Consider the following 72,089-nt stretch of genomic DNA (forward strand, 5'->3'; position numbering starts at 1 on the left):
CACAGAGTCGGTTACAATGGTAGGAGATCTACATATCCGTATCGCCAAGCTTGCCTTCCACACCAAGGAAAGTCCCATCCGGACACGGGACGGAGTCTTCAATCTTGTATCTTCATAGCCTTGGAGTCCGGTCGATGATGATAGTCCGGCCGATGATAGTTCGGCCGATGGTGGTAGTCCGGCTATCCGGACACCCCCTAATCCTGGACTCCCTCATCCGCCATGCAGGCTCGACGGGATATGTGCGAGCAGTCCACCGCGCAGGCTCGACGGCATGCGTGCATCCTGTCCACCATGCAGGCTCGACGGAGCACGTGCGAGTAGCAAGGCATCCATGCTCATCGAGAAGCGAGCTCTTTGACCTCCATGCACCAGCCGCCACCCGCCTCGCTCAAAACTTCGCCATTAATGGGTTAATTAAAGTGCTGGGACAGAGGTTCATTTTTAGGGTTGGACGGAGGGTGTTTGGTTGTGATCCCATGGCAACATTTTCTTTGTTCGTGTTTTTAACTCGTATACGGCCTAATTTAAATTGCCAGATAGGGCAACGGATAATGCAACGACAAATAAAATTGCAACAGATAGTATGACGACAAATTTACAATGGTGCAGATAATAATTGTCTTACATATTCCGATAATTTTAAATGCCACATGCGGCAAAGTTCGGAAGACACGGGGGCAAGAGAAGAAGGAAATCATAGACAACGAACTAGATCGCTACTGTATCTACTCTTCGATGGATCGCCGAGCGATGACATCCTCCAACTCCTTCATCATTTCCTCATGGCTTTGCTTGAAAACAGCCACTGATTCCTCCACCTCCTGCTTATGCTCGATCCGGATCTTCCTCAAGTCACCCGTTAGTTCCTCGACGACCACTATCAGCGTCATCCCCGAGGCACTGCTCTGCTCATGCAGCATCTTCCAGCCGGTCGCCTCCTCCTCCTTCTCGGTGAGTGCCTTGTGGAGCTTCGCATTGTCACCCATGAGTTGCTCAACGAGGCCGATCGCCTTGTCAACCGAGACATCGCTGATCTCGAGCAGCTTCATCAAGCCGTCGACCAACTCCTGCTGCTTAATGAGGCCAGCTAGAATGTCGTCGTCACTCGCCAAAGACTTCAACAACACCAGCTCGTCGCGATCGCCGACGTGGAGAGTGCGCTTGTGAGAGCCCTCATGTGCCTGTGAGAGCTCATTCCAGGGCTCGCAACGCGCCGTGACATCTCTGTTGCGGCTGCCGCTTCGCGGCGGGACCTGTCTAGTGCTTCTGCGGCCTTGGTCTTTGCTGCCTGGTTATATGCCCACCTGAAACTCCTCCTACCGGTCATGGCAGAATGACTTGACAGGATAGACCAGTTTTGTAGGTTATGAGGAGATGAACTGTGAAGTAATTTTCGACTGGGTAGTTTTTCTAGCCTGGTGCTAAGTGTGAACACATATTAGTTTGATCCATGTGAACACATATTAGTTTGATCTGTGTGAATAGATTTGCAATTACTTATTGCGTTGTAATCTGCAATGTGAGGAGAAACAAAGTCAAAATTTATTGATGGTTCCAGGCCAACAAAGCCCCGTTTGTTGTTCAGTCTCATCACAAACAGTTATTTTGGATCAATCGTATGCCACGCATCGGAAGCCCGAAACATGGCCCCTTGTTCTCGGATGTACGTGTACGTGCCTGCCCACTATCACACATGGTCATGATATCACCATCGTGTCCTATGGATGCGCTGTCGCGTCTCCCACGGGGTGCCAGAAGGTTGACCACGTGGTTGCTCGCCGTGGCGTCCCTATATTTTTTTCTTTTTTTGCGGGTCCGTGGCGTCCCTGCGCCTCTGCTTGCCATTGAGGCAAATTTACAATGGTAACAGTTAATAGATGTCTTACATATTCAGGATAATTTACAATGCCACATGCAGCAAGGCAGAAAACACTTACGACCTACTTATGCATAAAATTATAACAAAATATAGGCTAAAAAGCTGAGCCGGCGGCCTTCCGACGGCGGTCTTCTTGGACTCCATGATTAGCATATCACCCTTGCGGCCGTTCATTATGTGTACCTTACTAATCATTGCACACGAGTACTCGCAGACGCATCGTGTGCGATACTCCTAGCCACCGCAAGCAACTAATTTGAATTTTTCAAAGATTTTTGTATGAATAGAATCACACACAAACTTACTATAGTAACCGTCTGTGTTATAATTTCTCATCCCAAACAGTTCATCCGAGTGGGCTGTTTCTTGCATATCACACACATCTGGTTTACACGAATCGTTTGTGTTCTTTTGGCTGATCGCAAATGCCGCATATCACACACATCTTGTTAAGATGAACCGTTTATGTTCTCTTTCCTAATCGAAAATAGTTTGTCCAAGTGAACTGTATGACGTATATCACACACACCTTGATCTGGCTGACCAATTCTATTGCATTCCTTAATAGCACACAATTCATCGGAGGGAATCGTATGTCGTATATCGCACACACATTGATATGGCTGTACGCTTATGTTGTTCTTCCTCATCGCAAACAGCTCTGCTGGATCAACCATATGCCCAGCATCGCACACGTAACTAAAATCTGAACTGTGTTTGATGTCTCTACCATCGCAAATGTTTTGCACCTTTTTTGACGGTTTTTTCACAGCACCATTTGCGATTATTGCATCGCACACAGTTTCGTCGAAGGGTCTCTGATCGTAGTGTCGCATTAGCAGCATCCTGCAGTAGTGAACCTTGGATGTTTTATTTGCATTATTATGTTATTTTATATCATTTTTTGGGACTAACCTAGTGCCGAGTGCTAGTTGATGTTTTTCATTGTTTTTATCTTTACAGAAAATCAATACCAAACGGAGTCCAAACGGAACGGAACCTTTTGACGAATTTTCTTGGACCACAAGACACTCTGGAAGCTTCGGGAGGAGGCCAGAAGGGCCACGAGGTGACGACAAGCTCGGAAGGCGCGCCCTAGGGGAGGCACCCCCAAGCTTGTGGGCCCCCTGTGGCTCCTCTAGCCCTAATTCTTCTTCTATAAATACTCAAATATTCCCCGTAGAACAGAGGGCACACCAAAAATACTTTTCCGCCACCGCAAGTTCCAGAACCATGATATCCCATCTCGAGGCCTTTCCGAAACTCTACCAAAGGGGGATTCGACCATGGAGGGCTTCTACATCAACTATGCCGCCCTTCCGATGATGTGTGAGTAGTTTACAACAGACCTTGGGTCAATAGCTAGTAGCTAGATGGCTTCTTCTCTCTCTTTGATCTTCGATACAATGTTTTCCTCGATGTTCTTGGAGATCTATTCAATGTAATCTTCTTTTATGGTGCGATGCTCGCGATCTGATGAATTGTGGTTTATGATCAAATTATCTATGAATATTATTTGACTCTTCTCTGAGCTCTTTTATGCATGATTAAGATAGCTTTGTATTTCTTTTTGATCTATTGATTTGGTTTGGCCAACTTGGTTGATTTTTCTTGCCATGGGAGAGGTTCTTTTTATTAGCTTCAATCTTGCGGTGCTTATTCCCAGTGATAGAAAGGGACATGACACGTATTTGTATTGTTGCCATTAAGGATAAAAAGATGGGGTTTGTTCATATTGATTGTATCTATCCCTCTACATCTTGTCATCTTGCTTACGAGGTTACTCCATTCTTGTTAACTTAATACACTGATGCATGTTGGATAGCGGTCGATGTGTGGAGTAATAGTAGTAGATGCAGGTAGGAGTCAGTCTACTTGTCACGGACGTGGTGCCTATATTCATGATCATTGCCTTAGATATCGTCATAATTATTCACTTTTTATCAATTGCGCAACAATAATTTGTTTACCCACTGTATGTTTCTTTCAAGAGAGAAGCCTCTAGTGAAAACTATGGCCCCGGGTCTATTTTTATCATATTATTTTCAGATCTATAAAATCAAAAACACAAAAATACCTTGTTGCAATTTATTTACCTTTATCTTATTTTGCACTTTTACTTATCTATTATATCTATCACTATTAGATCTCATCCTTGCAAATAACCGTGAAGGGATTGACAACCCCTTTATGGCGTTGGGTGCAAGTATTTGTTTGTTTGTGAAGGTGCAATCATTGGTGACTTGTGTGTTCCTCCTACTGGATTGATACCTTGGTTCTCAACTAAGGTAAATACTTATCTCTACTTTGCTGCATCACCCTTTCCTCTTCAAGGGAAAAACCAACGCAAGCCTAAGAAGTAGCAAGGCAAAGAGGTTACGGTGGCATCATGATGAGTTAACTACGGATAAATATATGAGGCAGCCGAAAGATGAGGCTCACTGTGAATTAATCGACAACAAGTTTGAAGACTTTTATAAGGATCCTAGAAGTATAAGGATCAGGGAGTGTACTGACGGGATGAATCCTTTTGGCGATATGAGCACCAAACACAACACATGGCTGGTGCTGCTGTGCATATATAACCTTGCTCCTTGGTTGTGTATGAAGAAAAAATACATCATAATGTCAATGATTATCCAAAGCTCGAAGCAACCCGGAAATGACATTGACATTTTACTTTTCAACTACTGGTAGAAGAACTGCTGACATTGTGGGTAAAAGAGCCTTCTGTAAAATTTTATGATGCTTACAAAAAGGAGTTTTTCGATCTACATGCGATGCTGCTGCACACCATTCAAGATATGCCGGCATTAGGAAACATATTGGGGTAGAAACAAGGTGAGATGTAGGGTGTATCACAAGCATGGATAGGACAACGAGCAAAATTTCTTCCTAACTCGCACAAAACCGTGTATTTGCATCATTGTAGGTTCTTACGGAAAGATCACCCATAGTGAAAGATGAAAGCTGAATTTAATGGTACAGCAGAGGTAGGTTTGGGCCCAAGACCTTATGTTGGGGAGTTGGTCCACAACATGGCTAAACAAATTAATGTTGTGCTTCACAAGAACCACACTTTGACGGTGAAATAAACACCCAGGGATCAATTGTTTAAGAAGTAATCAGTGTTCTGGGAATTACCTTACTAGGAGATTCTACGTGTGCGTCACTGCATCAATGTCATGCACATGGAGAAGAACATTTGTGAAAGCAACCTTGGTACTCTGCTCAAGATTAAAGGTAAAACAAAGGATGGCGACTGTCGTGGAATTATCACGTCAAATCTCCTAGTGTGAGGACTTAGTCATGGAGTCATCGCGACAAGGATAGCTTAAAGGGGTTAAACCGGACAAAGGACACGGGGAGTTTATACTGGTTCGGCCCCTTGCGGTGAAGGTAAAATCCTACGATCTAGTTGTGGTGGAATCGATGGGGTCTCGATGATCAGGGAGCGAATCCGCTTTACCTGGCTCCCGAGTTGTTGTTTCTTGTCCCTGAACTGCCACCGGGTCGTCCCTTTATATACACAGGTTGACGTCCGGCGGTTTACAGAATCCGGGCCGGCTCATACACGTGTCCGGCTCTGTTTCTACCCTTTCTCTATCTTACAACACAAGTTACACGGTATATGACAGTTTATGTCTATAGGCCCTAATCCGCCTTTGGGCCCTAGGCCTTTACATCTCTATAATAAAGCGCCATACTCCTTGTCTTCATGGGCTTCAATATGGATGACTCGTTACCGGTATAACCCGGCCCCAGCTGGGCGGTTTATACCCAGTAGTTATATCCCCAACATTAGGCCCTAGATTGATTTGAACCTATTCATGTCAATCTTCCACACTTAAGAAAATACCTTCCTGAACACCTTCATGTGAACCTTGTAATCCACCATGACGTCATCTTCAAAGATTATAATAAACCGCCATGACGTCACCTGCTTATTAAAAACCCGCATATACCTCCCCTTTATTAATGAACTTCCGAAAACCAAGGCGACATCTCTGTCACTTATCCATTTTTTGAGCTCCTCGATTCTTGTGCTTGTCGCTTATCCCTTCGCTTTATAAATAGGACCGGGGGTCATTTTCTTCTTTCCCCTTTGTGCCTCTTCGCCTCGTCGTCTTCCTCACGCCGCCCCAGCGCTTTGAGCTCAGCCGCCGCCGTCAAGCCTCGACTTCGACCTCACCTCCGGCCGCTGCATCACCTTGAACACACCAGAAAAACGCTGCGTCTCTCCGCTGCTCCCTCAACCACAGTTAGTCTTCCTTCTTTTCACCCCAGTCTGTTCATTAGGGTTTCTGTGTTCTTCGGTGTTCATCAGTGTTCTTCACTTGAACTTCGCTGTCACTTGAACTTCACTTGAACTTCACTTGAACTTGACATTTTCCCTCTGCGGTCATAGTCATAATTCCTTTTCCTCATCACAACATCTCTTTTTAGTGAAAAAATCCTATCTGGACCTTAACTGTTCTGCTGTCACAACTTAGGGTTTTGGAATTTTCTCCCTTTTTTAAACTGCGGTAGATCCAAAATTATATGTCAACCTGTAAAACCTGTTTGTGCAATACTTAGCAGTTTTTAAGATATGTTCCTTCCACACCAATGTAGGTGGCTTAACCTTAAGAAGATTATAACCCGCCAGGTAGCATTAGCCCTCTCTTAAACCGCCAATTCGTCATTTCCATAATCCTGCCAATGTATGAATCCAGTTTGATATGTATATATGCTTCAACGTCTTCTCCCTATGACCTTGCGTCGCTTTATACTTGTTAGCCATGAATCTTAAACCGGCATTGATCTTTTTCCAGCTTTTTGTTGAAATGGCCAAACAATTTTATGCTTGCAACTGGGTCCCTTCCCGGGTTACGGAAGGACAGCTGGCCAGATGTGTTACAACTGGCGCTTTAGCGAGTAAAGAGGCCATCCACTGGAGGGTCCCCGGTCCAGAAAATCCCCATGAGCCCAAAGATGGAGAGGTAATTGTGTTTGTTGATCATCTGAGTCAAGGGTTTAGCCCTCCCGGTTCAAAATTATTCCGTGGCATGCTTGCTAGCTTCCAAATCCACCCTCAAGATACTGGACCGAACTCCGTGTCCAATATTTGCAATTTTCAAGTATTTTGCGAGGCTTATCTGCAAGAAGAACCTACTATTGAGTTTTTCTGGGACTTCTTTTACTTAAACCGCCGTACTGAATTTACGGACAGGCCCAACAATGAACTTGGCAGCTTTTCAGTCCAGAAGAGGAAAGATGTCAAATTCCCTCATGCCAAGCATCACAGCCACCCCAAAAGACTGGAATCAGACTTGGTTTTATTTTCGAAACACAGCTACAGACGATGAAAATCTTCTGTCAGGTTATCGTCCACACCGGCTTGCAAAGGAACTAACTAATTACGGACCCCAGCTTGCAAAGCTCCGAGCCTTCATGGCGAACGGTTTAACTGGCATCGACTTTGTCCGCTGCTGGGTCTCTTGGAGTATCTTGCCCTTAAGCCGTCACCCCGGTTTAATGTGCGAGTACATAGGAGATCTCAAGGATCCTCAACGGCATATTGATATTCAGCTGACTGATGAAGAAGTTACTGAATCTGTGAAGAAGATGCTGGATGAACCGGTATCTGAGTGCAGCAAGACAGGGCTCAGTCCTTTCTGCGTTTCCAATAAACCGCCAGCTATAAGAATTGCATCATTTTTGTCTTAACCATCCCCTCTTAAATATTTCTTTACAACTTGTTGTCCATCTGTGCAGGGTGATGATCCGTTCTGGAAGAGGAAGCCGCAGGATAAACCGGCGAAGCCACAGGATAAACCGGTGAAAGCGCCTCACTCTAAGACCAAAGTTACAAAGAAGCCAGCGAAGAATAAAACTACCGAGTCCCCTGACCTGCCCAATGATGAAGAGCTTGATGATCTGGAGTCAGAGGTAGAACTTGACTCTCTTGGTTATTTTTTCATACACCTCATTCACAATGATCATTATCAGGATGATGCGGAGGCTAGACGTGCTGGTGAGGTAGAGGTTATTATTCTTTCTTCTGACTCAGATCTTGTACCAACACCAAAAGCTCGTCAAGCAGTCCGGAAAGTAAAATTTTCACACCCTCTAGCTTATTCGGATCTGCACTTTATTTTGAAGACACAGCAGCATGAAGCTCGCCGCACAACCCGGCATAGCGGCCAAGTGGTTAACTCCTCCAGTTTGCCGAACTCTCCGGTTCGTAAACGCCGCCAAGAGGTCTCTTATACTTTTGATACACTTTATCCCAGGGTGGGTTATTTACGATATCCTCTTAATCCATCTGACTCAAATTACCAGGGGACCTCCCATTCATCTTCTGGCGAATCAACATCGACGAAGCTTCCAACCCTTAAAACGGTTCCTGGGTGAGCAGATTTTACTAATCCGTCATACCTTTATATTTTTAATTCTTGCACTGTTCTGACGCAGACTTATTATTTTGTAGGGCCAAAGCCAGAACCAGCAAGAAACCCAAAGTGACCAAACCGACTGAAGACCCCAATCTGGACGAACCGGAACAAACTCCTGAACCGTCTCATCCAGATGCTGATAATATTCCTCATGGCCCGTCATCGCCGCATCAAACAACTGAGGCTCAGAACATGGATATTGATCCGTCAGCTCATGCTGATGATCCGCCAAGCCGGGTTAAAGTTGCTAATGACGATGTTGTTGTTACTGGCACTGGGTTCACCTCCCCTGGCAACCCTATCGCTTTATCAAAGCACAGTGCCAAGGAAGAACTTTCTGCTATGGACAAGGGCAAGTGGAAAACAGATTTATCAGGTTATGCCCACCTCAGCACCCAAGACATTCATTCTGGATATTTAAACCGCCCGTACACAAGCCGCGGCTATGAAGCCGGATTAGTAGGCCTGATGAAGGAACGGTATGAGGTAAATATCACTAGCTCTTGCATAAATTGTCTTTCCTTATAAATGGTTTAGACTATCAATTCCAGTAGCCCCCAAGGGCCGGTTCATAATATGGATGTGAACCGGGACTTTGTAGTAGAACAATCCTTAATGTTGCTTGCATAACCCTCGGGGACCGGTTTTACCTTTAGGTTGAACCGGTACATTTCTGTCATGAAACTTTGAAAATTCTTGATAATCACCTTTGTAATCCGATTGAGGAGGAAAAATCCATAACATTGTCTTGAGAAAATATGCATTAGCCCCCAAGTGCCAAGTGTATAACTTGTTATATGCTGGGGACTTAAAATGATAGTTGATAAGAAGCAATATGCATTAGCCCCCAAGTGCCAAGTATATAACTTGTTATGTGCTTGGGACTTCAGATATGCACTACCAACTCATTAAATATCTCCTGCAGGCTGATCTGAGCAAAAAGGATTCCCAAATCGTCGACCTTCAAGAAAATATCAAGTCCCAGCAATCAGAAACTTCCAAGGCTAAAAAGGAACTGACCAGCGCTTTAACAGCCATGGAACAACTAAAGGAAAACTTCAAAAGTGAACGGGCAGGATGGTATGCTGAAAAAGAAACTTTGCTAAAGCGGGCGAAGGATGCTGAAGCAGCCCTTAATCCGGTAATAAAAGAACTGACTGGCTTGAAGTGGCAAATCAATGCCATGACCTCTGCTGTCTTTGGTACATACCCTCTTCATAAGCTGTAAATAAACAACATCCATGAAACTGCCAGTTTACTATTATGTTGACCATTGCATGCAGCCGTGTTACTCATCTTGGCTCAGACATGCGCAAGAAACTGAAGGCTGCTTACACACTGATAGAGCAATTATATACTGGCGTTCAACGGGTCATCTGCATAGCCTGCCATAATAAACCGCCCCCAACGTTGATCAAGGACACGTTGGAAAAGTTATCCATGATGCCTGCCCAGCTTGAGGATTTGAAGAAATCAGCTGCAAGGGCCGGCGCACTTACTGCATTGACTCGGGCCAAGGCCTAGATATCTGACCTTGATCCGGAAGACATTGGAAACGATTATCCAGGGCAAAAGTGGATGGTTCATATTTTGATAATGACGACCTCAGGGCCATAACGAGGGAAATGCGTCCACTAGTGAGTAAATTGGCTGAATACACTGACTTGTAATTTTACCAGACAACCTATGATGCCAACAACAAACGGGTTAACGCACCAACTTATGAAGTGCAAAATCTTATCCCACCAATCCGTAAGCATACTTACGCCCCTGATGTTGAACCGTCAACCCTTATAAGTGATGAAGCTGTCTTCCGAGCCTTAACTGGGATTGACTGGGCAATCATTGACTTCCAGCCACTGGGTGGAGAGGAGGAGGGTGAACCGGCGCAGGATGACCCACAGCCTTCAGGTCAACTTGGTGAAGAATCATGATCCGGAGGCCGGTTTAGCTTCTGCACACTGTGATCCTTGTGACAAACAATTATCCTTTCAGGCCATCAAAGCGCCTTGTAATAGGCTAGTTTAAACACTTGGTCTGCTATGTCGTCGTGCATATTTACTTTGCATAATACTGTTAATCTGTCATGATTATGCTATGTCTGCTTATGATCCTTAGCAGCTTTATGCAATCCTGTTTCTGCATATAATAAACTTGAATTGTCCGAGCGGTTTACCGCCGGACGGGTCATAACACCCAATATAAAGCCAGGGTTTATAACCAATGCTGTATTTTCAAGAATAATTAAATATGAAATACATCATACCTGTGACATTGAATCACATTGTTGATTTACCAACTTTATTGTAGTAAGGGTGATAACCCAAATCTTGAATGCTGATAACTCCCACCATGCTTTGCTGGTTTATAATGAAGCCATGCCGGGTTGTAATAAACATCGGATGATCATACTGGCGACTTATAGTCAAAGCTAGACCGGGTTAACAAACACCGGATTATAATTGGTTGTGTACTGACAACTTATAGTTGAAAGCCAAGCCGGTTCAGTTGATATCGGTCATCTTGTAAGTTTGTACTTGGCAACTCAGAAGCCAGACCGGGTTAAAAAAGCACCGTATTTAATATAATCCTCATTGAAATAAACATCAAAAAGAAAAAACTTGCGAAGAAAAACATGTAAAAAGATGAGGCTTTTCATGGGCTGCCAGGCCACTGAGTTAAACCATTTTACAAAGCCTTATAAGATGGACCTCACATTAACCAATCATCAATTTAACTATGACAAGTTCAGGGTCTTTATAAGATTGACTGTCAAATGTTCGACGGGTCATACCAGGATTACCTGGACGGAGTGACTCACTTAAAAAGGCAGGATAATCCAGGGTTTTGGGTGAATACACCTGGCTTCCAAGCCTGGCTTTTATAGCCTATTTCAAGGTTATAGACTCTTTGTTCTTGTAGAAGCAAAGAGCCCTCAAGCAATATTTTGAGTTGTGCTTAGTGGGCTCCTATGTTTGAGTTGTGCTTTGCCAAAAACTCTCTTTGGCCCCTTACGATGTTGGGTAATAAGCCCCCAAACTTATGTTTGAGCTATGATCTTTTTTTGTAGCTTTTTAAGCCGGATCAATGGACAAACGGAACTCCGCTTTATAAGCATAAGCCCCCATGTAACCAAGAAAAACTTTTAGGAAGAATGGCAGAGGCCCCGCTTTAGCAAGGATGCCGGTTTATTATATTGATCATAATATATACATTGTCAAGAATATGTACATAATAGGAGCATATGCCTCAGGTGTAGTAAGGCCGAAGATGAGCAATATTCCACAGCCGGCGGGTCTCCTCCTCCAACTTGCGTGAGTCTTGGTGCTCTCGAACATCGATAAGGTAGTAGAACTGTTGTTCAGATTCTTGCTGACCACAAAGGGCCCTTTGATAACCCACAAGTGTAGGGGATCACAACAGCTTTTGAGGGTAGAGTATTCAACCTAAATTTATTGATTCGACACAAGGGGAGCCAAAGAATATTATTCAGTATTAGCAGTTGAGTTGTCAATTCAACCACACCTGGATAACTTAGTATCTCTAGCAAAGTATTTAGTAGCAAACTAGTATGATAATAAAGGTAACAGTGGCAAAAGTAAAGGTAATGGTGTTGTAGTAATTGTAACAGTAGCAACGGAAAAGTAAATAAGCGAAACACAAGATGTGAAAAGCTCGTAGGCATTGGATCAGTGATGGATAATTATGTCGGAAGCGATTCCTCATGTAATAGCTATAACATAGGGTGAGATAGAACTAGCTCCAGTTCATCAATGTAATGTAGGCATGTATTCCAAATATAGTCATACGTGCTTATGGAAAAGAACTTGCATGACATCTTTTGTCCTACCCTCCCGTGGCAGCGGGGTCCTAGCGGGAACTAAGGGATATTAAGGCCTCCTTTTAATATAGACCCGGAACAAAGCATTAGCACATAGTGAATACATGAACTCCTCAAACTATGGTCATCACCGAGAAGTATCCCGATTACTGTCACTACTAGGTGACTATAGACTTGCAAGATAGGATCAAGAACATGCATATATTCATGAAAACATAATAGGTTAAGATCTGAAATCATGGCACTCGGGCCCTAGTGACAAGCATTAAGCATAGCAAAGTCATAGCAACATCAATCTCAGAACATAGTGGATACTAGGGATCAAACCCTAACCAAACTAACTTGATTACATGGTAAATCTCATCCAACCCATCACCATCCAGCACGCCTACGATGGAATTACTCACCCACGGCAGTGAGAATCATGAAATTGGTGATGGAGGATGGTTGATCATGATGACGGCGACGAATCCCCCTCTCTGGAGCCCCGAACGGACTCCAGATCAGCCCTCCCAAGAGATATTAGGGCTTGGTGGCAGCTCCGTATCGTAAAACGCGATGAAACTTTCTCTCTGATTTTTTCTCTGCGAAACAAAATATATGGAGTTGGATTTGAGGTTGGTGGAGCCTCAAGGGGCCCACGAGACAGGAGGGTGCGCCCAAGGGGTGGGCGCGCCCCCACCCTCGTGGACAGGGTGTGGGCCCCCTGGTCTTGATTATTTCGCTAGTAGTTTTTTATATTTTCCAAAACTTGCCTCCGTGGCTTTTCAGGCCATTCTGAGAACTTTTGTTTTCTACACATAAAACAACATCATGGCAGTTCTGCTGAAAACAGCATCAGTCCGGGTTAGTTTCATTCAAATCATGCAAGTTAGAATCCAGAACAAGGGCAAAAGTGTTTGGAAAAGTAGATACCTTGGAGATGTATCAACTCCCCCAAGCTTAAACCTTTGCTTGTCCTCAAGCAATTCAATTGATAAACTGAAAGTGATAAAGAAAAACTTTTACAAACTCTATTTGCTCTTGTTGTTGTAAACATGTAAAGCCAGCATTCAAGTTTCAACAAGTATTATGAACTAAGCATACTCACAATAACACCTAGGTCTCACAATTACTCATATCAATGACATAATCAGCTAGCGAGCGATAATAATAAAACTCGGATGGCAACACTTTCTCAAAACAATCATAATATAATATAACAAGATGGTATCTCACTAGCCCTTTCTGAGACTGCAAAACATAAATGCAGAGCACCTTTAAAGATTAAGGAGTGACTAAACATTGTAATTCATGGTAAAAGAGATCCAGTCAAGTCATACCCAATATAAACCAATAGTAATGAATGCAAATGACAGTGTGCTCTCCAGCGGGTGCTTTTTAATAAGAGGGATGATGAATCAACATAAAAGTAAATAGATAGGCCCTTCGCAGAGGGAAGCATGGATTTGTAGAGGTGCCAGAGCTCGATTTTAAAATAGAGATTGAATAACATTTTGAGCGGCATACTTTCGCTATCAACGCAACAACTATGAGATGGCTGTATCGTCCATACTACATGCATTATAGGCAGTTCCCAAACAGAATATTAAAAGTTTATACTCCCCCACCACTAACAAGCATCAATCCATGGATTGCTCGAAACAACGAGTGCCTCCAACTAACAGCAGCCCTGGGGGAGTTTTGTTTAATTATATTGATTTGCTTTGATCTTTTTGGATCATGGGACAGGGCATCCTGGTTATCGGCCCTTTCTCGTGAATGAGGAGCGGAGTCCACTCCTCTTGAGAATAACCCACCTAGCATGGAAGATATGGGCAGCCCTAGTTGAAACATGAGCTGCTCGAGCATACAAAACAGAATTTCATTTGAAGGTTTGGAGTTTGGCACATACAAATTTACTTGGAACGGCAGGTAGATACCGCATATAGGAAGGTATGGTGGACTCATATGGAACAACTTTCGGGTTTAAGGAGTTTGGATGCACAAGAAGTATTCCCTCTTAGTACAGGTGAAGGCTAGCAAAAGACTGGGAAGCGACCAAATGAGAGAGCGACAACAGTCATGAACATGCATTAGAATTAATTCACACCGAGTACAAGCATGAGTAGGATATAATCTACCATGAACATAAATATCATGAAGGCTGTGTTGATTTGTTTCAACTACATGCGTGAACATGTGCCAAGTCGAGTCACTCAATTCATTCAAAGGAGGATACCATCCCATCATACCACGTCATAATCATTCTAATAGCATGTTGGCAGGCAAGGTAAACCATTATAACTCATAGCTAATCAAGCATGGCACAAGCAACTATAATCTCTAAATGTCATTGCAAATATGTTCACTTCATAATAAGCTGAATCAGGAACGATGAACTCATCATATTTACAAAAACAAGAGAGGTCGAGTTCATACCAGCTTCTCTCATCTCAATCAGTCCATCATATAACATCATTATTGCCTTTCACTTGCATGACCAAACGATCTGTATAATAATAATAGTGCACGTGCATTGGACTAAGCTGGAATCCACAAGCATTAAACAAAAGAGAGAAGATAAAGTAATATGGGCTCTAAGTTAAATAATAAATCATGCATATGAGAGCCACTGAACATTTCCAATATGGTCTTCTACTCTCGACCCCCAAAGGAAAGAAAAGAAAAGAAAACTATTTACAAGGCAAATCTCCCAACAAGTAAGAAGAAGAATGAGAAATCTTTTTGGGTTTTTCAATTTAATTACTACTACAAGCATGGAAATTAAACTAACTAATTTTTTTGGTTTTTCTTAAGGTTTATCAAACACACAAGAAGAAAGCTAGAAAAAGAAAATTAAACTAGCATGGATAATACAGTGAAAGAGTATGAGCACCAACGACTAGAATAGTGTGTGAACACGAATGTAAAGTCGGTGGGAAATACATACTCCCCCAAGCTTAGGCTTTTGGCCTAAGTTGGTCTAATGCCAAGGGTAGCCTGGCTGATATCCGTAGTTGTACCCGGGGTTGTACTGAGATGCAGCAGTAAATGCCTCCTGAGCTGCGGCATGTTGGCGAGCCGCCTCCGCTCTCCTCTCATGTTCAACTGCTTCCTCCCTGGTAACAACATATCTTCTTTTTGCCTAGTAATCAAAAAGGAAAGGAGCAGGAAGAGTAACATGGACAGCGTTATGTTTGTCAAAGATTAGTCGATACTGGAGGAATTGTTCATTCCTCTTAAGAAAATGATGTTGGACCATAGCGTCATAATCTAAATAAACAGGAGGTAACGTCATATCCCCCTCTCGTGGGGCTATACCAAGATAATTAGCCACACGGGTCGCATAAATTCCTCCAAATAAATCTCCAGCCCTACCATTGTTATGCAACCTACGTGCAACTATTGCCCCCAAGTTGTAATCTTTATAACCTAACATGGCACTCTTGAGGACACAAAGATCAGGGACACACATATGACATGCTTCATCTTTACCGTTAATGCATTTACCAATAAAAAGAGCAAAATATTGTATAGCAGGAAAATGAATGCTCCCTATGGTAGCTTGTGCTATGTCCCTAGATTCTCCCACAGTAATACTAGCAAGAAAATCTCTAAATTCAGATTTGTGGGGATCATTAATATTACCCCACTGCGGAAGTTTGTGAGCAGTTGTAAAATCCTCTAAGTCCATGGTATAAGATGTATCATAGATATCAAATAGGACACTCGTAGAATTACGTGTACATTTATATTTAAACCTTCGCACAAATGAATCAGTCAATTGATAGTACTAAGGACACTTATCTTGTAAGAAGTCCTCCAGATCAGCATTATGCACATACGCGTCAAATTCCTCCTTAAAGCCTGCTTCGACCATAAAATCGTCTGATGGCCACTCACAAGCTCGTACTTCTGCGTCCCTCCGTAGTTCATCGACTTGCTCACGTATAGCAATCCCGAGTCCTTTCTTTACTGAGGAACCACCTTGGTACATTCTCCTAGACATAATTCTTTTTCTGAAAAATTTCTGAAGTTTTAGTAACTTCAAAATAAAAGTGAATAAAACTAAACAAGATTGATAGAAACTACTCCTACAAGTGCGTAGCACCTATATCATGCATTATAATTACTTGGGACCTCATAAATTTAACATGCAAGCTCAAGAATATAGTCACCTATGCAGCAAAAATTTGCAATGAATAAAGCACTAGAACAAAAACTAACTGGACCAATGGAGGAGTCACATACCAAGCAACAATCTCCCAAAGCAGTTTTGTGAATGGAGCTTTGAGCAAGGAGATCGAAAATCGCAGCAAAAAGAGCTAGAACTCGTGCTTGAGCTGGATGGGGATTTTTTTGGCAAGAAGATGGAGTGTGTGGGTGCTGGCATAAGTGGAGGGGGCCCACCAGGGGCCCACGAGACAGGGGGCGCGCCCAGGGAGTGTGGGCGTGCCCTCCACTCTCGTGGCCTGGTGCTTGTCCCTCCTGCAGTGATTTCAGTGCCTAAAATCCTCAAATATTCCATAAAAAATCATACTAAATTTCAGGGCATTTGGAGCACTTTTATTTTCGGGATATTTTTTATTGCACAGATAATTCAGAAAACTCACAGATAATACTATTTTTGCTTTATTTATTCTAAATAACAGAAAGTAAAAAGAGGGTACAGAAGGTTGTGCCTTCTAGTTTCATCCATCTCATGATCATCAAAGTGAATTCACTAATAAGGTTGATCAAATCAACAAACTCATTCCGAATAGCACGGAACCGGAGAAATTTAGAATAACACTAAGTTACCTCAACAGGGATATGAACATCCCCAACAATAAGAATATCATATTTTTTCTTGATAATAGGAAGAGGAAATTCAAAACCTCCAATAATGATAGTTGGACTTTTTCCAATAGAATTGATGCTATGAACTTGAGATTGTTTCCTCGGAAAGTGTACCGTATGCTCATTACCATTAACATGAAAAGTGAAATTTCCTTTGTTGCAATCAATAACATCCCCTGCAGTATTCAAAAAGGGTCTACAAAGGATAATCGACATACTATCGTCCTCGGGAATATCCAGAATAACAAAGTCCGTTAAGATAGTGACATTTGCAACCACAACAGGCACATCCGCACAAATACCGACATGTATAGCAGTTGATTTATCAGCCATTTGCAAAGATATTTCAGTAGGTGTCAACTTATTCAATTCAAGTCTACGATATAAAGAGAGGGGCATAACACTAACACCGACTCCAAGATCAAATAAAGCAGTTTTAACATAATTTCCTTTAATGGAGCATGGTATAGTTGGTACCCCTGGATCACCAAGTTTCTTTGGTATTCCATCCTTAAAAGTACAATTAGCAAGCATGGTGGAAAATTCAGCTTCTGGTATCTTTCTTTTATTTGTAATGATATCCTTCATATATTTAGCATAAGCATTTACTTTAAGCATATCAGTTAAGCGCATACGTAAGAAAATAGGTCTAATCATTTCAGCAAAGCGCTCAAATTCCTCCTCATCCTTTGTCTTGGATGGTTTAGGAGGAAAGGGCATGGGTCTCTGAACCCATGGTTCTCTTTCTCTACCGTGCTTCCTAGCAACAAAATCTCTCTTATCATAACATTGATTCTTTGATACTGGGTTATCAAGATCAACAGCAGGTTCAATTTCTACTTCATTGTTTTTGCTAGGTTGAGCATCAACATGAACATTATCATTAACATTATCACTAGGTTCATGTTCATCACCTGATTGTGTTTCAGCATCAGAGATAGAAATATCATTGGGTTCTTAGGTGTGTCTACGACAGGTTCACTAGAAGCATGCAAAGTCCTATCATTTTTATTTTTCTTCTTTTTAGAAGAACTAGGTGCCTCTAAGTTATTTCTCTGAGAATCTTGCTTGATTCTCTTAGGGTGGCCTTCAGGATACAAAGGTTCCAGAGTCATTCTACCAGTTCTAGTAGCCACTCTAATAGCAAAGTCATGTTTATTGTTGAATTCATCGAGCAAATCATTTTGAGCTTTAAGTACTTGCTCAGCTTGAGTAGCAACCATAGAAGCATATTTGCTAACGAGTTTAAGTTCACCTTTAACTCTAGCCATATAATCACTCAAGCGTCCTATCTCAAAAGCATTGTTCTTTAATTCTCAACCAACATAAGCATTAAAACTTTCTTGTCTAGCCATAAAGTCATCAAATTCATCTAAGCATGGGCTATGAAATTTAGTAGAGGGAATTTCAACTTTATCATATCTATAGAGAGAATTTACCTTTACTACCTGTGTCGGGTGAGGGAGTCCACGATAAGGGGGTATCCGGTCAGCCGGACTGTATACATCGTTTGAACTATTGAAGCGTGAAGATACAAGACTCAAGACTTCGGTCCGTGTCCGGATGGGACTCTCCTTGGCGTGGAAGGCAAGCCTGGCGATCCGGATATAGTGTTTCCTTCCTTGTAACCGACTCCATGTAAACCCTAGCCGTCTCCAGTGTCTGTATAAACCGGAGAGGTTGGTCCTTAGAAGGCCGATCAAAATTACAATCATACCATCATAGGCTAGCTCTTAGGGTTTAGCCTCTACGATCTCATGGTAGATCTACTCTTGTACTACCCATATCTTCAATATTAATCAAGCAGGAAGTAGGGTTTTACCTCCATCAAGAGGGCCCAAACCTGGGTAAACATCTGTGTCCCTTGCTTCCTGTTACCATCAGCCTTGACGCACAGATCGGGTCCCCCTACGCGAGATTTGCCAGTTTTGACACCGACATTGGTGCTTTCATTGAGAGTTCCTCTGTGTCGTCGTTACAGGGCTTGATGGCACCTTCAAACGTCAACAACACGGTCCAGGGGGAGACTTTCCTCCCCGGACCGATTTTCGTGTTTGGTGGCTTTGCCCTGCGGGCCAATTCGCTTGGCCATCTCGAGCAGATCGGCAGCTACGCCCCTGGCCATCAGATCAGCTTCAGAAGCCTGAACTACACGGCAGACATTCGCGGAGACTTGATCTTCGACAGATTCGAGCCTATGCCAGAAGCACCAGACAGTCACGACAGGCATGGCTTAGACCTGTTATCGGACAACTCTTGGGATATCGCCCCTGGAGTAGCCCAGACACAAATCTGGAGCAGGCTGCGTTGCCCAAGGACGGAGGGATGGACCCCGCCCCACGGGCCGTACCCTCATCAGTGGTGGAGCCGAACATGGGCCTCACTTCAGAGGAGGCCTGTGACTCTGGACCCCCGGACTCGTATCTGGTTGTAGGTTCCTGTTCATGCACTCCCGAGCCAGTCGAGCCAGGTTGGGCTTTGGTAATGGAGTTCACCGCTACGGACATCTTCCAGCACTCGCCCTTTGGCGACATGCTGAACTCATTAAAAACTCTCTCTTTGACAAAAAATTCTGAGCCAAACTATGTCCGGCTTGAGTGAGAAGCAGACTACGAAGAAATTCGTTACCTACCCACCACCCACTTCATAGCCACGGTTGATGATTTAACCGATGCGCTTGACTTCGACTCCGAAGGCATCGACGGTATGGACGACCATGCAGGAGAAGATTCAAAATTTATGGGGTGCCGGAGTTCCGCCTTGTCATACGACATATGCATGGTGGATACGCCTAAGGAGGACAACGTGACAATCCAGAAGATAAAACCCCCAGGCAAAAGCCAAAGCGACGGCATAGACGCCGTTCCAAGTCTAGCAACAGTAAAAATAGCAGTAAGAGCGCCAGAAGGATCGATACTCCGGTCAACCCCGAAGGCAACAATGAGCATACGGAACCAGGGATGGAGCAAGACCAGCCAGGTCACGTCGAACACAGTTCGGAGTAGACGCCCGAAGACAATGTTCCAGAGGGACGAGTTCATCAAACCGGCCCAGGACAAGAAGACAGTCCGGACGATGATGCATTCATCATTCCCGAAGAACGAGTGGAACGAGATAACCTCCACAGAAAGCTTATGGCCACAGCGAGAAGTCTGAAGAAGCAGAAGCAACGGCTTAAACCCGCACAGGAAATGCTCAACCGCAGATGGAACAAAGTGCTAGACACTAAAGAAAGATATGGCGACGATCGCCATACAAAGAGCTACCCAAAACGCAAGCTACTGCCAGAATTTGACGAAGAGGCCGTTCCACCAAAGAGTGACACGACCAGGAGGCCAGACGTACCACTTCATAACCGCAACAAAGTAGCTACCTACGCCGCGCACGATCTACGTGAGCACCTGGATAAGAAAGCTGGCGCAGCTAGGTCCATCTACGGATCTAAAGGACACACCCCGGCGAAGGACTGTAGTCATCAAAACGATTATGCCAATCAAATACCAGTTTGGAATAAACACCAGACACAACAACAGCCAACGGCATGCCACAGCACGTCCAGATACAGATGGGTTGCTCACCCCCTGTGCTTTACCGAAGAGGTACTGGACCATGAATTCCCACAGGGCTTTAAACCTGTGAACATAGAGGCATATGACGGAACGACAGACCCAGGGGTCTGGATCAAGGACTTTATCCTACATATGCATATGGCTCGTGGGGATGACCTCTACGCCATCAAATACCTTCCCCTCAAACTAAAGGGACCAGCTAGACACTGGTTGAAAAGCCTCCCTGAAAATTCAATTGGGAGTTGGGAGGAACTCGAGGACGCTTTCAGGGCAAATTTTCAATGGACTTATGTCCGGCCTCCGGATGCTGATGATTTAAGTCACATAATCCAACAGCCCGGAGAGTCCCCTCGCACAAACACAGCATCCGCGACGAGTGGCTCGCCAGACACCTCGGCCAAGAAAAGCCAAGGACAATTGCAGCCCTAACAAGCCTTATGACCCGCTTTTGCGCGAGTGAAGATAGCTGGCTAGCCCGTAAAGGCACCAGCGACCCCAGCACATCCGAAATAAGAGATGGCAACGGGAAGCCACGGCGTAATAAAAACAAATGCCAGAACAAGGAAGAGAGACCAGATAACACAACGGTTAATGCCGGATTCAGGGGTCTCAACCTAATCAGCAAAATAAGCCATCTAAAGGCAGCAAAGAGGGACCCCCAATCTGAACAAAGTCCTGGATAGACTGTGCTAAATTCATGGCACCCCGGACAAACCTGCGAACAACACACAGAGAGAGTGTTGGGTCTTCAAGCAGGCCGGCAAATTAAATGCCGAACACAAGGGAAGGGAAACACCAAGTGAAGACGAGGATGAACCTCGCCAGCTAAACACTAGGGGACAGAAAAAATTCCCGCCAGAGGTTCAAACAGTGAACATGATTCACACGACTTGTACATCCATGAGAAGGCACGAACGCGCGCATAGAGACGCACGCGATATAGAGCCCATCGCACCTACACCTAACTACTGGATATCTTATCCGATCACCTTCGACCGCTCTGATGGCCGAACTAGTATTCGGCACGAAGGATTAGAGGCCTTGGTGCTCGACCCGATAATCGACGGATACCATCTCACCCACGTCCTCATGGACGGCGGCAACAGTCTCAATCTAATATATGAGGACACTGTCCGTAGGATGGGGATAGACCCATCAAGAATTAGTAAAAGCAACACCACCTTTGAAGGGGTGATACCAGGCGTTGAAGCCTACAACAGGGGCTCCGCCATACTAGAGGTAACATTCGGCTCTCCAGGCAACTCCAGAAGCGAAGAACTACACTTCATCATCGCACCCTTCCAAAGCAACTATCACGCATTGCTTGGAAGAACGGCCTTCGCCCGCTTCAACGCATTGGCGCACTATGGCTACCTTACACTCAAGATGCCCGGTCCACGTGGCTTCATCACCGTTAGCAGAATAATAGAGTGCTCTTCACACGCAGAGGAACACGCGATGGCCCTAGCGGCCGGACTATAAGCGACCTCCAATATAAAAAAACATGACTGGTCATTAAGACCACAGACACAGTTAGGCGAGTCCGGTAGCCCAGATCGAACCAGGGCACCGTATATGTAATCCCATAGCGGATACCAGGGGCTCTAAATACTTAATAAAACCCCACACTTGGCTCAACCTTATTGGCAGGTCAACATCTTACACTTTTACTATCCATCGCATACTTACGTTGTACTCTCCTATGAGTTTTCTTTTTCCACAGACAACGTTCGCGCGATACCCTTCTAGGATACGGCACAACAGTGACAAAGGTGCAGACGTGCAGCAGGGCCCCGTTTAACAGGTTTCTTTTTAGATTAAGCCCCTATGTAAACCTTTTCTATTGCCTCTTGTTGTTTAACCATCCCATGGGTTCCATACCCATAGAGGATACTACCGTTTTTGGCATTTCGCCACGATAGATTAACACACGTACCTGGAAACACAGCGTTTATAATGAATGGGCATTCTTGAGCCCATCATCTGTTATAAAGTCCGAATACCTTCGGGAGTGTTCGACGTCACGAGTTTGGCCTTATATGCATCAGCTCCGAATCATGTCTTTGGTCAAATGTTGGGTTTTCCCGGCTCCTAGGTTTGCCGCCTTACGTTCCATTATTGTCGGCTAAGGTGGCCAAAGGAGAACTACTGCGATTGTGCCCTGGTTATTTCGGATGAGCACCTCAGTAGAGAAAGCCGAAAACTGACTGTCATGATGCAGCGAGAGAATGTTCAACCACTCGAAGACTCACTGGAATCTTTAGGATTCCTCCGCATAAACGAAGGGCCATTTCGCGGTCATGTACATACGCGCTCGTATTCGGATGCACGTGAAGGTGCCAGGGGCTACATAGTAGCCGCAACGTTAGACTCCCATGGCTAAGCGAAAGTGTTACAGCTATATAGTCCAGTTGCCTAGTTCGACGTGCGATCACCTCCTTAAGGGACCAAGACGTTAGATCAAGTGTGATTAAGCATATTTTTCGCGAACACCCCCGCATTGTACGCGAGGGGGCTGAAGCCAATGACTGCTAACTTTCGGTTACAATATAAACGGCCGCATAGGGGACACAATCATATTTTCAGGCAAACAGTATAAATATAGCCTCATAATCAAAATAAACATTGTTTTTACAATGATCCAATTCATCATTCGAACAAGACATTCTTCGAGCACTGCGCCTCTATTAGGCGGGCACCTTCTGTGACCTGCGCCAAGTAGTGCTCGGCCGGATATTGGCCCCCCGCCGGATCCTGGGTCGCTATAATGGTGGCCTCCATATCCGTCCAATAGGCTTTAACGCGGGCAAGAGTCATCCGCGCACCTTCTATGCACGCCGACCTTCTCATAGCATCGATCCGAGGCACGGCCCCAAGGAATTGTTGCACCAAGCCAAAGTAACTGTCCGGCTTAAGCCCCTTCGGCCAAAGATGGTCTATTACAGACCGCATTGCAAGCCCGGACAGCCTGTGAAGCTCCGCTACAGCAGCCATCTTGTCACTTAACGGCAGCGGGCGAGTGGGAGCATTGAATTGCGACCAGAAAAGCTTCTCCGCTTCCTTATCACCTTGATCTTTGAAGAACTCGGCAGCGTCAGCCTTACTCTTCGCCAAATCCGCATATGCGTCCGCAGGATTCCAGCGTCCATCCAGGGGAGCGTACTTCGGATCGAAAAACTTTGTCCGCAGCAAATAGGAGCCCCCAGCCACGATTTTACCGGCCTATTGCAGCTCCTCCCACGCACCCCTGAGCTCGGTCCGTATTTCCTTGGTGGCATTAAGTGCCTTGTTCAGGTCGGCCGAATTATCCTCATGCTCCATTTTAAGGAGCTCATACCGGTCAGCGACATTTTTTAACTCAACAGCCATTTTGGCTATCTTTTCCTCGCTTCGGCGATGAGCAGCCTATTTGGCCCTCAATTCCTCAGCCGCCTTTAGGGCAGCCGCATTGCTCCCCCGAGCTTGTTCCTTGGCTTGGGCAAGTTCCACCCTCAGGGCCTCCACGGCAGCAGCACCATCTGCAGTCCAAACATATTACATTGATATCATGCCACCTTCATATTTTCCTATACAAAGGAAGGCAGTACACATACCTTGTGATTTGTCTAGCCGCTCATTCACCAGCGTGATATCGGCATCAATCGATCCAATCTGCCTTGTTAGTTCGGCAATTTCAATGGACTAGTCGGCGGCCGGACCCAAAGTTACCTGCACGTATTTACAAAGCAACCATTGGTTTATGATCCCCTGTTTGCCGCCTAGGGCGGGCAACCAGAGTCTAAGGGGCTACTATCTATATGGAGCACACCTAGCGCGTGCCTCTCAGCCATAAAATGGTGTATTCTTCACTACATACCTCAAAGCCTCTGAGCAGGCTTGTAAATGCTTCATTCAAACCGCTTGTAGCGGATGAAATCTTCTTGAGCACCGCACTCATTAATGAGAGGTGCTCCTCCGAGAGCGCAGCTCGCTCCAGTAAGCCCGTCAGTACGTCCGGCCGGACATTGAATTGTGCCGGACCCTTCCCATTGCCCCTCGTGTGAGCCAAACGCTCCGGACTTAGGGCGGCTGACGTATTGGCTTCCGGCTTCGGCAGATCCGGACTCCTCCGTGACGACACCTCGGTGTCGCCCGCTTCATGAGTCGGAGAGGCGGGTGGGGTCTCGCTCTCCATCATCTCCAGAGGAAGGTCCCTAAAGACGAACCCTGTTGAGAAGAGCTGCTAGCTGGACTGCAAAAAGTTGAATCCTGGTTATTGATCTAGGAGAGACACAGTACCTTCAAATTGTAGATTGACTTACAGCTCGATGGAGGGCTGCCCCGTTGGTGGGCATGACGCGGTGAGGGTGCCCATCGGGGCAGGGCCCCCTGGGGATGCCTTTTTCCCTGGTCTGGGCATCTCCGTCTCCAAGTCTTCCGAGGCAGCCCTATTCTTCCCGCGCGGGGAGGAGGCCTTAGCCTCTCTTTCCCAACTATCCTCCTTAGGGGAGGTAACAATTCCCCCGGTTCAGATGCGTAGCGTGTGGAGTTCGGTTTCTTCGTTCTTCCCCTCGTCCTTCCCTGAGGGCATTCTGCTGAGTACCCGGTCAAGCATCTTGGCCATGGTAGGACCAGGCGAGCCTTTGGGAAGTGGCGCCGGACACCTGATTCTCTCCGCCCTGCTGAGCAATTCCTGGCCACGGATGATTTTCAGAATAAAAAATTATGACAAATTCAAAACAAGGAGTCCGGTATCAAGGCTACTTACTTGGGTATCTAGGCGATTGCAGCTTAGGCCCGCATCCTCGGTGGTGTCTGGACACTCTACTTTCTGTCCGAAGAATAATTTGCACATCCCTTTGAGCTTCAAGCCAAAGAAGTGCTTGACAGTCCGCAGACCCTCCAGATTGAACTCCCACATCCGGAGAGGCCGGCGTATGCACGGCAACATCCGTCGGATTAACATCACTTGCATTATGCTGACGAGGTTAATGTCCCTCTCAAGAAGCTCCCGAATGCGATTCTGCAGTACTGGTACATCACCAGCGGGCCCCCAATTCTGTCCTACATCGGTCCAAGACGCTAGTTGTGACGGAGGGCCCGAGTGGAACTCGGGAGCAGCCATCCACTTTGTGCCTCTTGGAGTCGTGACATAGAACCACCTCCGTTGCCATACATCGGATACTTCTGGGAAAGAACCCCCTGGCCATGGGGCATCGGCGTTCCTGCTTATTACGGCACCTCTGCACTCCACATGTCGCCCCTCGATCATCTTTGGCTTCATATTGAAGGTCTTGAGCCATAAGCCGAAGTGTGGGGTGACGTGGAGAAAAGCCTCGCACACGATAATGAACGACGAGATATGGAGGATAGCGTCTGGAGCTAGATCATGAAAATACAACCCATAGTAGAAGATGAGCCCCCTCACGAAGGGATCGAGGGTGAAGCCCAAGCCGCGGAGGAAGTGAGGGACAAACACGACGCATTCATTGGGCTCTGGTGTAGGGCTGACCTGCCCTGGAGCAGGAAGCCTGTGCTGGATGTCGGCGGTCAGGCATCCAACCTCCCTAAGCTTCGCAATGTCCTCCTTTTGAATCGAGGAGGCCACCCACCGGCTTTGAGGGTCAGATCCGGACATATTGGAGGATCTGGGGGGTGGGAGCTTAGGTTTCGGGTGTTAGAACTCGAGGTGCGAGAAGGCGCGAGGAAGGTGGAAAAGAGGCATAGGCCTCGACCCCTTTACAAAGAGGGTGAATATCAAGAGTCCTCGGTGTGACCATTTGAGGCTTATCTAAAAACACATGGAGTTATACCAACGGCCGTCGTGGGGTCACGCACGCCCATATTAATGGAAAATCCCGTAATAAGAGGAACACGATCTCTGCCTCGACGGGACGTGCCAATAAAATTGCCTCGTAACACGAGTCGAGGTGGGGTAAGAAACGCCGGTTCGCGCTGGACCAGGCCACGATGCAAGGGCACGACGCACGAAGATTGCCAGTGGATCAGAATTATGCTATGTGAGGATCATCTTGCAGATCCGGACACGGTCTACGTGTCCGATAACCACTTTGGAGTATTCGGAGAAGGAACCCGCCCTGCAATGCTGAAGACAAGACTGCATGCCGGACTCATCGTCATTGAAGCCTGGTTCAGGGGCTACTGAGGGAGTCCTGGATAAGGGGGTATCTGGACAGCCGGACAGTATATATCGTCCGGAGTATTGAAGTGTGAAGATACAAGACTCAAGACTTCGGCCCGTGTCTGGATGGGACTCTCCTTGGCGTGGAAAGCAAGCTTGGCGATCCGCTTATTGTGTTTCCTTCGTTGTAACTGACTCCATGTAAACCCTAGCCCTCTCTGTTGTCTATATAAACCGGAGAGGTTGATCCTTAGAAGGCCGATCACAATTACAATCATACCATCATAGGCTAGCTCTTAGGGTTTAGCCTCTACGATCTCGTGGTAGATCTACTCTTGTACTACCCATATCTTAAATATTAATCAAGCAGGAAGTAGGGTTTTACCTCCATCGAGAGGGCCCGAACCTGGGTAAACATCTGTGTCCCTTACTTCCTGCTACCATCAGCCTTGACGCACAGATCGGGACCCCCTACCCGAGATCCACCGGTTTTGACACCGACATCGGGTTATCAAGACAATATGGTTCTTTGACAGGCAGTATATTAAGACCATGTATTTCTTCAATAGGTGGTAAATTCTTAACATCTTCGGCTTTAATACCTTTTTCTTTCATTGATTTCTTTGCCTCTTGCATATCTTCAGGACTGAGAAATAGAACACCTCTCTTCTTCGGAGTGGGTTTAGGAATAGGCTCAGGAGTTGGCTTAATTGGTTCAAGAATTGCCTCAGGAATTGGCTTAGGAAGAGTCTGATTATTTTTATTAGTCAAAATATTATTCAATAGTAATTCAGCTTCATTGACTGTTCTTTCCCTGAAAACACAACCAGCATAACTATCCAAGTAGTCCTTGGAAGCATCGGTTAGTCTATTATAAAAGATATCAAGTATTTCATTTTTCTTCAGAGGATGATCAGGCAAAGCATTAAGTAATCGGAGAAGCCTCTCCCAAGCTTGTGGGAGACTCTCTTCTTTGATTTGCACAAAATTATATATTTTCGGAAAGGCAGCTTGTTTCTTATGAGTAGGGAAATATTTAGCAGAGAAGTAATAAATCATATCCTGGGGACTACGCACACAACCAGGATCAAGAGAATTAAACCAAGTTTTAGCATCACCCTTTAGTGAGAATGGGAATATCTTAAGGATATAATAATAGCGAGACTTCTAATCATTAGTAAACAGGGTGGCTATATCATTCAACTTGGTAAGATGTGCCACAACAGTTTCAGATTCAAGGCCATAAAAAGGATCAGATTCAACCAAAGTAATTATTTCAGGATCAACAGAGAATTCATAATCCTTATCAGTAACACAGATAGGTGAAGTAGCAAAAGCAGGGTCAGGTTTCATTCTAGCATTAAGAGATTGCTGCTTCCATTTAGCTAATAACTTTTTAAGATCATATCTATCTTTACAAGCAAAGATAGCTCTAGCAGCTTCCTCTTCCAGAACATAACCCTTAGGAACAACAGGCAATTCATAATCAGGGGGAGAACTTTCATCATCACTATCATCAATAATAGCATCTTCAATAATTTCATTCTCTCTAACCCTAGCAAGTTGTTCATCAAGAAATTCACCTAATGGCAAAGTAGTATCACACACAGAAGTAGTTTCATCATAAGTATCATGCATAGCATAAGTGGCATCATCAATAACATGCGACATATCAGAATTCATAGCAGTAGCAGGTTTAGGTGTCGCAAGCTTACTAATAATGGAAGGAGAATCTAGTGCAGAGCTAGATGGCAGTTCCTTACCCCCACTCGTAGTTGACGGAAAAATCTTGGTTCTTTCGTCTTTCAAGTTCCTCATAGTGATCAACAGATATAAATCCCAAGTGACTCAAAGAATAGAGCTATGGTCCCCGGCAACGGCGCCATAAATTAGTCTTGATAACCCACAAGTGTAGGGGATCGCAACAGCTTTCAAGGGTAGAGTATTCAACCCAAATTTATTGATTCGACACAAGGGGAGCCAAAGAATATTATTGAGTATTAGCAGTTGAGTTGTCAATTCAACCACACCTGGATAACTTAGTATCTGCAGCAAAGTATTTAGTAGCAAAGTAGTATGATAATAAAGGTAACAGTGGCAAAAGTGAAGGTAATGGTTTTGTAGTAATTGTAACAGTAGCAACAGAAAAGTAAATAAGCGAAACACAAGATGTGAAAAGCTCGTAGGCATTGGATCAGTGATGGATAATTATGTCGGATGCGATTCCTCATGTAATAGCTATAACATAGGGTGACATAGAACTAGCTCCAGTTCATCAATGTAATGTAGGCATGTAGTCCGAATATACTCATACGTGCTTATGGAAAAGAACTTGCATGACATCTTTTGTCCTACCGTCCCGTGGCAGCGGGGTCCTAGCGGAAACTAAGGGATATTAAGGCCTCCTTTTAATAGAGAACCGGAACAAAGCATTAGCACATAGTGAATACATGAACTCCTCAAACTATGGTCATCACCGAGAAGTATCCTGATTATTGTCACTTCGGGGTTGTCCGATCATAACACATAATACAACTTTTCCAAAACTTGCCTCCGTGGATTTTTAGGTCATTCCGAGAACTTTTGTTTTCTACACATAAAACAACATCATGGCAGTTCTGCTGAAAACAGCGTCAGTCCAGGTTAGTTTCATTCAAATCATGCAAGTTAGAATCCAAAACAAGGGCAAAACTGTTTGGAAAAGTAGATACATTGGAGATGTATCACCCTTCCCAAGGTGGGGATAACTTGTGCATATCGGTCTGATCTTGGATAAGCCGGAGCACTAAGTCGCCTTCTTGAAAAGCTCTGGTTTTAACCCGGCGGCTGTGGTAACGCCGCAGGTCTTGCTGATAAATCGCTGAACGAGCTGCCGCAGTATCCCGTTTTTCATCTAACAAGTCCAATGAATCTTGGCGTGCTTGTTCGTTATCTGCTTTAACATATGCTGCCACCCGAGGCGAGTCATGGCGAATCTCACTTGGGAGAACTGCTTCTGCTCCATAAACCATGAAGAAGGGCATATAACCCGTAGATCTATTGGGGGTGGTATTAATGCTCCACAATACAGAAGGCAACTCTTCCACCCAACAACCCGGCGTCCTCTGCAAAGGGACCATAAGCCAGGGCTTGATGCCTTTTAGGATTTCTTGATTAGCTCTCTCAGCTTGACCATTAGACTCGGGGTGAGCGACTGATGACACATCAAGCCAGATGTGATCACATTGACAGAACTCTTCCATAGCACCCTTGGAGAGGTTCGTGCCATTATCTATTATGATGCTATGTGGAACACCCAAGCGGAAAATCACCTTCTTCATGAATGGAACCGCCGTGGCTGCATCACACTTGCTGACTGGCTCTGCCTCACCCACTTAGTGAATTTATCAACCGCCAGCAGATGGTGGGTCTTCTTATCCTTGGACCTCTTAAAAGGCACAATAATATCCAGCCCCCAAGTTGCAAATGGCCAGGTGATTGGAATCATCCTCAACCCCCGAGCTGGAACATGGGCTCGGTGTGGAAACTTCTGACAACCACCACACTTCCTGACCAAATCCTTAGCATCAGCATGAGCCGTTAGCCAGTAAAAACCATGTTGGAAAGCTTTAGCCACAAGGGATTTTGAACCGGCATGATGACCACAATCCCCTTCGTGGATTTCATGCAAAATCTCACATCCTTCTTTAGGAGAAACACAACGCTGAAACGCCCCTGAGACATTGCAGTGATGTAACTCGCCATTGACAATAGTCATGGACTTGGACCGCCGGATTATCAGTCTGGCCAAAACTTCATCCTCGAGTAACTCACCCCGGGTCATATACGCCAGGTATGGCACCGTCCAATCAGGGATAGCATGAAGAACCGCCACCAATTGAGCCTCCGGGTCGGGAACAACCAAATCCTCCTCTGTCGGTAATTTGACCGACGGGTTATGCAAAACGTCAAGAAAGACATTGGGCGGCACCGGTTTACGCTGAGACCCCAGCCGGCTTAAAGCGTCCGCCGCATCATTCTTGCACCGATCAATGTGCTCGACCTGGTAATCCTTGAAGTGACCAGCAATGACATCCACCTCATGCCGATAAGCCGCTATGAGCGGATCCTTAGAATCCCAAGTACTAGAGACTTGCTGAGCCAATAAATCGGAGTCCCCAAAGCATCTTACCTGGATTAAGTTCATTTCCTTAGCCATCCGAAGACCGTGGAGCAAGGCCTCATACTCAGCTGCATTATTAGTACAGGGAAACATCAAGCGGAGATCACAACAAAAATTTTCACCTCCAGGGGAAGTAAGAACCACTCCAGCCCCCGAGACCTCCAATTGTCTGGACCCATCGAAGTGAATAGTCCAGTATGTGTTATCCGGTTTATCCTCTGGCGCCTGCAATTCTGTCCAATCATTGATGAAATCCGCGAGCGCTTGGGACTTGATGGCCGTACGAGGCATGTATTTTAACCCGTGGGGTCCAAGCTCAATAGCCCACTTAGCAACCCGGCCAGTTGCTTCCCTGTTCTGGATGATATCTCCCAAGGGAGCAGAACTGACCATTGTGATGTCTTGCAAGGGTTTAGGAGTTTCGTGAGGGGTTTAGACACTTTAGAGAAGTTTTAAACAAAGCGGCGATAATAACTGGCTAGACCAAGGAAACTCCTAACTTGTTTAACGGTTTCAGGTGGAGTCCAATCAAGAACGGCCTTAACTCTCTCGGTATTGATAGCAATGCCCTTACCAGAGATCACGTGGCCTAGGTAGGTCACTTCTGGCAACCAAAATTCACACTTGGAGAACTTGGCATAAAGGCGGTGCTCTCTGAGTTTTTCTAACACACGTCTAAGATGTTCGGCATGCTCTTCCTCGTTCTTCGAGGAAACAAGAATATCATCAAGGTAAACCACGATGAATTTATCTAAGTACTCCGTGAAGATCGAGTTCATCAAGCGGGAGAAAGTAGCTGGAGCGTTGGTTAGCCCGAAGGACATGACGGTGTACTCATACTGACCATAACTAGTGACAAAGGCCATCTTGGGGATGTCCCCATTTCTAATCTTGATTTGATGGTAGCCTAACCTCCAATCCATCTTGGAAAAGACTAAGGATCCAGTGAGCTGATCATACATGTCGTTGATCCTGGGGAGCGGATATTTGTTCTTTGTCGTGACCAAATTAACTGGACGATAGTCTACAACCATCCGGTCTGTACCATCCTTCTTCTTGACGAAGAGGACGGGGCAAGCCCAAGGAGAAGAACTAGGACGGTTGAAACCCTTCTGCAAGGACTCATCAAGTTGTTTCTTAAGCTCGGCTAGTTCTAAGGGTGCCATCTTGTAAGGTCTCCTAGAGATCGGAGCGGTTCCTGGGATAAGATCTATGATGAACTCTACACCTTTTTCAGGTGGAACACCTGGCAGTTCCTCTGGAAAGACATCCGCAAAGTCACGGACTACCGGAATATCTCAAGGTCTGGAATAGGGCTGGCATTAAGAGAATAGAGCTGACGCTTTGCAACTCTAGTGGAGATAGTGACTATCTTGCCAGATGGGTGTGTAAGCTGAACAGACCTGGTGTAACAATCAATCTTGGCATAATGAGCTGTCATCCAGTCCATACCCAAGATGATGTGAATATCTGGAGACTTGAGGGCTATAAGTGATGCAAGGAATACAAGTCTGTCAACAAGGATTTCGTTACCATGGCTTATACTAGAAGTTTGCCATTTGGATCCAGGAGTTTGACTGACTAGTGGGGAGGGCATATCACAAAATGACATGTTGTGAAAGTTAGCATAGCTTTCAGAAATGAAGGAATGAGATGCTCTAGTATCGAACAGAACCGATGCTCGATGACAATTGACAAGGAGTGTACCAAGAACGACATCCGGATCATCATGAGCGTTTTTAGCTGAGACGTGATGCACACTTCCATGTTCAATGCAAGCTGGCATGGCACTGATCATCTTCCTTGATGGCTTAACACAGTCAACAGACTTCTAGGGATGGGGTGGAGCATAACTAGTCTGAGAGCAGTCACGTGCATAGTGTCCCGGCTTCCCGCATGTGAAGCAACTCCCAGAAGTTGGACATGGACCCGCATTGACAAGCGGTCTACTAATAGTCCTGGGTGGAGCATATGACTGAGCTGGGTGAGGCGCCACATAAGATGGCCTCGGTGAATATCCGGAAGGAAGAGCGGTGTTTGGAACCCAAATCCGGCGCTTATGAGAACTAGAACCGGAGGAGGATCCCAAATCACGGGTGTGCTTACGGGACTCCTCGTAAGTGAGCTGAGCTGTCTCTGCATTAATGGCCTTGTTCACAAGGGCCTGGAATCTATCACAATGATGCAGGTGGAGATCATAACAAAATTTGTCACCTCGAGGGGAAGTAAGAACCACTCCAGCCCCCGAGACCTCCAATTGTCTGGACCCATCGAAGTGAATAGTTCTGTATGTGTTATCCGGTTTATCCTCTGGCGCCTGCAATTCTGTCCAATCATTGATGAAATTCGCGAGCGCTTGGGACTTGATGGCCGTACGAGGCATGTATTTTAACCCGTGAGGTCCAAGCTCAATAGCCCACTTAGCAACCCGGCCAGTTGCTTCCCTGTTCTGGATGATATCTCCCAAGGGAGCGGAACTGACCATAGTGATGTCTCGCAAGGGTTTAGGAGTTTCGTGAGGGGTTTAGACACTTTAGAGAAGTTTTAAACAAAGCGGCGATAATAACTGGCTAGACCAAGGAAACTCCTAACTTGTTTAACGGTTTCAGGTGGAGTCCAATCAAGAACGGCCTTAACTCTCTCGGTATTGATAGCAATGCCCTTACCAGAGATCACGTGGCCTAGGTAGGTCACTTCTGGCAACCAAAATTCACACTTGGAGAACTTGGCATAAAGGCGGTGCTCTCTGAGTTTTTCTAACACACGTCTAAGATGTTGGGCATGCTCTTCCTCGTTCTTCGAGTAAACAAGAATATCATCAAGGTAAACCACGATGAATTTATCGAAGTACTCCATGAAGATCGAGTTCATTAAGCGGGAGAAAGTAGCTGGAGCGTTGGTTAGCCCGAAGGACATGACGGTGTACTCATACTGACCATAACTAGTGACAAAGGCCATCTTGGGGATGTCCCCATTTCTAATCTTGATTTGATGGTAGCCTAACCTCCAATCCATCTTGGAAAAGACTGAGGATCCAGCGAGCTGATCATACATGTCGTTGATCCTGGGGATTGGATATTTGTTCTTTGTCGTGACCAAATTAACTGGATGATAGTCTACAACCATCCGGTCTGTACCATCCTTCTTCTTGACGAAGAGGACGGGGCAAGCCCAAGGAGAAGAACTAGGACGGATGAAACCCTTTTGCAAGGACTCATCAAGTTGTTTCTTAAGCTCGGCTAGTTCTAAGGGTGCCATCTTGTAAGGTCTCCTAGAGATCGGAGTGGTTCCTGGGATAAGATCTATGATGAACTCTACACCTTTTTCAGGTGGAACACCTGGCAGTTCCTCTGGAAAGACATCCGCAAAGTCACGGACTACCGGAATATCTCAAGGTCTGGAATAGGGCTGGCATTAAGAGAATAGAGCTGACGCTTTGCAACTCTAGTGGAGACAGTGACTATCTTGCCAGATGGGTGTGTAAGCTGAACAGACCTGGTGTAACAATCAATCTTGGCATAATGAGCTGTCATCCAGTCCATACCCAAGATGATGTGAATATCTGGAGACTTGAGGGCTATAAGTGATGCAAGGAATACAAGTCTTTCAACAAGGATTTCGTTACCATGGCTTATACTAGAAGTTTGCCATTTGGATCCAGGAGTTTGACTGACTAGTGGGGAGGGCATATCACAAAATGACATGTTGTGCAAGTTAGCATAGCTTTCAGAAATGAAGGAATGAGATGCTCCAGTATCGAACAGAACCGATGCTGGATGACAATTGACAAGGAGTGTACCAAGAACGACATCCGGATCATCATGAGCGTTTTTAGCTGAGACGTGATGCACACTTCCATGTTCAATGCGAGCTGGCATGGCACTGATCATCTTCCTTGATGGCTTAACACAGTCAACAGACTTCTAGGGATGGGGTGGAGCATAACTAGTCTGAGAGCAGTCACGTGCATAGTGTCCTGGCTTCCCGCATGTGAAGCAACTCCCAGAAGTTGGACATGGACCCGCATTGACAAGCGGTCTACTAATAGGCCTGGGTGGAGCATATGACTGAGATGGGTGAGGCGCCACATAAGATGGCCTCGGTGAATATCCGGAAGGAAGAGCGGTGTTTGGAACCCAAATCCGGCGCTTATGAGAACTAGAACCGGAGGAGGATCCCAAATCACGGGTGTGCTTACGGGACTCCTCGTAAGTGAGCTGAGCTGTCTCTGCATTAATGGCCTTGTTCACAAGGGCCTGGAATCTATCACAATGATGCAGGTGGAGATCATAACAAAATTTGTCACCTCGAGGGGAAGTAAGAACCACTCCAGCCCCCGAGACCTCCAATTGTCTGGACCCGTCGAAGTGAATAGTCCAGTATGTGTTATCCGGTTTATCCTCTGGCGCCTGCAATTCTGTCCAATCATTAATGAAATCCACGAGCGCTTGGGACTTGATGGCCGTACGAGGCATGTATTTAAACCCGTGAGGTCCAAGCTCAATAGCCCACTTAGCAACCCGGCCAGTTGCTTCCCTGTTCTAGATGATATCTCCCAAGGGAGCGGAACTGACCATAGTGATGTCTCGCAAGGGTTTAGGAGTTTCGTGAGGGGTTTAGACACTTTAGAGAAGTTTTAAACAAAGCGGCGACAATAACTGGCTAGACCAAGGAAACTCCTAACTTGTTTAACGGTTTCAGGTGGAGTCCAATCAAGAACGGCCTTAACTCTCTCGGTATTGATAGCAATGCCCTTACCAGAGATCACGTGGCCTAGGTAGGTCACTTCTGGCAACCAAAATTCACACTTGGAGAACTTGGCATAAAGGCGGTGCTCTCTGAGTTTTTCTAACACACGTCTAAGATGTTCGGCATGCTCTTCCTCGTTCTTCGAGTAAACAAGAATATCATCAAGGTAAACCACGATGAATTTATCTAAGTACTCCGTGAAGATCGAGTTCATCAAGCGGGAGAAAGTAGCTGGAGCATTGGTTAGCCCGAAGGACATGACGGTGTACTCGTACTGACCATAACTAGTGACAAAGGCCATCTTGGGGATGTCCCCATTTCTAATCTTGATTTGATGGTAGCCTAACCTCCAATCCATCTTGGAAAAGACTGAGGATCCAGCGAGCTGATCATACATGTCATTGATCCTGGGGTGCGGATATTTGTTCTTTGTCGTGACCAAATTCACTGGATGATAGTCTACAACCATCCGGTCTGTACCATCCTTCTTCTTGACGAAGAGGACGGGGCAAGCCCAATGAGAAGAACTAGGACGGATGAAACCCTTTTGCAAGGACTCGTCAAGTTGTTTCTTAAGCTGGGCTAGTTCTAAGGGTGCCATCTTCTAAGGTCTCCTAGAGATCGAAGCAGTTCCTGGGATAAGATCTATGATGAACTCTACATCTTTGTCAGGTGGAACACCTGGCAGTTCCTCTGGAAAGACATCCGGGAAGTCACGGACTACCGGAATATCTCAAGGTCTGGAATAGGGCTGGCATTAAGAGAATAGAGCTGACGCTTTGCAACTCTAGTGGAGACAGTGACTATCTTGCCAGATGGGTGTGTAAGCTGAACAGACCTGGTGTAACAATCAATCTTGGCATAATGAGCTGTCATCCAGTCCATACCCAAGATGATGTGAATATCTAGAGACTTGAGGGCTATAAGTGATGCAAGGAATACAAGTCTGTCAACAAGGATTTCGTTACCATGGCTTATACTAGAAGTTTGCCATTTGGATCCAGGAGTTTGACTGACTAGTGGGGAGGGCATATCACAAAATGACATGTTGTGCAAGTTAGCATAGCTTTCAGAAATGAAGGAATGAGATGCTCCAGTATCGAACAGAACCGATGCTGGATGGAAATTGACAAGGAGTGTACCAAGAACGACAGCCGGATCATCATGAGCGTTTTTAGCTGAGACGTGATGCACACTTCCATGTTCAATGCGAGCTGGCATGGCACTGATCATCTTCCTTGATGGCTTAACACAGTCAACAGACTACTAGGGATGGGGTGGAGCATAACTAGCCTGAGAGCAGTCACGTGCATAGTGTCGTGGCTTCCCGCATGTGAAGCAACTCCCAGAAGTTGGACATGGACCCGCATTGACAAGCGGTCTACTAATAGGCCTGGGTGGAGCATATGACTGAGCTGGGTGAGGCGCCACATAAGATGGCCTCGGTGAATATCCGGAAGGAAGAGCGGTGTTTGGAACCCAAATCCGGCGCTTATGAGAACTAGAACTGGAGGAGGATCCCAAATCACGGGTGTGCTTACAGGACTCCTCGTAAGTGAGTTGAGCTGTCTCTGCATTAATGGCCTTGTTCACAAGGGCCTGGAATCTATCACAATGATGCAGGTGGAGATCATAACAAAATTTGTCACCTCGAGGGGAAGTAAGAACCACTCCAGCCCCCGAGACCTCCAATTGTCTGGACCCGTCGAAGTGAATAGTCCAGTATGTGTTATTCGGTTTATCCTCTGGCGCCTGCAACTCTGTCCAATCATTGATGAAATCCACGAGCGCTTGGGACTTGATGGCCATACGAGGAATGTATTTTAACCCGTGAGGTCCAAGCTCAATAGCCCACTTAGCAACCCGGCCAGTTGCTTCCCTGTTCTGGATGATATCTCCCAAGGGAGCAGAACTGACCATAGTGATGTCTCGCAAGGGTTTAGGAGTTTCATGAGGGGTTTAGACACTTTAGCGAAGTTTTAAACAAAGCGGCGACAATAACTGGCTAGACCAAGGAAACTCCTAACTTGTTTAACGGTTTCAGGTGGAGTCCAATCAAGAACAGCCTTAACTCTCTCGGTATTGATAGCAATGCCCTTACCAGAGATCACGTGGCCTAGGTAGGTCACTTCTGGCAAACAAAATTCACACTTGGAGAACTGGGCATAAAGGCAGTGCTCTCTGAGTTTTTCTAACACACGTCTAAGATGTTGGGCATGCTCTTCCTCGTTCTTTGAGTATACAAGAATATCATCAAGGTAAACCATGATGAATTTATCTAAGTACTCCGTGAAGATCGAGTTCATCAAGCGGGAGAAAGTAGCTGGAGCGTTGGTTAGCCCGAAGGACATGACGGTGTACTCGTACTGACCATAACTAGTGACAAAGGCCATCTTGGGGATGTCCCCATTTCTAATCTTGATTTGATGGTAGCCTAACCTCCAATCCATCTTGGAAAAGACTGAGGATCCAGCGAGCTGATCATACATGTCGTTGATCCTGGGGAGCGGACATTTGTTCTTTGTCGTGACCAAATTAACTGGACGATAGTCTACAACCATCCGGTCTGTACCATCCTTCTTCTTGACGAAGAGGACGGGGCAAGCCCAAGGAGAAGAACTAGGACGGATGAAACCCTTTTGCAAGGACTCATCAAGTTGTTTCTTAAGCTCGGCTAGTTCTAAGGGTGCCATCTTCTACGGTCTCCTAGAGATCGGAGCGGTTCCTGGGATAAGATCTATGATGAACTCTACATCTTTGTCAGGTGGAACACCTGGCAGTTCCTCCGGAAAGACATCCGGGAAGTCACGGACTACCGGAATATCTCAAGGTCTGGAATAGGGCTGGCATTAAGAGAATAGAGCTGACACTTTGCAACTCTAGTGGAGACAGTGACTATCTTGCCAGATGGGTGTGTAAGCTGAACAGACCTGGTGTAACAATCAATCTTGGCATAATGAGCTGTCATCCATTCCATACCCAAGATGATGTGAATATCTGGAGACTTGAGGGCTATAAGTGATGCAAGGAATACAAGTCTGTCAACAAGGATTTCGTTACCATGGCTTATACTAGAAGTTTGCCATTTGGATCCAGTAGTTTGACTGACTAGTGGGGAGGGCATATCACAAAATGACATGTTGTGCAAGTTAGCATAGCTTTCAGAAATGAAGGAATGAGATGCTCCAGTATCGAACAGAACCGATGCTGGATGACAATTGACAAGGAGTGTACCAAGAACGACAGCCGGATCATCATGAGCATTTTTAGCTGAGACGTGATGCACACTTCCATGTTCAATGCGAGCTGGCATGGCACTGATCATCTTCCTTGATGGCTTAACACAGTCAACAGACTTCTAGGGATGGGGTGGAGCATAACTAGTCTGAGAGCAGTCACGTGCATAGTGTCCTGGCTTCCCGCATGTGAAGCAACTCCCAGAAGTTGGACATGGACCCGCATTGACAAACGGTCTACTAATAGGCCTGGGTGGAGCATATGACTGAGCTGGGTGAGGTGCCACATAAGATGGCCTCGGTGAATATCCGGAAGGAAGAGCGGTGTTTGGAACCCAAATCCGGCGCTTATGAGAACTAGAACTGGAGGAGGATCCCAAATCACGGGTGTGCTTACGGGACTCCTCATAAGTGAGCTGAGCTGTCTCTGCATTAATGGCCTTGTTCACAAGGGCCTGGAATCTATCACAATGATGCAGGTGGAGATCATAACAAAATTTGTCACCTCGAGGGGAAGTAAGAACCACTCCAGCCCCCGAGACCTCCAATTGTCTGGACCCGTCGAAGTGAATAGTCCAGTATGTGTTATCCGGTTTATCCTCTGGCGCCTGCAATTCTGTCCAATCATTGATGAAATCCACGAGCGCTTGGGACTTGATGGCCATACGAGGCATGTATTTTAACCCGTGAGGTCCAAGCTCAATAGCCCACTTAGCAACCCGGCCAGTTGCTTCCCTGTTCTGGATGATATCTCCCAAGGGAGCGGAACTGACCATAGTGATGTCTCGCAAGGGTTTAGGAGTTTCGTGAGAGGTTTAGACACTTTAGAGAAGTTTTAAACAAAGCGGCGACAATAACTGGCTAGACCAAGGAAACTCCTAACTTGTTTAACGGTTTCAGGTGGAGTCCAATCAAGAACGGCCTTAACTCTCTCGGTATTGATAGCAATGCCCTTACCAGAGATCACGTGGCCTAGGTAGGTCACTTCTGGCAACCAAAATTCACACTTGGAGAACTGGGCATAAAGGCGGTGCTCTCTGAGTTTTTCTAACACACGTCTAAGATGTTTGGCATGCTCTTCCTCGTTCTTCGAGTAAACAAGAATATCATCAAGGTAAACCATGATGAATTTATCTAAGTACTCCGTGAAGATCGAGTTCATCAAGCGGGAGAAAGTAGCTGGAGCGTTGGTTAGCCCGAAGGACATGACGGTGTACTCGTACTGACCATAACTAGTGACAAAGGCCATCTTGGGGATGTCCCCATTTCTAATCTTGATTTGATGGTAGCCTAACCTCCAATCCATCTTGGAAAAGACTGAGGATCCAGCGAGCTGATCATACATGTCGTTGATCCTGGGGAGCGGATATTTGTTCTTTGTCGTGACCAAATTAACTGGACGATAGTCTACAACCATCCGGTCTGTACCATCCTTCTTCTTGACGAAGAGGACGGGGCAAGCCCAAGGAGAAGAACTAGGACGGATGAAACCCTTTTGCAAGGACTCATCAAGTTGTTTCTTAAGCTCGGCTAGTTCTAAGGGTGCCATCTTCTAAGGTCTCCTAGAGATCGGAGCGGTTCCTGGGATAAGATCTATGATGAACTCTACATCTTTGTTAGGTGGAACACCTGGCAGTTCCTCCGGAAAGACATCCGGGAAGTCACGGACTACCGGAATATCTCAAGGTCTGGAATAGGGCTGGCATTAAGAGAATAGAGCTGACGCTTTGCAACTCTAGTGGAGACAGTGACTATCTTGCCAGATGGGTGTGTAAGCTGAACAGACCTGGTGTAACAATCAATCTTGGCATAATGAGCTGTCATCCAGTCCATACCCAAGATGATGTGAATATCTAGAGACTTGAGGGCTATAAGTGATGCAAGGAATACAAGTCTGTCAACAAGGATTTCGTTACCATGGCTTATACTAGAAGTTTGCCATTTGGATCCAGGAGTTTGACTGACTAGTGGGGAGGGCATATCACAAAATGACATGTTGTGCAAGTTAGCATAGCTTTCAGAAATGAAGGAATGAGATGCTCCAGTATCGAACAGAACCGATGCTGGATGACAATTGACAAGGAGTGTACCAAGAACGACAGCCGGATCATCATGAGCGTTTTTAGCTGAGACGTGATGCACACTTCCATGTTCAATGCGAGCTGGCATGGCACTGATCATCTTCCTTGATGGCTTAACACAGTCAACAGACTTCTAGGGATGGGGTGGAGCATAACTAGTCTGAGAGCAGTCACGTGCATAGTGTCCTGGCTTCCCGCATGTGAAGCAACTCCCAGAAGTTGGACATGGACCCGCATTGACAAGCGGTCTACTAATAGGCCTGGGTGGAGCATATGACTGAGATGGGTGAGGCGCCACATAAGATGGCCTCGGTGAATATCCGGAAGGAAGAGCGGTGTTTGGAACCCAAATCCGGCGCTTATGAGAACTAGAACTGGAGGAGGATCCCAAATCACGGGTGTGCTTACGGGACTCCTCGTAAGTGAGCTGAGCTGTCTCTGCATTAATGGCCTTGTTCACAAGGGCCTGGAATCTATCACAATGATGCAGGTGGAGATCATAACAAAATTTGTCACCTCGAGGGGAAGTAAGAACCACTCCAGCCCCCGAGACCTCCAATTGTCTGGACCCGTCGAAGTGAATAGTCCAGTATGTGTTATCCGGTTTATCCTCTGGCGCCTGCAATTCTGTCCAATCATTGATGAAATCCACGAGCGCTTGGGACTTGATGGCCATACGAGGCATGTATTTTAACCCGTGAGGTCCAAGCTCAATAGCCCACTTAGCAACCCGGCCAGTTGCTTCCCTGTTCTGGATGATATCTCCCAAGGGAGCGGAACTGACCATAGTGATGTCTCGCAAGGGTTTAGGAGTTTCGTGAGGGGTTTAGACAGTTTAGAGAAGTTTTAAACAAAGCGGCGACAATAACTGGCTAGACCAAGGAAACTCCAAACTTGTTTAACGGATTCAGGTGGAGTCCAATCAAGAACGGCCTTAACTCTCTCGGTATTGATAGCAATGCCCTTACCAGACATCACGTGGCCTAGGTAGGTCACTTCTGGCAACCAAAATTCACACTTGGAGAACTGGGCATAAAGGCGGTGCTCTCTGAGTTTTTCTAACACACGTCTAAGATGTTCGGCATGCTCTTCCTCGTTCTTCGAGTAAACAAGAATATCATCAAGGTAAACCATGATGAATTTATCTAAGTACTCCGTGAAGATCGAGTTCATCAAGCGGGAGAAAGTAGCTGGAGCGTTGGTTAGCCCGAAGGACATGACGGTGTACTCGTACTGACCATAACTAGTGACAAAGGCCATCTTGGGGATGTCCCCATTTCTAATCTTGATTTGATGGTAGCCTAACCTCCAATCCATCTTGGAAAAGACTAAGGATCCAGCGAGCTGATCATACATGTCGTTGATCCTGGGGAGCGGATATTTGTTCTTTGTCGTGACCAAATTAACTGGACGATAGTCTACAACCATCCGGTCTGTACCATCCTTCTTCTTGACGAAGAGGACGGGGCAAGCCCAAGGAGAAGAACTAGGACGGATGAAACCCTTTTGCAAGGACTCATCAAGTTGTTTCTTAAGCTCGGCTAGTTCTAAGGGTGCCATCTTCTAAGGTCTCCTAGAGATCGGAGCGGTTCCTGGGATAAGATCTATGATGAACTCTACATCTTTGTCAGGTGGAACACCTGGCAGTTCCTCCGGAAAGACATCCGGGAAGTCACAGACTACCGGAATATCTCAAGGTCTGGAATAGGGCTGGCATTAAGAGAATAGAGCTGACGCTTTGCAAGTCTAGTGGAGACAGTGACTATCTTGCCAGATGGGTGTGTAAGCTGAACAGACCTGGTGTAACAATCAATCTTGGCATAATGAGCTGTCATCCAGTCCATACCCAAGATGATGTGAATATCTGGAGACTTGAGGGCTATAAGTGATGCAAGGAATACAAGTCTGTCAACAAGGATTTCGTTACCATGGCTTATACTAGAAGTTTGCCATTTGGATCCAGGAGTTTGACTGACTAGTGGGGAGGGCATATCACAAAATGACATGTTGTGCAAGTTAGCATAGCTTTCAGAAATGAAGGAATGAGAAGCTCCAGTATCGAACAGAACCGATGCTGGATGACAATTGACAAGGAGTGTACCAAGAACGACAGCCGGATCATCATGAGCGTTTTTAGCTGAGACGTGATGCACACTTCCATGTTCAATGCGAGCTGGCATGGCACTGATCATCTTCCTTGATGGCTTAACACAGTCAACAGACTTCTAGGGATGGGGTGGAGCATAACTAGTCTGAGAGCAGTCACGTGCATAGTGTCCTGGCTTCCCGCATGTGAAGCAACTCCCAGAAGTTGGACATGGACCCGCATTGACAAGCGGTCTACTAATAGGCCTGGGTGGAGCATATGACTGAGCTGGGTGAGGCGCCACATAAGATGGCCTCGGTGAATATCCGGAAGGAAGAGCGGTGTTTGGAACCCAAATCCGGCGCTTATGAGAACTAGAACTGGAGGAGGATCCCAAATCACGGGTGTGCTTACGGGACTCCTCGTAAGTGAGCTGAGCTGTCTCTCCATTAATGGCCTTGTTCACAAGGGCCTGGAATCTATCACAATGATGCAGGTGGAGATCATAACAAAATTTGTCACCTCGAGGGGAAGTAAGAACCACTCCAGCCCCCGAGACCTCCAATTGTCTGGACCCGTCGAAGTGAATAGTCCAGTATGTGTTATCCGGTTTATCCTCTGGCGCCTGCAATTCTGTCCAATCATTGATGAAATCCACGAGCGCTTGGGACTTGATGGCCATACGAGGCATGTATTTTAACTCGTGAGGTCCAAGCTCAATAGCCCACTTAGCAACCCGGCCAGTTGCTTCCCTGTTCTGGATGATATCTCCCAAGGGAGCGGAACTGACCATAGTGATGTCTCGCAAGGGTTTAGGAGTTTCGTGAGGGGTTTAGACACTTTAGAGAAGGTTTAAACAAAGCGGCGACAATAACTGGCTAGACCAAGGAAACTCCAAACTTGTTTAACGGTTTCAGGTGGAGTCCAATCAAGAACGGCCTTACCTCTCTCGGTATTGATAGCAATGCCCTTACCAGACATCACGTGGCCTAGGTAGGTCACTTCTGGCAACCAAAATTCACACTTGGAGAACTGGGCATAAAGGCGGTGCTCTCTGAGTTTTTCTAACACACGTCTAAGATGTTCGGCATGCTCTTCCTCGTTCTTCGAGTAAACAAGAATATCATCAAGGTAAACCATGATGAATTTATCTAAGTACTCCGTGAAGATCGAGTTCATCAAGCGGGAGAAAGTAGCTGGAGCGTTGGTTAGCCCGAAGGACATGACGGTGTACTCGTACTGACCATAACTAGTGACAAAGGCCATCTTGGGTATGTCCCCATTTCTAATCTTGATTTGATGGTAGCCTAACCTCCAATCCATCTTGGAAAAGACTGAGGATCCAGCGAGCTGATCATCCATGTCGTTGATCCTGGGGAGCGGATATTTGTTCTTTGTCGTGACCAAATTAACTGGACGATAGTCTACAACCATCCGGTATGTACCATCCTTCTTCTTGACGAAGAGGACGGGGCAAGCCCAAGGAGAAGAACTAGGACGGATGAAACCCTTTTGCAAGGACTCATCAAGTTGTTTCTTAAGCTCGGCTAGTTCTAAGGGTGCCATCTTCTAAGGTCTCCTAGAGATCGGAGCGGTTCCTGGGATAAGATCTATGATGAACTCTACATCTTTGTCAGGTGGAACACCTGGCAGTTCCTCCGGAAAGACATCCGGGAATTCATGGACTACCGGAATATCTCAAGGTCTGGAATAGGGCTGGCATTAAGAGAATAGAGCTGACGCTTTGCAACTCTAGTGGAGACAGTGACTATCTTGCCAGATGGGTGTGTAAGCTGAACAGACCTGGTGTAACAATCAATCTTGGCATAATGAGCTGTCATCCAGTCCATACCCAAGATGATGTGAATATCTGGAGACTTGAGGGCTATAAGTGATGCAAAGAATACAAGTCTGTCAACAAGGATTTCGTTACCATGGCTTATACTAGAAGTTTGCCATTTGGATCCAGGAGTTTGACTGACTAGTGGGGAGGGCATATCACAAAATGACATGTTGTGCAAGTTAGCATAGCTTTCAGAAATGAAGGAATGAGATGCTCCAGTATCGAACAGAACCGATGCTGGATGACAATTGACAAGGAGTGTACCAAGAACGACAGCCGGATCATCATGAGCGTTTTTAGCTGAGACGTGATGCACACTTCCATGTTCAATGCGAGCTGGCATGGCACTGATCATCTTCCTTGATGGCTTAACACAGTCAACAGACTTCTAGGGATGGGGTGGAGCATAACTAGTCTGAGAGCAGTCACGTGCATAGTGTCCTGGCTTCCCGCATGTGAAGCAACTCCCAGAAGTTGGACATGGACCCGCATTGACAAGCGGTCTACTAATAGGCCTGGGTGGAGCATATGACTCAGCTGGGTGAGGCGCCACATAAGATGGCCTCGGTGAATATCCGGAAGGAAGAGCGGTGTTTGGAACCCAAATCCGGCGCTTATGAGAACTAGAACCGGAGGAGGATCCCAAATCACGGGTGTGCTTACGGGACTCCTCGTAAGTGAGCTGAGCTGTCTCTGCATTAATGGCCTTGTTCACAAGGGCCTGGAATCTATCACAATGATGCAGGTGGAGATCATAACAAAATTTGTCACCTCGAGGGGAAGTAAGAACCACTCCAGCCCCCGAGACCTCCAATTGTCTGGACCCGTCGAAGTGAATAGTCCAGTATGTGTTATCCGGTTTATCCTCTGGCGCCTGCAATTCTGTCCAATCATTGATGAAATCCACGAGCGCTTGGGACTTGATGGCCATACGAGGCATGTATTTTAACCCGTGAGGTCCAAGCTCAATAGCCCACTTAGCAACCCGGCCAGTTGCTTCCCTGTTCTGGATGATATCTCCCAAGGGAGCGGAACTGACCATAGTGATGTCTCGCAAGGGTTTAGGAGTTTCGTGAGGGGTTTAGACACTTTAGTGAAGTTTTAAACAAAGCATCGACAATAACTGGCTAGACCAAGGAAACTCCTAACTTGTTTAACGGTTTCAGGTGGAGTCCAATCAAGAACGGCCTTAACTCTCTCGGTATTGATAGCAATGCCCTTACCAGAGATCACGTGGCCTAGGTAGGTCACTTCTGGCAACCAAAATTCACACTTGGAGAACTTGGCATAAAGGCGGTGCTCTCTGAGTTTTTCTAACACACGTCTAAGATGTTCGGCATGCTCTTCCTCGTTCTTCGAGTAAACAAGAATATCATCAAGGTAAACCACGATGAATTTATCTAAGTACTCCGTGAAGATCGAGTTCATCAAGCGGGAGAAAGTAGCTGGAGCGTTGGTTAGCCCGAAGGACATGACGGTGTACTCGTACTGACCATAACTAGTGAAAAAGGCCATCTTGGGGATGTCCCCATTTCTAATCTTGATTTGATGGTAGCCTAACCTCCAATCCATCTTGGAAAAGACTGAGGATCCAGCGAGCTGATCATACATGTCATTGATCCTGGGGAGCGGATATTTGTTCTTTGTCGTGACCAAATTAACTGGACGATAGTCTACAACTATCCGGTCTGTACCATCCTTCTTCTTGACGAAGAGGACGGGGCAAGCCCAAGGAGAAGAACTAGGACGGATGAAACCCTTTTGCAAGGGCTCATCAAGTTGTTTCTTAAGCTCGGCTAGTTCTAAGGGTGTCATCTTGTAAGGTCTCCTAGAAATCGGAGCGGTTCCTGGGATAAGATCTATGATGAACTCTACATCTTTGTCAGTTGGAACACCTGGCAGTTCCTCTGGAAAGACATCCGGAAAGTCACAGACTACCGGAATATCTCAAGGTCTGGAATAGGGCTGGCATTAAGAGAATAGAGCTGACGCTTTGCAACTCTAGTGGAGACAGTGACTATCTTGCCAGATGGGTGTGTAAGCTGAACAGACCTGGTGTAACAATCAATCTTGGCATAATGAGCTGTCATCCAGTCCATACCCAAGATGATGTGAATATCTGGAGACTTGAGGGCTATAAGTGATGCAAGGAATACAAGTCTGTCAACAAGGATTTCGTTACCATGGCTTATACTAGAAGTTTGCCATTTGGATCCAGGAGTTTGACTGACTAGTGGGGAGGGCATATCACAAAATGACATGTTGTGCAAGTTAGCATAGCTTTCAGAAATGAAGGAATGAGATGCTCCAGTATCGAACAGAACCGATGCTGGATGACAATTGACAAGGAGTGTACCAAGAATGACATCCGGATCATCATGAGCGTTTTTAGCTGAGACGTGATGCACACTTCCATGTTCAATGCGAGCTGGCATGGCACTGATCATCTTCCTTGATGGCTTGACATAGTCAACAGACTTCTAGGGATGGGGTGGAGCATAACTAGTATGAGAGCACTCACGTGCATAGTGTCCTGGCTTCCCGCATGTGAAGCAACTCCCAGAAGTTGGACATGGACCCGCATTGACAAGCGGTCTACTAATAGGCCTGGGTGGAGCATATGACTGAGCTGGGTGAGGCGCGACATAAGATGGCCTCGGTGAATATCCGGAAGGAAGAGCGGTGTTTGGAACCCAAATCCGGCGCTTATGAGAACTAGAACCGGAGGAGGATCCCAAATCACGGGTGTGCTTACGGGACTCCTCGTAAGTGAGCTGAGCTGTCTCTGCATTAGTGGCCTTGTTCACAAGGGCCTGGAATCTATCACAATGATGCAGGTGGAGATCATGATGCAACTTGGGGTTGAGACCCTTCCGGAACCTAGCCTGCTTCTTGGCGTCCGTAGACACCTCTTCTGCAGCATAGCGGGCGAGGTTCTCAAACACTCTACTGTAAGCATCAACATCCATCTTACTCTGGGTGAAACTACAGAACTCCTCTCTCTTGCGATCGATGAGGGCCTGAGGAATGTGGATCTCACGAAAAGCATTAGTGAAATCCCTCCAAGTGGGAATCTGGCCAGCTGGTAGCATAGCCTCATAGTTCTGCCACCAAAGACTAGGAGGACCTTCCAGGTGGTATGTGGCATAGGTGATCTTGTCATATTCAGCTACGTTCGCGGAACACATCTTACGAGTGATGCTAGGGAGCCAGTCATCTGCATCGAGTGGCTCGATGGAATGATGAAAGGTAGGTGGGTGCAAGCCAATGAAGTCATGGATGGTCGCAGACTCTTTGGACTGATGTGCGGTGTTCTCCTTGATATGTGCCAACAAGCGGTTAGACTCACGCATGTTCCTCTCCATCTCTAACATTAACTCTGCCAACGAAGGTTGGTCGGGAGGATCCTCATCCCTACCATCTCCGTGGTTCTAGCTACGAGCAACAGAACTTCGCTTAACTGATGACATCCCGAGAAACGAAACCAAGGACGGAATCAGCATCAACTATAGACTGTAGGATGTAGGACAAGGAAATTAGTATCTCTCGAACTCCCAGGACAATTTTGGCAGCATAACGACAGAAAAATGCTCAGAATGAGACATCCTCCCAAAATGGGATAGTACAACAACTCAACATCACCACTCAAGGTTCTGCGATAATACTAAACAGACTACACCGGAAGTACTCGAAAACTGGGATATGACTGATCAACCAATCCTATGGGACTACGGAGTAGTAACACGTGATCCTGATAGACAGAAGTGAAAGCCTAGTTCCTTAACCTCGTAGGAAGCGTAGGACGACTCAGGTCAGAAGGTCATGAGGTAAAGGAGTAAAAAGAGCATTACGTTCCCTTCCACAATGAATTGCCTTATATAACTAAAGAATTTCTAGACTCAACTTCGACCAGTTTGGCTTGGTAATCCTACAGGCAGTCAGGCTTTGATACCAAAGCTGTCGGGACCCCGATCCTAAGTCACACCGATCTAGCATGTAACACATCATATCACTTTGGAGCCTCACGCACGGTATTCCCACGGGTGCCACCTTACCTGGCCCGGGACCGCTTGCGCCTTTTGGCTCAAGTATATGAATGTTTCGCTAGCATCCATATGACAGAGAACCCGGACCGACATGACTAGTCGTAAACCCAAGGTGGCTCAAACTTACAGGAACAGGCATACATGAACCAACAACGAACATGTCGGTCATCAACGCATGAACCCAAGTCATAGCAAGCTAGAAGGACTTAAAGGATCAACGTGTGACATTTCCCCGAAGGGACAGACATAGGTACGAAGAAGGACACATGCCAGCCAGCCTAAGTGTTCCGGAGCAGTAGCAAGCTACCATGGCTCAGTGGAAGCACTAGGAGACATTTTCCCATAAGAGAGGCTACCAAGAATAAACAACTAGGTTGTCGAATCCCACACATAACAATACACATTACACGTACGCATAACATGCAAGTATGTGTTGTACAACATGGCATCACAACATAACTCAACAACTCATATAGATAAAGGCTCAAAAGAGCCATCATAGCATTTATTAAAAGCAGGGGTCACATGACCCAATATTCAGAGCATACAAGCAACAAGCGGAAGCATTACATGTCTGAGTACAGACATCTATAAATGAAAAAGGCTGAAGAGCCTGACTATGTACAACATCCGATCAAGATCATAGCTGAGGTACAAGCTACTTGTCGAAGTCCACGAGAACACTAGTAAGACCGAAGTCTCAGCTGCAAAAACATAAATTAAGCAATGTGAGTACAAAGGTACTCAGCAAGACTTACATCAGATCCTATCATACATGCATTTGTATCAAGAAAGTAATGTGGGGTTTAGTTGCAGCAAGCCAGCTTTGACTCAGTGGCTATCCTGTTCTACGACTACGAGAAATTTCTTTGAGGTGAGAAAACACACACGAGTCCACTAATCACTACACAATACACTACTATGGTTTCATCCCCGTCTCCCTACGAGAAGGATCACTCACACTTGTCTTGAGCATTTTAGAGTATTCACTTCAAGTTGTCTATGTACCACGTAAGCATCCAAGAAGTACATAACCGCGGACCCGGCTATTCGAATAGATCATGTTAACCCTGCAGGGGTGTACTTCTTCACACACGCTCTCGCCACCTAGTGCCATGGACACGTCATGTATCTTGGCAACCTTCAAGCGTAAGCCTGGCGAGGGTGTCGGCCACGACCTGACTAACCACACAAGACTCTAGTCCAGGTTTATCGCCTATTCGGGTTCTATCCACAAGGGAGTCCGTCCGAGGTTTTCATCACGGCCCCAAAAAATGTGAGCAGGGTTCCCAAGCCCACCAACCGGGTGCCACTTAGTACACCGTGCCACGTGTGCCTAGTCTATTCGAAGCCCACCCTGCCGGCTGCCACTTGGTAGAAGAATAACACTGCCTACAAACATCAGAAACTAGTTGCGACTCCTAGATAGAGATCAAGTTGGTTAAAAAGTCGAGAGCCTTGGAGCGCCCAAAGCCCAATGTGTGGTAGTAACTAGTCATTGGACAACATACACAGAACTCAGTGCTTAACGACGGTTCCAGTGAGACAACCCACCATGTACTCCTAGATGTCCTCTCACCGCTACCTTTAACCAAATCGTGTTCAGACCCTTAACTCCCAGCATTAGAACATAGCACTGCACTCCAATTCATTCCCAATGAATCAGACCTGACACACTCTAAGCAATAGCAGGCATGGCATGGTAGGAACACAACAATGGCTTCAATCAACTCCTACACATGTTAGTGGGTTTCAACTATTTACTGTGGCAATGACAGGTCAGGCAGAGGAATGGGTTCAACTACCGCAGCACAAAGTAGCAATTGAATCATTGTTGTCCTAATGCAATAAAAAAGAGCAGGAGTGAGAGAGTAGGATTGTATCAGAATAAACAAGGGGGTTTGCTTGCCTGGTAGATCAATAAGGGGCACTGCTCCTCAGACAGGTACTCTGGAGCACTCTCCGGAGCAGGACCTATCGAGAAGGAACGGTGTCTGTCGCTGTCAAAACCGGCAGATCTCGGGTAGGGGGTCCCGAACTGTGCGTCTAGGCGGAAGGCAATAGGAGACAAGGGACACGATGTTTTTACCCAGGTTCGGGCCCTCTCGATGGAGGTAAAACCCTACTCCTGCTTGATTGATATTGATGATATGGGTAGTAGAAGAGTGGATCTACCACGAGATCAAGGAGGCTAAACCCTAGAAGCTAGCCTATGGTATGATTGTTGTAATGGTTGTGTGTCCTACGGACTAAAACCCTCCGGTTTATATAGACACCGGAGAGGGCTTGGGTTACACAGAGTCGGTTACAATGGTAGGAGATCTACATATCCGTATCGCCAAGCTTGCCTTCCATGCCAAGGATAGTCCCATCTGGACACGGGACGAAGTCTTCAATCTTGTATCTTCATAGTCTTGGAGTCCGGCCGATGATGATAGTCCGGCTATCCGGACACCCCCTAGTCCAGGACTCCCTCAGTAGCCCCTGAACCAGGCTTCAATGATGATGAGTCCGGCGCGCATATTGTTCGGCATTGCAAGGCGGGTTCCTCCTCCGAATAATTCATAGAAGATTGTGAACACCAGGATAGTGTCCGGCTCTGCAAAATAAATTCCACATTCCACCGTAGAGAGAATAATATGTACACAAGTTCAATCTGCTGACATATTTTGTGGCATGACGTCACGCCACTACCAAGCCTTTACTTGAATCGTTTTTTATTATACCACCTCAGCGCGTTTAGCGAAGCGGTTTCCTTGGCACGTCTTGTCGAAGCAGAGATCGTGTTCCCCTTATTCCGGGATTCTCATCAATACGGACATGGGTAACCCAACCGCGCCATTGATGGTGGCGCTTGGGAGATAAGCGAGTTTTACCAGGCCGGTGGGGACGCATAGTCTTCGTCCGCCCATATATAAGGGGATAAGGATCCACCTTTTTTACCTACGCCTTCTTCCTCCTTTGCTTATCCATCTCCGCGCACTCGAGCTCCAGCGCCCAAGTCCGCACATCTCGTCTCAACCTTCTCCAGCCATGTCCGGAGCGGGAGGCAAGTGGATGACCTCCTCCGTTACGGAGGAGCACATCGAGAAGCTGCGTGGCGCTGGATACCTGTCCAACGACATCGCGCACCGGCTGCCCGACAAGGGGCAGCTCATCCCCACCCCCAGGCCCCATGAGAGGGTCGTATTCCTTCCCCACTTCCTCCGCGGACTGGGCTTCCCACTTCATCCCTTCGTCCGGGGGCTCATGTACTACTACGGCCTGGACTTCCACGATCTAGCGCCAAACTTCATCCTCAACATCTCGGCGTTTATCGTCGTGTGCGAGGCCTTCCTCTGCATCTAGCCCCACTTCGGCTTGTGGCTATAAACCTTCAATGTCAAGCTGAAGGTAGTGAAGGGCGTCCAAGCGGAGTGCGGAGGCGCCATGGTGGGCAAAATGCCCAACGTCCTCTGGCTTGAGGGCGCCTTCGTGGAAACCATCAAAGGGTGGCAATCGGGGTGGTTCCATATCACCGAGCCGCGAGACCCTAAATGGGCAGCGGCCCCCGAGTTCAGATCTGGTACCCCCATGCAGCTCACCTCCTGGAAAGAGAAGGGCTTGCTATGGGGCAGTTCGGAGGAGCTGACCGGACTCCAGTCCTGTCTCCAGACCTTGGTGAACAAGAAGCTCAAGCTTGTCAACGTGATCCAGGTCATGCTCGTCCGCCGGATTCTCCCCTGCCAACAACGGGCCTTCAATCTATGGGAGTTTGATCCGGCACAGCACCGGACCCTGAGCGGGCTCTTCTACACGACGTACGAAGCTGCCTGGAGGGTGCTGTTCAAGGGCGGAGAAGCCCCCGCGTCCGCGACTGAAGATCGCGGATTCAGCACCAAGCGCCCGGCCGGTGTGGTAAGATGTGTTATCCTTTATGGGACATTTATTTCTTTCATAGTTTGACTCTATGTGGGATCTAAAATTCCCAATGCCTTTAACAGGACTGGCAGAGGACGTTCGGACAGGTTAACTGTCCGGCTCCCCTCTCCGAGGAACCAGTGGACGCCCGTGTAACGGGGCTGCTAGTCCCGGCACTTTATGTGGTGCCGGAGAAGAAGGCCAAGAAGAAGGCCACGGGAACCCGAAGGAGTTCCCGGCGCCAGGTGGTATCGGACTCGTCGTCCGATGACTCCGAGGCGGACTCCTCCCCCGAAGGCGAGGAGGAGAAAGAAGACTCTCCCCAGGAGGGGGGAGAGAGGAAGAGGAAGGCTTCCCCAACGGGGGAGGCCGAAGGGTCCAAGAGGGGAAGGACCCTTCCTCCGGACAGCTCCGCCAACGCCAACGATCGCGACGAGGAGTGGCCCTCAAGGGCCAAGCCCCTGGCAAGATCGTAAGTATCCAGATTCCTGAGTGATTTGTAATTTCTCTTTTGTGCCACGTAGTGTCCTTCTAATGCCGCACACTACCTGTAGCCCGGCCGAGGAGGATCTTCCTGCTTCATCCAGCGGGTCCTTGGCTCCGTCGGATGTAGATTCCATTCCGACCACCTCCACCCCTCGTGATGCTGAGGATGCCGAGGTGGGATCCCAGGAGGGGACCCGCCAGGAGGGGGAGGCTCCGGACATGCCACAAGGCAACCTCCCGGACTTCGTGCCGGACTCCGTGCCGGAACCTGCAGTGGTTCTGGAGTCCGGCAGGCGGCCCCTTCGTAAGAAGGGCAAGACCGTGGCACTGGCAGCCTCCGTCCAACCGGAGGCGCCGGACAACTTGTTAGAGGCACTCAACGGCGCTTCCATGGAGGAAGAACACCACACTATTATGAGTGCGGTGATTCAGAAGGTTCAGCTCGCCAAGAGCGGGCTGACCGAAGGCTGCAGCAGCCTTATAACAGGCTTTGAGGTAAGAAGTTTTAAAATATGTAATGTAATACCGCATAGACAGTAACCCCTGATGCTCGGTTCGGTGTTCGGAAAGAAAAACCGAACTGAGGATCTAAAAAAAAGATATACGCAGGAGTTCTAAAAATTATGTCAATATGGGATTGCAGGCTGCACTGCTGACCTCTGCCGCACTGACTGCGGAGGTCGGTGCTTTGAAGCAGGACCTCGAGCGGACCAACAACGAGCTCGGTCTTGCCAAGAAGCAGCTCGAGGATAAAGAAGGTGAGTAACACCGCATTAAATTTGTACCTTATAGAAAAGGATTTTGGTTGTAATAGAAATGACAAGGATAACGTGGGTACTACAGGGGCGACGAACAAGGTGGCGACCCTGAAGGAGGCCGTGTCCGCGGCTGAACGTAATGCGGCCGCGGAACGAGCGGAGCGAGAGAAGCAGGAGGCGCGGGTGGCGGAGGTGCAGCAAGAGCTCCAGGCTCTCATGGAAAAGCATGAGAGTTTGGAGCGCGACTCGAAGACTCGAGAGTCCGAGCTTGCCTCGGCTCTTGAAAGTGCCAAAGCCGCTAAGGCCGAGGCCCATAAGGCCCTCCAGGAGATTGAGGCGGTGAAGAAAATAGCGGCGGGTAAGGCATTTTTCATGCAAAGCAAGCATGTGAATGTGAATTACCTATTACTTACCCGAATTCGGAGCTCTCCAGGGGCGTTTGCGGATCCGCCTCGCAGCGTGTCCGATGCCGCCGCATTCTGCCGGGCCGAGGGGGGGAGCTCAACGGAGAAGGTCTTCTGGTCTCAGTATGCTGAGGCCGGACATCCGGTGCCCCTTAGCGACCAGCTGAAGCAGCTGGTCGAGCTCCACAAGGTAGCCGAGCAGGCCGTGAAGGGCCTCATAGTCCGGTTGTGGCCTGGAGAGGCCATGCCTGGGAGCTACTTCGGCCTCGTGCAGCGGCTGGTGGATGCGTGCCCCTGGGTGGAAGTCATCAAGCGCTCCGCCTGCATTGAAGGTGCGTGTCGGGCCCTTGCCCGCGCGAAGGTGCACTGGGGCAGGCTGGATGCTGAGAGGCTTATCACGGACGCGCCGCCGGCGGGCAAGGAGTATCGTACGCCCGAAATGTACTATAAGAGTGTCCTGAAGGGTGCCCGCAAGATTGCGGATGAGTGCCCCAGAGATGTAACTTTTGAGTAGACTCGCAATGTGTTATCCTATGCGCTGAAAACATTGTTCATATGCGCTAAGCAACGCTTATTTGATTTAAAATATTACCTTCTGTGCGGCCGTTTATCAAATCTGAGAGATGGCAAGTCGTCGGCTTCAGCCCCCATGCCACGAGTGCTGGGGTGTTCGGGATAAACTTGAGCGCTCTTGTTCCCATTTTTGGGTCCATCTAGGGAGGCGCTCAACACAACGAACAAGGCAACCGGACTTATAATGCTTGAACACTCTCACTTAGCCATAGAATTCTATAATTTTAAATTTCGGCGAAGCCCCTAGTGTTCGGAAGACCGAGTTCGGGGCGCTATCCACACCTGGGCCGGACACAGCCGGTTCTTCGCTCTAAGCGGCATAAGTCTTTAGGGACTCGAAAAGACCTCTCGAACAGCGACCAGCTCTCGCCTTATCATGACGGTCAGTTTTAGCTTTCTCCACTGAGGCGCTCGCCCAGTTCAACCGGGGCGCAATCGCAGTGGTTCTCTTAGTGCTACCTTAGCCGATAGAACGGAACGTAAGGTACCAAAACATGGGAGCTGGGCAAACCCAACTATTGACCCAAGACATGATTCGGAGCCGATGCATATAGTGCTATAAGTTTGGGGTTCCGCACTTGTGAAAGTGTTCGGACTTACGATACCATAATGCGGGGAACATAAGCCCCTGGTGTATTCGGCCGTACCAAATTGTAAGGATGCAAGATGTCATAAATGAACATATATGTAAAGAAAAGGAATGCAATTATAATCAAAAAAGTGATGCATTGTTTATTCAAGGAATTCTGCTATGAGTGCAGAACGATACAAATAGTGCGGTAAGCAAGGGTTTGGACTATTAGACATGTCCCCCTCCAGGGGTAGGCTGTGGAATGGTGTATTAAACAGATTTAATGCTCATAATGGAGACCACCTGAGTGTTCGTCGTAGCCATTGTCCTCCTTGGATTTTGCATCGTGAGTTCGGCAGATCCATCGCCGGACAGGATCTCTGGTGAATGGAGTCCTGTGGAAAAAATAAAAAGGAAAAGAAAAAGAGCGACACACTTGGGAGCCCCTGGTGTGGTTGAGCCGCACTCTGGCCCTGTCATGGTCGTGCCCCTCCCCCTGTGCCCAAGGTATCTCCAGAGCGTAATGATGTACGTGGAGAGCTTGTCTTGCAATCATGCAAGGGCTGGGGTTGGGGCTGCATTGCTACGCGTGCTCGGAACGTGCCAGGTGGTCTTGATGTTTGTTGCTCCGGGCGCGTTTAATCATGTCCAGTCTTTTAACGGCCGGACTCGAAAATTGCCTTAAGAGGCTGCTCTGTACTTCTGCCACGAGAGCCGCTGTGTGTTCCTCCGTTCGGAGGGAGCGTTCAGTGTTTCCGTTGACCGTGATGACTCCACGAGGGCCTGGCATCTTGAGCTTGAGGTATGCATAATGCGGCACCGCGTTGAACTTTGCAAACGCGATTCGTCCGAGCAGGGCGTGATAGCCACTGCGGAACGGGACTATGTCGAAGATTAACTCCTCGCTTTGAAAATTATCCGGGGATCCGAAGACCACTTCCAGTGTGACCGAGCCTGTACAATTGGCCTCGACACCTGGTATGACGCCTTTGAAGGTCGTCTTTGTAGGTTTAATCCTTGAGGGGTCTATGCCCATCTTGCACACTGTATCCTGATAAAGCAGGTTCAGGCTGCTGCCGCCGTCCATCAGGACTCTAGTGAGGTGAAATCCATCGACGATTGGGTCTAAAACCAATGCGGCGAATCCGCCATGGCGGATACTGGTGGGGTGGTCCCTTCGATCGAAAGTGATTGGGCAAGAGGACCATGGATTGAACTTCGGGGCGACTGGCTCCATCGCATATACGTCCCGAAGTGCATGTTTCCGCTCCCTCTTGGGTATGTGGGTTGCGTATATCATGTTTACCGTCCGCACTTGTGGGGGGAAACCCTTTTGTCCTCTACTGTTCGGCGGCCGGGTCTCCTCCTCGTCATCGCTATGCAGCCCCTTGTCATTGTTTTCGACAATTAACTTGACTGCCTGCTTGAATACCCAACAATCCTTGTTGGTGTGGTTAGCTGGCTTTTCGGGTGTGCCATGTATCTGGCAAGAGCGGTCGAGTATTCGCTCCAAATTGGACGGAACCGGAGTGGTTCTTTTGAATGGCTTCTTCCGCTGACCGGGTTTAGAGCCTCTGAATCCGGCATTGACTGTCGTATCCTCAGTGTTATCGCCGTTGACACGGCATTTGTTTTTGTTGCGACGCGACCTGCCATTGCGGTCCTTGCTGTCCGGACTGCCAGAATTTTTGCTGAGGTTGTTACTGCGAGCTAGCCAGCTGTCCTCTCCCACACAGAAGCGGGTCATGAGTGATGTGAGGGCTGCCATGGATTTCGGCTTTTCCTGTCCTAGGTGCCGGACCAGCCACTCGTCGCGGATATTATGTTTGAAGGCTGTGAGGGCCTCTGCATCCGGACAGTAGACGATTTGATTTTTCTTTGTTAAGAACCGTGTCCAAAATTGTCTGGCCGATTCGTCTGGCTGCTGGATTATGTGGCTTAGGTCATCGGCGTCTGGTGGTCGCACATATGTGCCCTGGAAGTTGTCAAGAAATGCGGCTTCCAGGTCTTCCCAACACCCAATTGACTCTGCTGGCAAGCTGTTAAGCCAATGCCGAGCTGGTCCTTTAAGCTTGAGTGGGAGGTACTTGATGGCGTGGAGATCGTCACCGTGGGCCATATGGATATGAAGGAGATAATCTTCGATCCAAACCGCGGGGTCTGTTTTGCCATCGTAGGATTCAATGTTCATGAGTTTAAACCCTTCAGGGATTTGATGATCCATTACTTCATCTGTGAAGCGTAGTGGGTGTGCGGCGCCTCTATATTGAGCAATATCATGACGTAGCTCAAGAGAGTTTTGTCTGCTGTGTTCGGCCCGGCCGGAGTTGCTGTATCTGGCGCGACGGTAGTCGTCGTGGGTCGTGGGGCACCCGCGTGATCCATAGATAGATCTTGATTTTGTTGCCTTATCCTCCAATATATCCCGCAAGTCCGGCGCGTTCCCCTGTGGCTTCGTGCTTTTCGAGCGATGCCGGGGTACGGTCCTGATGGAGGGTCTAGATGCCTCTCTGTCGTTGCCACGAGGTGGTCGGTCTGCCGTATTGTGCGCTGGTGATGAAGGTTTGTATGCTTCCTCCTCTAGTCGGGGGAGCAACTTGCATTTTGGGTAGATTTTGGAGGGGCGTTCGAGTTCATACTCTTCGGCCGCGAGGACCTCGGTCCATCTGTCGGCCAGCAGGTCTTGATCAGCTTGAAGCTGTTGCTTCTTTTTCTTTAGGCTGTTCGCTGTGGCCACTAGCCTGCGTTTAAAATGCTCTTGTTCAACGGGATCCTTGGGCACGACGAATTCGTCGTCATTGAGGCTTGCCTCGTCTCCGGAGGGAGGCATGTAATTTTCATCCTCCTCGTCTACCGCTCTCTCCTGAGGGCTAGCTACTCTGTCCTCCTGTGCTGAATCGTGCTGGAGGGGGTTGTCTTCGGCACTCTCTGGGGTGTTATTATCTCCGGTGCCGGAATCTCCATTCTTGCTGTGGCGGGATTTAGAGCGGCGCCGCTGACGTCGGCGCTTGGGCTGTTTCTTAGAGGAATCGGCCTCTGCTGCTTCTTCGCCATCCCCATACTTTGGGGTGTCCACCATGTATATGTCGTATGACGAGGTGGTCTTCTAGTGCCCTGTAGGCGCTGGTTCTTGATCGTCTCCGGCATCGTCGTCCATACCGTCGATGTCTTCGGAGTCGTAGTCTAGCATGTCGGTTAGATCGTCGATAGTGGCTAGAAAGTGGGCGGTGGGTGGGCTTCGAGTTTCTTCGTCGTCCGCATCCCAACCATCCTGACCGTAGTCCGGCGACTGCTCTCCTGATAGTGAGAGATACTTTAGCGAATTCAGGATGTCGCCAAAGGCTGAGTGCTAAAAGATGTCCGCAGCGGTGAACTCCATGATCGGGCCCAATCGGATTCAATTGGTAGGGGCGCCGGAGGTTTGGAGTCCGGCAAGGAGTCCGGCACCTCGGAGTCACAGGCTTTGCAAGGGACAAGGTCGGTATTCGGCTCTATCGCCGTAGAAGTTGCAGCCCCCGAGGCGGTGTCCAACCACCTGTCCTCGATCTGCGTGGTCGGCTTCGAAATATTGGTCAGAGCGGACTCGTGTGCGGCCTCCAGGGTACTATCCGGCGGCAGAGCTAGATCATGCCCATAGTGACAGTGTGGCACACTCGGCTGTGGCTCGACTCCATCGAAGATCAAGTCTCCGCGGATGTCAGCCGTGAAGTTTAGGCTTCCAAACCTGACCTGATGGCCAGGGGCGTAGCTTTCGATCTGCTCCAGATGGCCAAGTGAATTGGCCCGCAGTAAAAAGCCGCCGAACACAAAGATCTGTCCGGGGAGAAAAGTCTCACCCTGGACGGCGTTGTTGTTGATTGAAGAAGCCATCAAGCCTATCGGTGACGACACAGAGGAACTCTCAATGAAAGCACCAATGTCGGTGTCAAAACCGGCGGATCTCGGGTAGGGGGTCCCGAACTGTGCGTCTAGGCGGATGGTAACAGGAGACAAGGGACACGATGTTTTTACCCAGGTTCGGGCCCTCTCGATGGAGGTAAAACCCTACTCTTGCTTGATTGATATTGATGATATGGGTAGTACAAGAGTGGATCTACCACGAGATCAAGGAGGCTAAACCCTAGAAGCTAGCCTATGGTATGATTGTTGTAATGGTTGTGTGTCCTATGGACTAAAACCCTCCGGTTTATATAGACACTGGAGAGGGATAGGGTTACACAGAGTCGGTTACAATGGTAGGAGATCTACATATCCGTATCGCCAAGCTTGCCTTCCACGCCAAGGAAAGTCCCATCCGGACACGGGACAAAGTCTTCAATCTTGTATCTTCATAGTCTTGGAGTCCGGCCGATGATGATAGTCCGGCTATCCGGACACCCCCTAGTCCAAGACTCCCTCAGTGTCGACAATCAATACACAAGCATATGCAACAATATGATGCATGATCATGGCATGTAGATGTGATGTTGTTTGAGCTAATGCAACTAGTATTCATTTGGTTGAAGTCCATTTGAACCAAAGGTTCAAATGCAATTCCAAAATAAGTTCGTATAAATGCAATTTATATGTTTTCACTTATACAGTAGGTATAAGTTGGTTTGTCATGCATGAATCTAGCACCGATGGATAGATTGAATTTTTCTAATAATTTTTCATATATAAATTATTTCAATCTGAACTATGGTTGAATTTCTATGAATTTTTGAAGTTTATAGCAATTTCTAGAATTTCCTGATTTATTTTAAAACCGAAAAAAGAATAACTGCATCAGCATTGCGCCATTCTTACATCAGCGAGTCAACAGCGCTGACTGGGTCAAACTTGACGTGTGGGGTCCACACGTCAGTGTCACAGTTAACCAATAGAGTTAATTAACACTAACTCGAATCCTAACTAAGATTAGTTGGGGCAGGGCCCACATGTCAGTGTCACAGGGGGTTAGTTAAACGGTGATTAGCCCTAAGCTAATCACCTGACCTACGGGGCTCACCTGACGGGATGGCGAGGTCAAACCGGTCAAACCCGCCGGTGTTTAATCGCCGGCGAGGCCAAACACGGTGGAGGGGCACGTGAATCTTCCTCCGGCAACCATTTGGGCGACGAAGACCACAGGCGAGGGGCTGAGCCTCGTCATCGTCGGTTGGAGCAAGTAGGAGGGTGCGGGGGTGCCGGAGCTCACCAGAAACAAGCTCGAGGCCCATTCCCATCTTGAATATATATATATATATATATATATATATATATATATATCAGAAAAGCTAAAATCCTACCGACTGGCAGATTGCAATAGATCCGCACGACCCGAGCTTCATCGGATCCTAATCACGTGCCTGTGTTTGTTCCTGCGATTTTGCATTGATAGCACGTTCTCTTTCCTGCGGCAGAGAACAATAAATACCCACTGCATTGCCAGGATTCGAACTGTGGTCGCTCTAGCTATAGGACATCTCGCTGACCAACTGAGCTACTTTGCTATTGTAGTCACATACAACAAGTTTAACAATTTGACCTTCTCTTTGTACTGCGCTAACAAACATATCTTTGTTTTTTCTCCTCCCTTGCGATGTACCATTTTTTGTTCTTATTCACCATACAGAAGCATCTGCTCCAATTCTTTAAATCCATATTAATTGGTATTTCTACCTCAGTAAATGAGAGTGAGAAAGCAAGACCACAACGCCTTTGCCGAGGAGACAAAAACATTTTCTCCAAGTTTCTAAAAGGACCGATGCAACGTGTTTTGTACTCCACTTGTCTCTTTGTTGTATTGATGAATTTTTTTCTAGAGAAATAAATGTTTCATCCTATAGAATTTGAACAACGGTCTTTCTCTTGTTTGTCATACCTAGGTAAATTCTCTATAATGAGCCTGATAATTATACGCACCACAAACCTGATAGCTTACGTACAAATATTGTGGTAGCTTTTTTGACCCAAAAAACTAATGTAAACATACACTTGATAACTTTTGTGTATGAATAGCATGGTAACTCACACATCACATACCTGATAACTTATGCACCAAGGTCCTGGTAACTTCAGCGACCGGGGGGGAGTTGATCAAATATCCCCCGATAACTTTTTGTGAATAGCATGGTAACTCACACTGTCGGATATCGGGTTCCGGCAAAACCCTTAAGGTTCGAACTCTGGGTGCGCGTGAAGATCTTCCCCCTACCGATCCACGTCCCAACGCCTCGCTGGTAATCTAAGCTAAACGATGAACAACACAAGGGACACAAGGTTTATACTGGTTCGGGCCACCGTTCTGGTGTAATACCCTACTCTAGTGTGTGGTGTGGCGGATTGCCTCAGGGGCTGATGATGAACGGTACAAGGGAAGAACAGCCTCGCGGGAGGTGCTCTTGTGGTGGTGGTTTGCTTGAGAAGGATTCGATCCCCTCCTACTATGGTGGCTATCTCTATATATAGAGGCCCTGGTCCTCTTCCCAAATATTGAGCGGGAAGGGCGCCAACAGGGGCCATTTTGAAGGGGAACATCTAGTACAAGTTATCCTGACTAAAGTTGGTCTTCGGCTGCCAAAGGCACTAGAGATGATGCCGTCTTGGGCTCCACGGTGACCTCCATCCTGCCGCTCTGCTGATCTTGGTCTCGTTGCACCGAAATGGTAACCTTTGATTGATGCCTCAGTACTCCCTGCCTGTGCTTGCCCCCTTTGCACCAAAGAGGAAACAAGGACACTGCACAGGCCGGCGCTCGCCTGGTCTCGATCTTCATGGCCTGCGTCACGAGCACCTCGCGAGGTACCGTTGCCTTGATCTTTCTGCCTCCTCGCGAGCCTGCCTGGCGAGGCCGTTCCCGAGGAAGCCTTTCGTCGTCTGCCCTGCGAAGGTCTTGAGCTTGAGTTGATGGAGATGGATCGTACTGGGCCACCACTTGAGCCACGTCGCAGGCCGCAGGCAGGCAAGTCTGGGGACCCCCATTCCCAGAACGCCGACAGTAGCCCTCGGGCCCAAGGTGCGCTCGGACTTGTCTTAGCAGCGAAGCGAAGGGGCAAGTGCGGAGCGCCGCGGTCCGCAACAGGCTGCGGCCTTGGTCGCCGCGTGTCGGTTGATTGGATGTGGGCGTCTCTGCTTCCCCATGCTGCCTCGGCAACTGCCCGATTTGACGAGTCCATGCTGCCTGCAAAAAGAGTTAGGATTACCTGCGATCGTAGAGGCCGGCGATTGGCCTCCCTCGGGTTATAAATGCGGGAGGGCACAGGCCCCCGCTGCTCATCTCCTTTCTTCCGCTTGCTTCTTCTTTCTCCCTGCTCCCGCCGCTCGCCGTGTCCTATGGCGCCACCGAAGAGGTTCTCGGCCGCGGAGAAGGGAAAGGCTCGTCGGGAAGGGTCTGACTCCCCTCCGCCCAAGCGTTGTCGAGGTCGCCCCCGGAAGCACCCCGTGACCCCTGCGGTGGCTCCTCATGGTCGTGGCGGTGATCACTCATGCGATGACGGCCGCCCGGTGGGTGAGGGAAGGCACGTTGTGGTTGCACGGCCTCCCAGGCCGTGCTTCCACTCGGCCGAAGTGATGCCGGAGTTCGTCATGTGGTCGGCGGACCCGACCGGTAACTGGCTCCAGCTTCCCCGCTTCTTCGCCGGCGAACTCCCGGCTGGCGCTCATGGCGGCCTCTGGTTCCAAGCGGACAACTGCTGCAGCAGGGCTTCCTGGGCCTCGTTGGAGATCTCCGTCACCGGGAACATGGCCTTGGCCCGCAGCTGGCAGATGTTTGCCCGCGCGCGGCGCCTGGGCCGGTGGTGCACCCTGCACTTCAAGTTTGATGGTGACGCACCCCTCTATGTGAGGGTGTTCAGAGGAGACGGCCGCCGTGCTGGGTGCTTCCTTGAAGACAACGATGGCGACCAAGTGATGGGACTTGGCGACAGCCGCCATGAAGACGAAGGCGAGCCCGCAGCCGGCGGTGCTCGCAGCTCGCCAAGCTTCAGCGGCTCTCCCTCCGGTGGCAACTCCTCCAGCGGTGGGTGTGATCAACCACCGCGCCGACGCGTGCGCTTTGAGCATGGTAGCGGGTCATCCCGCCGTCGTGCCTTGGTGAAGCGTGAGGAGTAGTCTGACTAAGCTCAGGAGGGCGGTGCGAATCCTTCCTCATGAGCCATCGTCGGGCACGCCGCGTTTGCTATGTTTATCTTCTTTTCCTGCTTAGAAAGAGAGAAGTATGGGGCCCTAAGGGGGCATGCTGGACTATTGCCCTTAATTATTATGCTATTTCTATTATTCCCATGCTGTGTTATGGTGTCGAAGCTGCGTGCTTGCGCGTAGGAACAACTTAGCTTGAGGGGCTCGCCGCCATTTTCACCTCGCGAGGTACCTGCCTGGGGCCTCGCCGGGCGTCTTGTAGTCTGCAAAATTTAGCCGGGAGGATAGCTTTCGAACCTTTGTTGTGAGGGTGATCGGCTCTGGTCCCGTGTTCGTGTCACGATGCCCGTGGGGCATGGACCGGGAGGGGTGCTCCCGCTGTGAACTTGAGGGAGGAAGCCTCACGAAATTAGGCAAGAAGGCACTCACAAGGGCGCCCGCGCTGCCCCCTCGCGAGGCTTGCGAAAGAGAGGACGAGTCGGGCGAGAAACAAATACAAAGAATCATGGGCTGGGGATAGCAAACAACACTAAAAGCAACTCCAATAAAGCTTCGAACAAAGGGGAAACAAGCCAACTGCAGAAAGCAAATGAAAAACCACGTTCGGCACCTAGTCTAGTCTTCGACGTCGTCTCACCAGCGCGGAGCTAAGTGCTGCCACTGGGCATGGGCGAGAGCCCTCGAAGCCCAAGGCGGCACTCGAGAGACTCCTGGGCGTCTACAGCCCCAACTCATTATTACGTGAGAGTGTCTCGCGCGGTGAGCTTCACAGGCATTGGTCTTCTTCACAGGCATCGGGCCTTTTCTTGGGGCGACGAGCTTTGTAGGCACTGGGCCCTTCTTCACACGCACTGGGCCCTTCTTCATAGGCACTGGGCCTTACTTCAAGGGTAGAATCTCCGGAGGTGCTGAATGTTCCACGCGTTCGGAATGGGCACCCCTTACTGGATCTCCAAGCGCGCAGCGCCAGGTCTGGAAACATGAAAAACCTTGAACGGGCCCTCCGGCATGGGCGAGAGCTTGTGCAGCCCTTCCCTGGAGAGCACCTGCCTGAGCATGAGGTCACCTACCTCGAGAGTCCTGGGGCGGATGTTGCGGCAGTGGTACCACCGCAACGCCTGCTGGCATCTTGCCGCTCAAAGCGCGGCGTCCCGATGATGTTCCTCCCCCAGCACGAGGTCCATCCCCCACATGGCGACCTGCTGCGCTTCGTCAAACTCCAGGACCCGCACGGAGCAACGCCTGACCTCGTGAGGGAGGACCGCCTCAGCTCCGTAAACAAGTAGGAACGGGGTTTTGCCGGTTGACTTGGTGGCGGTAGTGCGGATGGACCATAGCACGGAATGGAGCTCGTTGTACCAGCCCCTGCCGCAGGCCTCCAGCTTCTTCTTGAAGGTCCTGGATTTGAGGCCTTTCAGGACCTTGGCGTTGGCGCGTTCAGCCTGGCCGTTGCTCCGAGGGTGTGCCACCGAAGCGTAGCATATCTGCATTCCAAGGTTAGCACAATATGTTTTGAAGAGATTGCTGGTGAACAGCGAACCGTTGTCGCTGATAATGCGATTAGGCACCCCGAATCGGCTCACGAGGCCCTTGATGAACTTGACTGCGGAACTAGCTGGGATGGTGCGGACAGCTTCCACCTCAGCCCACTTGGTGAACTTGTCAATGGCGACGTAGAGGTAGCGATAGCCCCCTGGCGCCCGAGGAAACGGGCCCAAAATCTCCAGCCCCCAGACTGCGAATGGCCGTGAGAGTGGAATGGTCTGCAGGCCCTGAGCTGGCTGATGAATCTGCTTGGCATGGAATTGACAGGCTTCACAAGCCTTCACCAGCTCGATTGCATCGTTGAGTGCCGTAGGCCAATAAAACCCGCTGCGAAACGCCTTGCCAACGAGGGTCCGTGATGACGAGTGGTGCCCACAGTCTCCATCGTGAATGTCTGCCAGCAACTCCTTCCCCTGTTCTCTGGAGATGCAACGCAGGGAAACACCATTGGGTCGCTTCCGGTAGAGCTCTCCGTCTTTGATGCAGTAGGTCGTGGCCTGCCGGGCCACGCGTTCCGCGTCCTCTTCTTTCTCTAGTAGAGTCCCTTGCATCAAGTAATCTTTGAGCTCTGCAGTCTAGCATCCTTCCTGAGGCTCCTGTGCCAGGAGCAAGCACGCTCCTGAGGTTGGGCACAGGCCGGGGCCCCTGAGGCAGGCGGTTGAGGGAGCTCCTCCCGAGGTTGCACTGTGCTTGATAGCGATGGTACTGCTGAGGGCTTGAAGAGTCGTTCCTCGAAAACGTCAGGCTTCTGAGGCAGCCACCTTGATGCCCTCTCGGAGATGTATCAGCCTCCTAATTGGTGTCGGAGGCACATGCTGTAGCTCCAGCCCCAAAAACTTCTTCTCCATCTTGCGCACTTCCGCAAGATACGCCTCCATGTGCTCGTCCTTGGGCTCATATACTTTGTTGGAGAAGTTGACGAGGAGCTATGAGTCCCCTTTGATAACAAGGCGCTTCACTCCCAGTGCGGCCGCGGCCTTTAAGCCTGCTATAAGGCCCTCGTATTCCTCTATGTTGTTGGAAACCTTTTCGCCCTGTTGGAAATAGAGCTGCACGTCGTAATAGAGCTTGTCCTGTGTGGGGGATATAAGCACTGCGCCGACTCCTGAGCCATGTCGCGAGAATGCTTCGTCAAAGTGCATAACCCAGCCGTCCAGTGCCTCGCTTCCTGGGAAGAGCGACCGATCTTCGCCTGCTTCGAGCCCTGGCACCTCTGTCCATTCTGCCACAAAATCTGCAAGTGTGGCTCCCTTGACGACTCGAGTCGTGCTGAATTCTAATTGAAACGCTTGCAGCTCAATGTTCCATTCAGCGACCCTTCCTGCGGAGTTGGGACTCCTGAGCACCCTATCCAATGGGTAGGCTGAGACAACCTTGATGGCGTGACCTTGGAAGTAGTGCCACAGCTTCCGAAAGGCCACCAATAGTGCGAGCAAGAGCTTTTGGGGCATGGGGTACCGTGCCCTTGCATCCCGCAGCACCGTGCTGACGAAATACACTGGATGCTTGACGAGAGTGGGCGCGCTGACTGAGCCTGCGCCCTCTGGAGAGTCGAGCGCCTCCTGGGGCGTTTGATCCCCCGGCTCCTGACTGCTTGGTGAGGTCCCCTCTGCCCCGGAGACGCCTTCCAGTTGAGGCTGATTCCCATCTGCCGAGGCTGTGGCCCTCGCGAGTCCTTCCTGGCTCTAAGCTGGTGTGGTCTGGGTTGCGGCCGATGCGGCCTTGATCTGGCGCTTCTCCCGAACCGCCACCAGAGCTGCGCTGGCGGAGTAGGGTGTGGCGGCGAGGTAGAGCACCAAGGGCTCCCGAGGGCGCGGGGCCACCATCACCCGAGGGCTGGTCAGGTACTTCTTGAGATCTTGGAACGCTTCGTCAGCCTCTTGAGTCCATTCGAACGGACCCTTCTTCCTCATCAGCTTGAAGAAGGGCAGGTCTCGTTCCCCTAGCTTGGAGATGAAGCGACATAGCGCGGTTACTCGCCCGGTGAGCTTCTGCATTTCCCTGAGGGTTTGCGGCGGACTCATGTCATCAATTGCCTTGACCTTCTCGGGGTTAGCCTCGATACCACTGTGGGACACGAGGAAGCCTGGAAGCTTGCCAGAAGGGACACCAAACACGCACTTCTCCGGGTTGAGCCGCAGGTCCACCTCACGAAGGCTCACGAAGGTTTCTTCCAGGTCCTGTATCAGGGTCTTGGCCTCCCGAGACTTCACCACGATGTCGTCGATGTAGGCCTCGGCGTTTCTCCCGAGCTGCCGGCCCATGGCGATATGCATCTGTTGCTGAAAGGTTGCGCCTGCGTTGCGCAATCCAAATGGCATGCAGGTGTAGCAGTACACCCTGCACGGGGTCAGGAAAGCCGTTTTCTCCACATCTTCCACTACCATCTTGATTTGGTGGTAGCCCGAGAAGGCATCCAGGAAGCACAACAGGTCACACTCAGCGGTGGAGTCGACGATTTGGTCGATGCGGGGGAGCGGGAACGGATCTTGAGGGCAGGCCTTGTTGAGGTTGGTGAAGTCGACGCACATGCGCTCCTTTCCTCCCTTATTCGACACAACAACAGGGTTTGTCAGCCATTCCGGATAGCGAACCTCGCGAATAACTCCCGCGGCTTCTAGCTTGCGGGTTTCTTGGACGATGAAGGTCTGCTTCTCGGTGGACTGTTGCCGTGCTTTCTGCTTCACTGGGCGCACATTGGGGCACACGTTCAGGTAGTTCTCGATCACCTGTCTTGGGATGCCCGCTTGCTGCTTGGGCTCCCATGCGAACACCTCCTTGTTCGCGCGCAAGAATTTCACTAGAGCCTCCTCTTGCTCAGAGTAGAGATTGGAGCCTATGGTGAAGTTGGCGCCAGAGGATCCATCTTCATCGACTCATACCTGCTTAGTCTCCGCCTTGTCTTGGGTGAACAGCTGCTTCTACTTGGTTGGCGCATCATCCTTGGCCTTGAGGGCGTCGGCGCTGGTGGGCTGCACCACTGCGGCCGCCTTGAAGGCGAGCTTAAGCGCCTGCAGAGCATCCTTCATCTCTCCAGCTACAGTCAAGACGCCACTGCTACCGGGCATCTTCATGAGGTTGTAGGCCGGGTGAGTCACTGCCATGAACTGGGCCAAGGCAAGGTAGCCTAGGATGGCATTGTACGGGAGGCCGATGGGGGTGATGTCGAAGTCGACCAGCTCCGTGCGGAAGTTGTCGTGGGTGCCAAAGGTCACCGGGAGGCGGATCTGCCCCAGGGAGCCGGTGGAACTGCCTCCGACGCCCGAGAAGGACTTGCTCAGTCGGAGTCGCTCCAGGGGCACGTGGAGGAGGCTGAAGTCCTCCACCGAGAGCACGTTGAAACCGGCACCACCGTCGATGAGGGTCCAGGTGACGGCCACCTGGCAGATGGTGGGAGTGCATAGCATCGGGAGCGCACCCGAGCAGGCGGTGCTGGCGAGGTGATCGTCCAAGCTGAAGGTCAGGTCGGCCTTGGGTGCCACCCAACCCGGAGGAGCTTCGCGGCGCGTGAGGGCAGCTCCGATCTGGCGGATGAACGGCTTGACGTGGAGGCTCGAGGGTGGGTCTTGCGAGCCGCCCAGGAGAGCTGCGACGACCGGGGGCGTCGGCGCAGCATAATGGGCGAGGAAGAGGATGCGCAACTCCTCCCAGGAGGCCACCGAAGCCGCTGGCAGGTGCAGCAGCCACATGCGCGGGACGCCGGTGAGGGCCATGGGAAGCCAGTTAGCCATGACCCTGTCGTCGCCCCGGCCTTGAGGACGGCCTCCTCATACGCCAGCAGAAAAGCTAGCGGATCCGCCGCGCCGTCGTAGCGCGGCGGCATGTCTGGCTTGAACTTGTTCGGCCACTGCACCTGTCGCAAGGCGGGGGCCAAAGCGTCGGTAGCCGGAGCGGGCCGCGCATTGTCCGCCATGAGGGCGAAGCGCGGTGTTAACGAAGAGCGGGTCGACGGAAGAGAGAGCTCCGGTGCACCCCTACCTGGCGCGCCAAATGTTGGATATCGGGTTCCGGCAAAACCCTTAAGGTTCGAACTCTGGGGTGCGCGTGAAGATCTTCCACCTACCGATCCACGTCCCAACGCCTCGCTGAGAATCTAAGCTAAACGATGAACAACACAAGGGACACAAGGTTTACACTGGTTCAGGCCACCATTGTGGTGTAATACCCTACTCCAGTGTGGTGTGGTGGATTGCCTCAGGGGCTGATGATGAACAGTACAAGGGAAGAACAACCTCATGAGAGGTGCTCTTGTGGTGGTGGTTTACTTGAGAGGGATTCAATCCCCTCCTACTGTGGTGGCTATCTCTATATATAGAGGACCTGGTCCTCTTCCCAAATATTGAGCAGGAAGGGCGCCAATAACAGCCATTTTGAAGGGGAACATCTAGTACAAGTTATCATGACTAAAGTTGGTCTTCGGCTGCCAAAGGCACTGGCAATGACGCCATCCTGGGCTCCACGATGACCTCCATCCTGCCGCTCTACTGGTCTTGGTCTCGTTGCACCGAAATGGTAACCATTGCTTGATGCCTCGGTACTCCATGCCTGTGCTTGCCCCCTTTGCACCAAAGAGGAAACAAGGACACTGCGCAGGCCGGCGCCCGCCTGGCGCCCGCCTGGTCTTGATTGTCATCGCTTGCGTTATGAGAACCTCGCGAGGTACCCTTGCCTTTATCTCTCCGCCTCCTCGCGAGCCTGCCTGGCGAGGCCATTCCTGAGGAAGCCTTTCGTCGTCCGCCCCGCGAGGCTTGGCCCCTCGCGAGGGTCTTGAGCTTGAGTTGATGAAGATGGGCCGTACTGGGCCACCACTTGAGCCACGCCGCAGGCCGCAGGCAGGCAAGTCTGGGGACCCCCGTTCCCAGAACGCCGACACACACATTACAGACCTGATAACTTATGTACCCTTGCCCTGATAACTTTGGAAACCGAAGGGGGGGAGTTGACGAACTTTTGTGTGAATAGCATGATAACTCACACATCACAGACCTCATAACTTATGCACCCCATCCTGGTAACTTTGGCAACGAGGGGGGGGGGAGTTGATGAAATATCCCCACGATAGATTTTGTGTCAATATCATGATAACTCACACATCTAGACCCGATAACTTATGGACCCCGGTACTGATAACTTTGGCACGGGGGGTGGGAGGAGTTGATGAAACATCCCCTCGGTAGTTGTTGTGTGAATAGCATGGTAACTCACACATCGCACAAAACCATTTGCTCCAAGTTTTTAAAAGAGAAGGTCAGTGCAAGGAAGGAAATAACTTTGGAACAGAAGGAGATAAAAAAATTTCCCTAAAAAACAACTTTTTTTCTCTGGGCCCAAAGTTACCCCAGTATTTGTGAGCGAGTTATCAGGTTCGTGGCGTATATATTACCATGCTCTTTATAGAGATTCATTGGCGTGTGTTACAAAAAAAATCTTGTGGTCAAAAAACATTACTCTAATATTTGTGCTTGAGCTATCTGATTCATAGCATACAATTACCATGCTCTTTTTACAGATAAGTAATCGGGATGTGTTACAACAACTTTTTTTCTTTGGGTCAATAGTTACCATGGTGTTTGTGAGTGAATTATCAGGTTCGTGACGTATAATTACCACACTCTTTTGCAGATAAGCTATGGGGTGTATTACAACAATTTTTTACCTAGGGTCAAAATGTTACGGTGGTGCGTGAGTTATCAGGTCTATGATGCACGAATTATTGTGTACAAAGGGGAAGAAAAATTGGTAAAAATAAAGAAAGGAAAATGGCTTGTTCTTCTATTCGTGTATGTACCAGTATAAATTTTTATCGGTCTTCTTTGTAATCACAAGTCGAAACCAGACCAGGTGGATATGACAACTGATGATGGACCAAGAGGTAGTGAGTTCGACTCCCACCTCCTACAGTATTTTCATCATGTTTTTTCTCTACCACGCCAGAAAATAAAAAGGAAGTGGTAAAATCAGAGATCGCGCGCGGGGCCGAAGAAGTGGATCGCGAGAGGATCATGCGGATCTGTTGCTTAACGTCCAGTCGACTGGACGTTAGCATAGTCCTATATGTACTAGCAGAATGCATGTGCGTTTCCACAGGCTTTTTAGCAATGGAATTGTTGTATTAAACTTGGTGAATTGTTGGCTCCTTCCAACAAAATGGAGTTTGTATTCAGCAGCAGTAGCAACAAAAGCAAGTCCAGCTCAATGTTGTTAGCAACCTAAAAAAAGTTTCATCTCTGATGGCATTTCCAGATGGCTTGGCAAGTTCTCGTCCTCTTTATAATCCAAGACATATATACAAGAACAACTTTCTAACAAAAGAATTAGGCTACTCATGTATATCAGCGAATGTTGTCTTTTTTTCTAAATGGTGCATCTAGCTCGCAAGCACACCTTCCATCTCTTCCTCGATTTTCTTCTACATGGTGCAAGTGGAGATTGATAAGGAGGCATGTTAGTACATAGTTCCACATTTATTTGTGAAAAGATGCATATTTAGAACATGTGGAGTACCTTTAGATTCCTCGTGTACATCAGCTAATGTTGTCTTTTTTTACCATTAAAAATTACTCTTTTCCTTCTCTTCCTCCACCCATTATCTTTGCCTCTCCGCCTCCTGAGCCCAAGCTCACCACATTTTTCAACGGTACATCTAGCTCGCAATCACACCTTCCATCTCCATCGAGATTATAACCATGCACTTGATTTACATATTGCACTGTTTAACGTCTCCCTCTCTCTGCCTCTCTCGCTGCAATGCAACATTCTCTCTCTCCCTCCCTCCCTTCCCTCTTCCAATTAAACTACGGCACTTCAGAAGAAGTAAGCATTATGTGTGAGATGTAAATAGTTGTGCCAGAAGAACAATAAAGTTTAATACGACTATA

The sequence above is a fragment of the Triticum aestivum genome, chromosome 5B, assembly GCF_018294505.1.
Source record: "Triticum aestivum cultivar Chinese Spring chromosome 5B, IWGSC CS RefSeq v2.1, whole genome shotgun sequence".
Classification (NCBI taxonomy): Eukaryota; Viridiplantae; Streptophyta; class Magnoliopsida; order Poales; family Poaceae; genus Triticum; species Triticum aestivum.